Here is a 64,378-nt window from a genome sequence, read left to right on the forward strand (position 1 = left end):
CACCTGCTCAGGAGTGTCTCGGGCACTATACTGAATAATGGGCTTGAATTGTTTGGGACTAAGGTGCGATTTTTTGATTTTTCAAAACTTTGGATTAAATTGGTATTTTATGAAAATTAGCTCAATTTATCTTTTGAAAATTAATTTTTGAAAAATTAATAATTTTCTTGTAAAATAAATAATTAGAATATGATTTTAATTATTTATTGTAAAAGTGAGTTTTACATGAAATCAATTATTATTGAGCTAATTGGAAATCAAATAAATGTGTTTATTTAATTTATTAAATTATTTGATAATTGTGGTGGTTAGTAATAAAATTATTAGATACATGATTTATCAATTAATTAAATTTATTTAATTAATCGATGTTAATATTTGATATTAAATGCATGAAGAGATGATCGAGAGGCTTGACCAATGTGTTAGGTGTATGTTAGGATATTTTACTGTTTATTCATTTTGTTAATATTTGATATTATTAAAGTGGGCCTGGTTTATGGCTCGTTCTCATCCCATGAGATGTATCTCTTATGTGCCATGACTATTTAAATGTAATTATTAAAAATAGTGGGAGATCAAGACTGGAAGATGGTGGGCCCGATGCACAAGATGAAGACATGTAAAATATTGAAAGTATTTGTAATAGTTGCATTTGCATCCCTGCATTCACCTAGGTTTTGGACCTGGATCCATGTCTGGCTCACATGGATCTAATATTGTTGGTGATCGATCATCCTTGTTTATTGTTTTTGTCATGTTATGATATATATACGATATATATATAGTAGTATGTATGTATGTATATTATTAGATAATATAGTTGCATGAATCCGGCAAACATAAAAACTCGCGGCACACGATTTTAAATTAAAATGATGAGACAATTTTAAAATTAAAATCCCTCATTTTGAATACGATTCAAAATTTATATCAAACCGTAAAAGTAAAAATTAAAAGAGTTTAATTTATTCTTGCCTTCCATCAACCGTGGTTGCATGTTGATCGCTACTCGCGGATAGTGTCTGGCTCATATTATTGGGGAGGCCTGGACGCCGGAAAGCTGTGACTTCCACTGGATATGATTTGAATTGACTGAAACTCCCATGACTTCGGCTCATATTATTGGGGGAACTCATGGTGACCGTCCACTACAACTCAATATTGATGGGTTGGTTTGACACGTGAAAATAAATGGCTCATATTATTAGGTCCTTATTAAATGTGAGGCGAAACACGGAGAGGTTGCATAGGGATGCAATTAGATTTTACCTTTTAGAAATTATAATTGGCTGATATTATTCGGGATTATAATTGGTTAATTGGACTCTACGTGCCCACTAAGGAAATACGATTTTTCTTTTTCATCAGAGGGTAGTGAAAATGTCTAAATAGTGGGAGGGAGATTTATAAAAAAAAATCCATATTTTATATCTTATAATTATTTTAAAATTATCAGCAATCATTATTTTGTTTCCATATCAGTATATTTTCAAATTCGTCACGTAATCTATTCATGTTATTAACAAGCTAATCGAATCTAATTTTCAAGACTGGTTGGGAAAATTGTTCTGAATTCGGAGAAAATGGCATACAGACTAATGTCAGTCCTGCTAAACTGACAAATCATGCAAGATGGAGCATAGTATGCAAGTTAAAGTGTAACATGCTCGCTTATATGTCAAATGAACTGTAGGGACAGTTTGAGGAAATTTTGAATGCTGCTGACATTCGAATGAACGTGCAAGAGTTGCATGGTGCATGAAACTCGTACAATGATGCACATCACTTTCAAGTAGTTCATGACTACACGCATGCAAGATGAGAATCTGGCCCATGAGCGTGGTGTACATATGATTGGGCTTATTGAGAATGTGGTGGGCCTGGAATATGTGATTCCTAACGAGTTACTTGATGACATCAATTTGTTATCTATCTCTTCCTCTTTTGACGAGGTTATGGTGAACTTCAATTTGAATAAGATAGATGATAGCCTTGAAGAGCTAGTCAATATGCTTATGACTTATGAGATCACCATAAAACAGGAAAATGTTGTTTTTTCTAATGGGCTTCTCGTCGAGATGAAAATGGCCCACAAAGTAAGGGAAATAAATGTTCTGCCCCTCACAAGAAAAACAAACCCAATAAGAAGCAAACTCTGAAGGACACTTAAAATACCTACAAAGCCCGATGAGTCAGAACATATTTATTTCATTGCAAGAATTCCGGACATAAGAAATTATATGCCTCTGGAAATGACGAGTGAATGTCCAAGTAAACAGGATTTCAACAACAAACAAAAGAAAATTAGAAGATCCAAATCCCGCACAAATATGGCACGCTAGACAAGGTCATATTTCGCAAAGAATGATGCACAAACTAGTGAGAGAAGGCATGTTTGACTTGTCAGACATAAATTCCCTATGTACTTGTGAGTCCTGTCTAAAAGGAAAAATGACCAAGACTCCATTCAATGGAAACGTGGAACGTGCACATGGTCTACTGGATTTAATCCACACAGACGTTTGTGGCCCGCTAAGTGTTAGCACAAAATTTGGGCTTTCCTACTTCATTACCTTTACTGATGACCATTCGAGGTATATGTATGTTTATTTGATGAAACACAAATCTGAAGCATTTGAAAAGTTCAAAGAATTCATATCTGAAGTAGAAAACCAGCTAGAAAGAAATATTAAGGCACTTCGATTTGATCGAGGTGGAGAATACTTAAGTATTGAATTTTTTGGTTATCTAAAAGAGAATAGGATTCTCTCACAATGGACTCCACCAGCAACACCACAATTGAATGGTATTTCTGAACGTCGTAATCGAACATTGATGGACATGGTTCGATCCATGATAGGATTCACTGAATTGCCTACAACGTTTTGGGGCTTCGTGGTTGAAACTGCGGCAATGTTGTTGAATAATGTCCATACTAAAGCAGTGGATAAAATACCGTATGAGATATGGATGGGAAAACCTCCCAAATATTCTTACTTGAGAATATGGGGATCTCCTGCTTACGTAAAGCAGATAATGGGAGACAAATTGGACAGTAGATCCACTTTGTGCTACTTTGTAAGATATCCAAAGAATTCTGTTGGATATTATTTCTATTGTCCCAATGAAGCAAAAGTGTTTGTTTCAAGAAATGCCACCTTTTTGGAAAAGAAATTTCTATTAGATAGAAAAGACAAGATGATAGAACTTGAAGAAATTCAAGATACTCCCTCAACTGTAGAGGTTGAACCTAATCCCCAACAACCAGTAGTTGAAGTACAAGCTCCTAGACGATCTGATAGGATTATTAGACCACTTGCAAGATATACACTTTTTCATGAACAAGGCCATGATGAGCCTTGTGTTGGATGTAACCCAATGGACTTCAAATAAGCAATATTTGATACTGATTCAATAAAATGGCTTGAAGCCATGCAGTTTGAAATGGACCCTATGTATTCAAACCAAGTCTGGACATTAGTTGATCCACATAAGAGAATCGTTCCCATAGGATGAAAATGAATCTACAAAAGAAAGCTTGGGGCAGATGGGAAGGTATTGACCTTCAAAGCAAGACTGGTTGCAAAAGGTTATACTCAAAGGCAATGAATTGACTATGAGAAAACTTTTTCACCAGTTGCTATGTTTAAGTCCATTAGAATAATACTAGCCATAGCAGCATGGTATGACTATGAGATATGACAAATGGATGTAAAGACCGCATTTCTCAATGGAGACATCAAAAAAGAAATGTATATGTCTCAACTTGAGGGATACACATCAGTAAGAAGTGAGCTTCAGGTATGCAAACTTCAGAGATCAATATATGGTCTCAAGCAGGCGTCAAGGAGTTGGAACCTCAGATTTGATAGCACTATCAAGTAATTTGGTTTTTGCTAAAAATCCTGAGGAACCATACATGTACAAGAAAGTTAGTGGGAGTGCAGTGACATTCCTAGTACTTTATGTTGATGACATCCTACTCATTGGAAATGATGTAGGATTACTGCAATCAACTAAAGTATGGTTGAAAAGTAAATTCTCCATGAAAGATATAGGTAAAGCATCCTATGTATTGGGAATACAAATCTATAAATATAGATCAAAGAGGATGCTTGGGCTCACCCAAAGCGAGTTATATCGATACCATCATGAAAAGATTCTCTATGGAAGAGTCCAAGAGAGGATACTTACCAATGTGTCATGGTGTTTGATGTGAATCTTTGTACGAATAAAAGCAAACACGATTAAAATCGAATCGCGCCCTCAATTTAATGTCGAACAAAGAATCGTTGTTGTCCCGATCTTTTGAATCAAGTTTGAATGTGTGATGTTCACCTCTAAATTATAAAAACTTAGCAATAAATATTCACGATTTAAACAATTGAGAAACAGTCGAACCTTCAAGGAACTTGTCCCTGACAATCCGTATGATATCAATCGACAAACGCCACAAGAACGAATCTTGATAAGTTTGATTTTTGAATGAACTCAAAGCAAAGGCTTTGAAAAAGCTTGAGAGAAAAACTCTAAACTTTGATAAAAATATCAATGATAATCTGAATTGTGTGTAAAATTTCGTCCAAAACATATTTATATGTCAAAAAGATATCAAAAATCTAGTCTCCAAAATAATTAAAACTCTAGAAAGGAAAATATTCTCGCGCAGCCGTCTCAGACACGGACCCCGTGTAGACATCCGTGTATGGGTCCGTGTACTCTCGGGAAATCACCTTCAGCTGGAAACAAGGGGCACGGACCCCGTGTCCACCACCGTGTAAGGGTCCGTGTACACTCGGTCTTCGCAAATGTCATAGGACACGGACCCCGTGTGCTGGTCGGTGCTCGGGTCCGTGTAGACTCTGGAATTCTTCATCTTCGGCTGTAAAGGACACGGACCCCGTGTGTAGGTCCGTGTACACGTCCGTGTAGTCTCGGCCGTCTCCAACAATGCTTGAATGATATTCCTTTGGCCTCCCGACGTACTCCCATGCATCACGACCCCTTCGGCACTTTGCTCCTTGCACGTAAGCCCTCCTCGCCTGCTCATAAACCCATTAACGGCTACCATGATCCCATCATCCTCCCCTTCTTGAAAAGGATTTGTCCTCAAATCTTTGCTACCTACACAAAAATGAAGCAATTTAGTAATAACAAGGATTATACGACCAACATGCTTACCTTTAAACTCAAGTCGATAGGTGCTATCGCCCACGTGCTCCATCAACGCTTTGAACTCCAACTCCAAGGTCGACTTCACTTCCAATTCACCAACCTCAACATATACCAAATAGTAAAAGACACCAAATGATAAAATATGATTAAGTATCACAAATATCAGATTTCTCCCCTTCTTAGACCTAGTTAACACAAAAATAAGATCCATACACGTGTACATCCACAGTTCACTAGGAATAAACTTTATCTCGTGCAATGAATATAGAATGAAGAATTTATTTTTTTTAAACATATATCCATCATGAATGGAGGAATTATCATATTCTGTGATGGAACTTTCAAAATCACCACCAACCAAATATGACTCATCATGAACGAAACAATTATCATTCCCAACCATCAATCTCTCAAAACCTTCCCTAACCAAATATAAATCATGCAAATAGGACACATTAAATGTACTACCCATGTATTCATTTAACTCATCACATGAATTTAATTCTAATGCATACAAGTCATTGTCATGACAAAGTGTCAATTGGACAATCTTTGAACACTCAAAATCAATAACATTTGAATCTAATTCATGCAATATATCTCCATTCTCAATTCTATGACACTTAGACAACAAGATTAAATCACATTCATATCTTCTAAACATCACATTTTCAACTTGTTCCCATAATTCTTGAAAACAAAACAACAATAAATTAAGGTAAGGAAGAAAATCATACCTCCCATATGTTGCGTTGACAACTAACCTTACCTCATCGCTATGGCTCTTGAATCCATATGGTTCATCCCATTGCATCCTCACACCATCAGCACTTGCTAGCCTCCCCATCATGACATCACCGTAATCCTGCAAAGAAGAAGTAACAATGCTCGGGATTGAACCGGCTATATCATCATGATGAGAATAAACCACTTTGTACAAAGGTACATGAAAGGGTTTATGCAAGAATAAACATATCTCCATCTCACTCCTTTGGGCCATAGAATTCTTTTTATTTTTCTTTTCTTTGGCCTCCTTTTCTTGTTCTTTTTCTTTTATCTCATTCTTTTCTTCTCTTTTTATTTCTATGGTCATCTCACTCTTTTGTTCACTCTTTTTTCGACCATATCTTTTTATTTTTCTAAGGCCATCTCACTTTTTTGAACACTCTTTCTTTCGGCCTCATCTCTCTTCTTTTTTTTCAATTGGTCCTCCCACACTTGCTTTGGGGACAAAGGAAGTAAAACAATGGATTCCTTTTTCAACACAAATGAGTACCTATTCTTGAAACCATCATGAGTCACCTTCCTATCGTATTGCCAAGGTCTACCCAACAATATATGACATGCATGCATGGGTACTACATCACACAAAACCTCATCCACATACTTCATAATAGAAAAAGGCACTAGCACTTGTTTTGTCACCTTCACTTCCGCACAATCATTCAACCATTGAAGCCTATATGGTTGAGGATGCTTCAATGTTGGTAAACCCAATTTCTCCACCATCTCAACACTAGCCACATTAGTACAACTTCCCCCGTCTATGATTAGATTGCAAACTTTTTGATTTACAAAACACCTAGTATGGAACAAGTTCTCTCGTTGGTTAGTCTCCTCCTCCTTGACTTGGGCACTCATGATACGCCTAGTCACTAGTGCTTCTCCTACAACCGCCTCAAAACCCTCGTCAGGATCCTCTAATGCAGGCATATCATCCTCATCCTCACCATCACTATGCGACTCATATTCACCATAGTCATTCAAGATCATCACTCTTTTGTTAGGACATTCACTAGAAATATGACCTAACCCTTGGCACCTAAAACATCTAACATCCCTAGATCGATTAGAAGGAGTTTCAGATTTACCTTGCACTCCTTGTTTAGGCGCCTCTTGTTTGGTCTCAATCTTGGGCTTGGTCACCAACTTATTCTCCTCACGTTTCACCACATTTGACCGCCAAGAAGGTGATGAGCCTCCAGTTTGATTGGTGCGGCCAACTCCACGCCTTTTGAGTTGTTGCTCCATTTTTATGGCCATTTGCACCATTTCGTCTAGATCCAAGTAGTGCCGAAGCTCCACTTGATCGTGAATTTCCCTGTTCAAATGTTGAGTATTTTCACTACCGCAAGTATACGGTATCAAGTTTTAGTACTGGTTAGAGTACAGATATCGATCCCACGAAGAGTAAGTATTTAAAACTGTATATTAATTACCACCATTGACATAGCTCAACTTTATTTAAACGAATCAAATAGTTGGTTTAAAATCAATTCAAATAAAATAACAATTCCTGTTATTCTAACACGCAGCAGAAAATTCACTGAGGAAATAAATCTAGAGATATGATTTCGTCGAGTCTCCCCTATGCTAAATTAACATTGACTAACATTTAATTAAATTGCAACATGTTTATTAACCAAGAACTCACAATATTTTCTATTCCCTCTGTCGAGTGTTAAATAGAAATGTACTACCTATTACTGATTTTAATATGTCTATTCAAAATCACGTATCACGTAATAAAAGTAAACAAGGTTCTTTTATGGATTCGTCAGAGTTATTCGTCTTTTGCACGTTATAAATATCTAACGATGTGATTTCTCCTGTCCTAATTTCAATCCCCTCTGTCGAGTGTTAGATTTCAATTATGTAATCAATCGAATTATGGCCAGTAATTCAAAAGCATTAAAAACAAGAAATCACAAATAAACACGATGAAATAATTCAATGAAAATTCAAATCGTCGTTCACATAGGTTCAACCACGACTACATCAATCTCTAGAAAATAAAATTAGTTCATGCTCGAATTTAAATCATCACAAAACCTGTTTTTAATCATTAAAAACGTAAAAGTAAGAAACCGAATTAAGAACGTGTTGGCGAGAGATGAAAGTGCTTCTCCGTGTCCGGATTCACCGTCTTCTATCTTCGTTCTTCGCGTCCCGTGATCCGTGCGTTCTCACTTTTTCTCCTTTCTCTCGAGTGGTGTGACGGCTGTGCTAAAAATATTTTGGAACCCCTAAAAAGAACACGACGAAGCCTATTTATTTCTGAATGTATGCGCCGCGCGCATATGCGCGCCATGAGCGGCGCATATGCGCGCTGCTCTCGGTATTTCACTTCTTGGGGCATTGCTCGCGCATATGCGCGATCTTACTCGCGCATATGCGCGAGTCTCACTGTATGGGCCGCGCATGTGCGCGGCTTTGAGGGCGCATATGCGCCAATCTTTCTGTCCTAGTTGCGCATGCTTGGCTCACATCTCTTCTACTAAGCGCCATTTTGGTTTATTTTTCACGCCCATGTCGTGACCGCACCTAGCTACCTGCAATCAAACCAAAAACAACAAAAAGCCCGTAATTCCGCCCAAAAGACTAACAATCTATATGAAGTATAAGAATAATATAAGTGCATAAAATGCACTTATCAAATCCCCCTAAACTTAAACTTTTGCTAGTCCCGAGCAAAATCAAAATGAAAATAAATAAAACATTAACTAGACTCGACTAAACAAATCCTAAAAAAATAAATAACTAAACGAACAAGAATTGTGGAATAAAAGGATAACCACTAGCCTCAGAGATTACAGCTTCCATGATTTTGAATCAAACACATGCCACATTACTCACAGTTCACGTGCGTGTGTGTTTTGCTATTCTCGTTTACCCAAACCAAATGCCAAAATAAGTTCATAACTTTTTTTTTTTCATAAAATTCTGGACCCCTCGACGCACACGTAATTAGCAAAACCATTGAAGCACACATTCACCTTCACAAATCAACAGGACTTATAGGGTAACATTTGGCTAAACAAAGTGGTATTATGAAGGCAACAATTAACCAAATAAAATCCAATATCATGAGATGCGCACATGTACACAATCAAATTCTGTGTTTATCGACGGTATTTTTCAAGTGTCCATAGGCTAAACTTTGACATCTCTTCTCCACTAGTATATTGGGTACGTGTGACTTGGTTAATAGGTCTTTTAAGCTTATAACGTTAGGCTATGGCTAATGGCTTCAAATGAAGGTCGGGAGTCAAAAGTGAGAGAAAACAAACCAATTTATTTTTCAACACGCGTCTCCTTCCTTTTGTTTCACTTCCACTTGCCTTGCCACAACATTTTCACCATTTTGTCCTCCTTTTTACATCACATGCCATACTCTTTCCCTCTTTATTCAACATTTTTTTTCCAGACATTTCTTTCTTTCTTTTCACCTTTCATGATATTCTTATATGCACACAAGGGAGAGGAACTTTTGTAGTGATACACAGGTTCGTTTTCTCTCAGTTTTCGGTAGGTACTAGTGTATATGCTCAAAAGTTGGTAGTTGACGTAGGAGTTTAGAATTGATACGAATGGGAGCTTTTGTGTGCCCTGGCACACTCCATTCGATTTTCATTAAGCTCAAACATGGGACACTAGGGTGTATATGATGTTATGGGTAGGCTTGAAAGGCTCAAACGTTCCAAAAATCGCCTAAATCATCCCTAAGTCACACAATACCCGTATCTCGCCTCGAAGAGTGCCAAACTAAGTTCTAGACTACTTTCAATTTACCCATCAACAAACACAGACAAATCATGTTTTCGGGTATTCAAACAGAACAAATCACATCTCATTCTCATTTAGGCTCAAAGAGCTAACAATTGATAGTTTATTCAAGGAAAAACATGCCCAACATAAATCAAAGACTGCCTGAATCATTTTTGTGTTAGTGAACATATAGCTCAACAACAAGAAATCACATGCCGGTTTTGGAGTCCGCTCATTCATTTCAAATCACAAACCACATGAACACTCTCTCGACATCGGGTGTATCAACAATCATAGCAATCGTGATTTAATGTGTAAACGGTTAAGTAAAGATGGCATGCATTCGGATTCGTAATCAAGGAACAACATGAATTTCGGGTCAACTCTCATCATTGTTTGGTTATTTACCTTAATTCTACAATTCCAAAAAAAAAAAAATTAACGACTACGAAAAGAAAAACATAAAGATTAAATGAAACATTTTTTTTTAATTAAACATAAAAAAAAATAACATCAAAGCAACAAATCAACTCATATCAAATCAACTCAGATCAAATAATCAAATCACCCCCCAAACTTAAAATATGCATTGTCCTCAATGTATAAACAAGAAAGAAATGGGACACGCATACCTCACACGATGAGCATCAGTGCTCGTCGTCATCATCATCGAAATCCTCATCCATGTGCTGGGGTGGGGCCTGTGGAGGAGGTCCTGGATACTGTGGTGGCCATGCAGGTGGCTGGGGAAACATGGGATCTTCTGGACCTAAAGGCGGGAACCGCTGAGCGAGCACGGAGGTGAAATCCATCATGAATCCCATAAAATGGTCCGTGCGGTACTGAAGTGAATCTAGCACCTGGCGCTGCTCGACTAGTAACTGCCTCTGATCCTGCATCTCAATCTCTAGTCGTCTCAATCTGTCTCCCCTGCGCTCTCTGGCTGCTGCATGTGGTGGTGGAATCTGTGCTTGTGGGGGCTCCTCTTCGTCCGGCAACTCATAGGGAACATAGGATGCGCCTCCAAAGAAAGCAACAATGGGGGCCTTTGGCTTGAGAACTGGTTCATCAGGGGCCCATGAGACGCCGGCCTGGCGGCATAGCTCGGTAACAGTGTGGGGACAAGGAAGGGCAACCGTGGCTAACCCTGCGCCGACTCGCATAATCGAGCCATAAATGATTTTCCCCACGTCAATTAATTTGCCCGTCAAGATGGCATAAACCAATGTGGCTTTGTCCTTGGTGACATCGTAGTAGTGAGAGGACGGGAGAATGCGGGCTAGTACAAAAGATGTCCATGCACTAGCGTTAGGACCCATGTCGGTTTTCTTTAAAGATGTAGGCCCGCTCGAGCTCATTTTCCATACGGCGCCGGGCTCACAAATGGTCCGGATGACCTCTGTGTAATTAACTCCTTCTTCGAGGAACTCACTGCACTCGTCCTGATCGAAACTGGGCATCTGATAAAGCGTGTTGATCGTTCGAGAATCGAACGACACCAATTTCCCTCGGACCAATACTTTGGATTCCTCATGGCGAATCCGGAGGTTGGCATAAAATTCTCGCACAATGGAAATAACGGCGTCCGACGGGTGTTGAGCGAACTCCACCCATTGCCTTCGTTCCAGTTCATTTATAATCACACCACGTGAAATGGACAAATTGAACCCCCGTTCCTGTATTATGGGTCGTGTCATAGTACTGTCATATATCTGCTGGGCCTCCTCATTCCAAAATCGGTGCGAATTAAAACTCGCAGAAGAAGAAGCACCCTTCTTTGATTTCTTCTTCGGTGCCATCTCAATTAACAATGCTTACACCACCCTTTAAACTCAACCAACAGACAAAATCAAAGCTAATTGAACCACCAAATTTGAACACTATAATTGTACCACACCAATAATCCAATAAGCAATGCACGTACAACCCAGTCACAAAAGATTTATACCAAGTCGACACACCAAATCACGATATCAAGAGTTCCCCCAAGTTGCTTGAGCTACTTTCTATGAAATCTGAAAATTGTAACAAAATCGGAAGAGAAACCCCATACTTGAACGAGAGGATGACCGGAATTAGGATTGTGTTGGAAAAATTGCTGTTGGAAGGCGGCGGCGGCGGTCGGCTGAGGGGTGGCGGCGGTGAGGGAGATTCGGAGAGGGGCGGCGGCGTGGTGGCTAGGGATTTGAGTGTGTTGCTGAGTGTGATTCGCGATCTCGCCCCTTTTTTTTTTATACTGAATCGCGCGCATATGCGCGATGTAAAATGGCGCATATGCGCCACTGCTACTGTCTCGGCATGCTGGGAGGTGGCGCATATGCGCGCCCGGATTGAAGCATATGCGCCGACCTTTCTAGGAAATTTAGCGCATATGCGCGCTCGGAGTGGTGCATATGTGCTGACCTCTCTGCCACTATTGCGCATGTGCGCGGTAATATGTTGCGCATGTGCGCGGAGCACACTGTCCAAGCGATTCTCGAAATATATATATATTTTTTAAATACCTGCAAAAAATAACAAAATGCAAATTAATACTTGAGAAAATTAAAATTAATAAACTAAAAAATCGAAATAAAATAAATAAAATGAATGCAAAAATAAATAAATGTGGGTTGCCTCCCACACAGCGCTTGATTTAACGTCATCAGCCTGACTTTCTTCAGTCTACTTTGGTTCTCGCAGTGGGAATGTTGTCCATGTGTCGCACTTCATTTCCAAAGTAATGCTTGACCCTCTGACCATTGACTTTAAATGTCTGACCATTGTTGCATTTTAACTCAATTGCACCGTGTGGGTACACTGTTTCCACTGTGAATGGTCCAGACCATCGTGATTTTAACTTACCAGGGAACAATCTCAGTCGAGAATTGAATAATAACACCTGTTGTCCTGGTTCAAAGTCTTGTCGAAGAATCTGCTTGTCGTGCCATTTCTTGGTCCTTTCCTTGTATATCTTGGCATTTTCGTATGCATCATTCCTAAACTCCTCCATCTCGTTCAGTTGCAGCAATCGTTGTTCGCCAGATGCTCCCATATCAAAATTGAGCCTTTTCACAGCTCAATATGCTTTGTGCTCCAGTTCCACAGGGAGATGACAAGCTTTCCCAAAGACCAACCTATAAGGCGACATCCCGATAGGTGTCTTATATGCAGTCCTGTATGCCCATAATGCATCATCTAGCTTGATCGCCCAATCCTTCCGGTTTGTCTTCACTGTCTTTTCTAATATTTGTTTGATCTCCCGGTTGGATATCTCTGCTTGCCCATTGGCTTGCGAGTGGTATGCCAGTGTCACCCTGTGCTTCACGTCATATTTGGCCAATAGTGAGTTAAAAATTTTGTTGCAGAAATGCGTACCTTCATCACTGATAATGGCTCTAGGCGTTCCGAATCTTGTGAAGATGTTCCTGTGGACAAACTTAACAACAACTCGAGCATCATTAGTACTGGTGGCGATTGCTTCCACCCATTTTGACACATAATCAACAGCAAGTAAAATATAAGATTGACCAAAAGAGGATGGGAATGGACCCATAAAATCAATACCCCAGACATCAAAAAGTTCCACCTCCAAAATATTTGTTAGTGGTAATTCATGTCGCCTAGAAATATTGCCAACTCTTTGGCATTTATCACATGACTTGACTAAAGTATAACTGTCTTTAAATAAATTAGGCCAATAGAAACCTGACTGTAATACCTTAGCTGCTGTTCTAGATGCTCCAAAGTGTCCACCGTAGGGTGAGGAATGACACTGCTCTAGAATCATACCCGCTTCTTCCTCTGCTACACATCGTCTGATTATCTGATCAGCGCATCTCTTGAACAAGAACGGATCGTCCCACAGATAAAACTTTGCATCATGAAGAAATTTCTTCTTTTGATGATACGTTAAATATGAAGTTAATTCTCCTGCAGCAAGGAAATTAGCTATGTCTGCAAACCACGGATGTGTAACACTTACCCTGAAAAGTTGTTCATCTGGGAACGACTCGTTGATAGCTCCACCTTCAGTTCTTTCTTCCAGCTCTAGTCGTGACAGGTGATCAGCAACCTGTTTCTCACAACCTTTCTTGTCTTTGACTTCAAAGTCAAATTCTTGAAGTAGGAGTATCCATCGTATCAACCTGGGCTTGGCATCCTTTTTGGCAAACAAGTAGCGAAGAGCTGCATGGTCAGTGAAAACAGTTACCTTGGTGCCAATGAGATATGTTCTGAATTTGTCGAATGCAAACACCACTGCTAGCATCTCTTTCTCAGTAGTGGTGTAATTCTGTTGGGCTGCATTGAGTGTACGACTTGCATAGTAGATAACTTTAAACAACTTGTCTCGCCTTTGTCCCAATGCTGCTCCCACAACATAGTCGCTAGCATCGCACATGAGCTCAAAGGGCTCCTTCCAATCAGGCACTATCATGATGGGTGCAGAGATCAGTGCTGCCTTGATCCTGTTAAACGCATGCAAACAATCATCATCAAAAATAAATGTAGAATCTTTCTCTAATAAATTACATAAAGGTCTAGTAATTTTAGAGAAATCTTTAATATAACGACGATAGAACCCGGCATGTCCCAAGAAGCTTCTGATTCCTTTCACATTTTTCGACGGTGGGAGTTTTTCAATTGCCACAACTTTGGCTCTGTCCACTTCTATCCCTCTAGCTGAAATTTTATGCCCAAGCACAATACCTTCTGAGACCATGAAGTGACATTTTTCCCAATTCAGCACTAGATTCTTTGCTTGACATCTCTGCAAAACAAGCGTTAGATTCTGCAAACAATGATCAAAAGATGAACCAAACACAGAGATATCATCCATAAAAACTTCCATTATTTCCTCGACCATGTCAGAAAATATGGTCATCATACACCGCTGAAAAGTAGCAGGTGCATTGCAGAGACCAAATGGCATTCTCCTGAAAGCAAATGTACCATAGAGGCAAGTGAAGGTAGTCTTCTCTTGATCCTCCGGTGCAATGACAATCTGATTGTAACCTGAATAACCATCTAGAAAGCAATAATAATGATAACCACCTACTCTATCAAGCATCTGGTCAATAAAGGGAAGAGGGAAGTGATCTTTCCTAGTCGCATCATTCAATTTCCTGTAGTCTATACACACTCGCCAACCAGTCACTGGACGAGTTTAAATCAATTCGTTATTCTCATTTCTAACTACAGTTATACCTCCCTTTTTAGGCACTACTTGTACTGGTGAAACCCAAAAACTGTCAGATATAGCATAAATAACACCAGCATTTAACAATTTTAATACCTCAGCCCTCACAACTTCTTTCATGGCTGGATTAAGCCTCCTCTGATGATCAACATAAGGGGTATAGGACTCCTGCATCAATATTTTATGCATACAAACAGTAGGGCTAATCCCCTTTATGTCAGCAATTGTCCATCCCAACGCAGATTTAAATTCTCTCAACACCCTCAACAACCTATCTTTCTCATCACTAGTAAGAGCAGAAGATATAATTACCGGATGTGACGAACCCTCGTCTAGGAATGCATAGCACAAGTGACTCGGTAAATCCTTCAATACAGGGGATGCTTTTGGTACCTCTTTAATTGCATCCTCAAGTAACTCTTCAAGTTGGGCATTATTCTTTTCTTTAGGTAGCGTATTGAGAGCAAGTAACTCCTCTCGCACATCCCAGTCATCTTCATCCAGTGTAGAAGCTGATTCCAACAAGCATATCTCCAAAGAGTCCTTTGTCATCCTACCTGCACCAACATGAGATACACATGAATCAATTATATCAATGCTATTACAAGTACTTACCTCATTTGGTCCCTTGATGATGTTGTAGATGTTGAACACGACTTCATCTCCACCTACTCTCAATGTGAGCTCGCCCTTGTGCACATCAATCAAGGCTTTTCCAGTAGCTAGGAATGGCCGTCCAAAGATAAGTGGCGTCTCCTGGTCTTCTTCCATATCTAAGATGACAAAATCAGCAGGAAATATGAATTTATCTACCTTTACCAGCACATCCTCTACTATCCCTCGTGGATAGGTAAGTGATCTGTCCGCCAGCTGCAAAGTAATAGTGCTAGGTTTCACCTCGCCAAGTTCCAATGTCATGTAAATAGAAAAGGCATTAAATTTATACTAGCACCCAAATCACATAAAGCTCTATTTACTCTAGAACTACCAATAACACAAGGAATAGTAAAACTCCCTGGATCTTTGAGTTTCTGTGGTAATTTCCTTTGAAGTATTGCACTGCACTCTTCGGTCAGCTTTACGGTCTCAAACTCTTGAAGTTTCCTCTTTTTGGACATCACATCCTTGATGAACTTAGCATAATTGGGCATTTGCTCCAATGCATCGGCAAATGGGATGTTGATGTGTATTTTCTTGAAAATTTCCAGGAACTTCGCAAACTGATCATCTAGTCCTTTCTTCTTGAACCTCTGTGGGTATGGAAGATTCACCTTTGGTAAGGGTCGCTGCTCAATCACTTTCTTAGGTTCCTCCACTTTCTGTTCCCCAACACTTGCACTCTTTTCCTCATCTTCCTCAACTGTAATCTCTTCACTTTCTTCAGTAGGCTCTGGGATCCCAATTTCCTTGCCACTCCTCAGTGTGACAGCTTTGCACTGTTCCCTAGGATTCACCTCGGTATTGCTGGGAAACTGTCCTCGATTCTGATCTTTTAAAGCATTGGCTAGTTGCCCAATCTGTGTTTCCAAGGACTTCATCGTGGCACCCATATTGCCCATGTGTGTCTCCATGTTATCAAGACGAGACTCAGTTCTCGCCATTCTCTTCCCAGACTCAGTCACAAATGTGCCAACTAGATCTTCAAAAGATGGCTTTCCTTCCCCTTTTTGTGTATTGAACCCCGGTGGGGGATTCAACACGTTCTTGTTGTTTGCATAGGAGAAATTCTCGTGATTCCTCAAACCTGGATGATAAGTATTAGGGGGAGGATTACCTCGATAACCTCCAAAGCCATGATTGTTGATGTACTGAGCTTCCTCCACAACTGGCTCTTCCTCAGCAGTCACCAATGCTACATCAGACGTAGATTGGCCTGGCTTGTTCATCGCTGCAATCTGTGCGGTCAATGCCGAAACCTGTGCAGTAAGTGATGTGATTGGGTCTACAGCATACACTCCAGCAGGTTTCCTTGATCCAGATCTTTCACTCGGCCACTGATAACTGTTGATGGTCATCTGTTCAAGCAAATCATAGGCCTCATCAGGTGTTTTAGAAAAAATAGTACCTCCGGCGGCTGCATCCACATTCCCTCTGGTTGGCCCATCTAAACCATTGTAAAATAACTCAATTTGCACCCAATCTGCATAGCCATGATTCGGGCACTTCCTGAGTAATTCTTTGTATCGCTCCCATGCCTCATACAATACTTCAAATTCTCTCTGCCTGAAGTTGGTGATATCTATTTTCAGCTGAGCAGATTTAGCAGGAGGGAAGTATTTTGACAAGAACTTCGTAACCAAATCTGCCCAAGTAGTAACACTTCCCAGCGGTAGAGATTGGAGCCATCTCCTAGCATGATCCCTGAGAGAAAACGGAAACAGGCGCAATCGAATAATTTCGTCAGAAACACCGTTAATTTTTACCGTATCCATGATCTCCAGAAAAGTTCTGAGGTGAAGATGGGGATCTGCGGTGGCTGCTCCTCCAAATTGGTTCTGTTGAACCATGTTGATGAGTGCGGGTTTTAGCTCAAAATTATTAGCAGCAATAGTTCCACGAGCTATTCCATAGTAGTGAGCGTTTATGACTGGGCGGAAATGTTCCCGGATTGGCACCTCTCTTGGGAGCTCATTCTGATTATCTCTGTTTTCAGCCATCGCTTTAATTTCGTCTCTCCTTGCTTTCCTTAATCTCCTGGCAGTTCTTTCGATTTCCGGATCAAAAATTAGCAAGTCGGGATTTTGAAATCTTCGCATGCACTGCAAAACAAAAATATTATAGATTAACAAAGTAACTAAAATAAAATAAAATAAAGTCTAAATTAAAGTAAAGACTAATTAGTAGTGATATCAATATGCAATTAAATATTTTACTCCCCGGCAACGGCGCCAAAAACTTGTTGAGTATTTTCACTACCGCAAGTATACGGTATCAAGTTTTAGTACTGGTTAGAGTACAGATATCGATCCCACGAAGAGTAAGTATTTAAAACTGTATATTAATTACCACCATTGACATAGCTCAACTTTATTTAAACGAATCAAATAGTTGGTTTAAAATCAATTCAAATAAAATAACAATTCCTGTAATTCTAGCACGCAGCAGAAAACTCACTGAGGAAATAAATCTAGAGATATGATTTCGTCGAGTCTCCCCTATGCTAAATTAACATTGACTAACATTTAATTAAATTGCACCATGTTTATTAACCAAGAACTCACAATATTTTCTATTCCCTCTGTCGAGTGTTAAATAGAAATGTACTACCTATTACTGATTTTAATATGTCTATTCAAAATCACGTAACACGTAATAAAAGTAAACAAGGTTCTTTTATGGATTCGTCAGAGTTATTCGTCTTTTGCACGTTATAAATATCTAACGATGTGATTTCTTCTGTCCTAATTTCAATCCCCTCTGCCGAGTGTTAGAGTTCAATTATGTAATCAATCGAATTATGGCCAGTAATTCAAAAGCATTAAAAACAAGAAATCACAAATAAACACGATGAAATAATTCAATGAAAATTCAAATCGTCGTTCACATAGGTTCAACCACGACTACATCAATCTCTAGAAAATAAAATTAGTTCATGCTCGAATTTAAATCACCACAAAACCTGTTTGTAATCATTAAAAACGTAAAAGTAAGAAACCAAATTAAGAACGTGTTGGCGAGAGATGAAAGTGCTTCTCCGTGTCCGGATTCACCGTCTTCTATCTCCGTTCCTCGCGTCCCGTGATCCGTGCGCTCTCACTTTTTCTCCTTTCTCTCGAGTGGTGTGACGGCTGTGCTAAAAATATTTCGGAACCCCTAAAAAGAACACGCCGAAGCCTATTTATTTCTGAATGTACGCGCCGTGCGCATATGCGCGCCATGAGCGGCGCATATGCGCGCTGCTCTCGGTATTTCACTTCTTGGGGCATTGCTCGCGCATATGCGCGATCTTACTCGCGCATATGCGCGAGTCTCACTGTATGGGCCGCGCATGTGCGCGGCTTTGAGGGCGCATATGCGCCAATCTTTCTGTCCTAGTTGCGCATGCTTGGCTCACATCTCTTCTACTAAGCGCCATTTTGGTTCATTTTTCACGCCCATGTCGTGACCGCACCTAGCTACCTGCAATCACACCAAAAACAACAAAAAGCCCGTAATTCCGCCCAAAAGACTAACAATCTATATGAAGTATAAGAATAATATAAGTGCATCTTATCATCAAACCACAAAGAAAACGAGCCATGGTCGCCTCACTATCTTCCTCAACATTGGCCCTAATCATGACTACTTCCATCTCCTTATAGTAGTCCTCAACACTCTTCAACCCTTACCTCAAAGTTTGTAACCTCTTGAACATCTACCTATAATAGTGATTGGGCACAAACCTTTTTCTCATCACTCTCTTCATCTCATCCCAAGACTCAATGGGTCCCTCATTATACCTCCTTCTAGTGGTCACTAATTGATCCCACCAAATGAGAGCGTAGTCTAGAAATTCAACCACCGCCAACCTAACCTTCTTTTGTTCGGAGTAGTGGTGACATTCGAACACAAACTCTACCATATTTTCCCACTCTAAATATGCCTCCGGATCAGATTTCCCATGGAACGAAGGAATTTTCATCTTAATACTACCCATATTACCATCTTCCCTATTCCCATCATATCTACCCCGTAAGGCTTCTCTTCTTCCTCTACCAAATCCTCTACCTCTTCCAATCCTACCCCAATTCTCATTTTGACTCTCCTCGTCTCCCCCCAAATCACATTCCTCATCATCTCTACCCAAATCCTTAGGTTTAGATTTACTCACACTAACACCAACCTCAAGCTTATCCAACCTTTCATGTAACGACTCCATTTGGATCGTCATCATCCTACTAAAATGCCCAAACAACGCATCCATTTGGACCTTGGACAACCCCGGGTTTGAACTATCTCCTATCTCCCTCTCCATTTAAATTTCAGTTTAGTACCTGCAAGAAAACGTTAGTAGAAAACAAGATATATTCCTCACCCAAAAGCTCACGGTCACTCCAAAGAAATTCACTCGTCTTTTCCCTCTTATTTTGTTTGCTCACAACAAATACTCACTAGTCACTCAAAAAAAATTACACTCACACTCAAATGTTTCCACTCGAATTTGATGTTTCTCTCGAAAGTGTGCTCAAGCTTTGTATTTGTATATCAAACAATCAAGTTCAACTTGTGAACAAACGTGATCGACTCACTTGGACTGCGTAGACAAGAAATTTGAAGATAAATATTTTTTTTTTGACTGTGTGAGACACTTGTATATGACCCACAAGAAGGAAAAGAACAAAATGTCAAAAAGAAATAATGGTGAATTTTCGGATTTTTGGTATTTTTTTTTTTTACTCAGGCCGAGTAAAAACTCGAAAATCCCAACAAAAATATCACCAAAATTTCAGAAACTGATGAAGAATGGTAGAACAAAAACAGATCCGAAAAAGGACGAAAACTTAACACAGATCTGAAGATTTAAGAACAAGATAAACTTACTTGAATTCAATGAACCTAAGCTCTGATACCAAATGATGTGAATCTTTGTACGAATAAAAGCAAACACGATTAAAATCGAATCGCGCCCTCAATTTAATGTCGAACAAAGAATCGTTGTTGTCCCGATCTTTTGAATCAAGTTTGAATGTGTGATATTCACCTCTAAATTTTAAAAACTTAGCAATAAATATTCACGATTTAAACAATTGAGAAACAGACGAACCTTCAAGGAACTTGTCCCTGACAATCCGTATGATATCAATCGACAAACGCAACAAGAACGAATCTTGATAAGTTTGATTTTTGAATGAACTCAAAGCAAAGGCTTTGAAAAAGCTTGAGAGAAAAACTTTAAACTTTGATAAAAATATCAATGATAATCTGAATTGTGTGTAAAATTTCGTCCAAAACATATTTATATGTCAAAAAGATATCAAAAATCTAGTCTCCAAAATAATTAAAACTCTAGAAAGGAAAATATTCTCGCGCAGCCGTCTCAGACACGGACCCCGTGTATACATCCGTGTACGGGTCCGTGTACTCACGGGAAATCACCTTCAGCTGGAAACAAGGGGCACGGACCCCGTGTCCACCTCCGTGTAAGGGTCCGTGTACACTCGGTCTTCGCAAATGTCATAGGACACGGACCTCGTGTGCTGGTCCGTGCTCGGGTCCGTGTAGACTCTGGAATTCTTCATCCTCGGCTGTAAAGGACACGGACCCCGTGTGCAGGTCCGTGTACACGTCCGTGTAGTCTCGGCCGTCTCCAACAATGCTTGAATGATATTCCTTTGGCCTCCCGACGTACTCCCATGCATCACGACCCCTTCGGCACTTTGCTCCTTGCATGTAAGCCCTCCTCGCCTGCTCATAAACCCATTAACGGCTACCATGATCGCATCAGTGTTACTCTATCTTAGGCAATGTACCCCAAGACTGATGAAGAGATAGAGATGATGACACGTATTCCATATGCGTCAGCCATTGGTAGTATGATGTATGGTATGATATCAACGCGCCCTAATGTTGCTTACGCTCTGAGTGTTACAAGCAGATATCAGGTGAACCCTTGTCCAATGCATTGGAAGGCCGTGAAAGATATTCTTAAGTACTTAAGAAGGACTAAGAACTTGTTCATGGTCTATGGAAATGGAGAATTGAAATTGGAAGGCTACACTAATTCTAGCTTCCAATGTGACATAGATGATTCGAAATTGACCTCTGGTTTTGTATCCATGCTAAATGGTGCGGCTGTCTCTTGGAAAAGTTCCAAGCAAGACACCGTTGCGGATTCCACCACTGAAGTTGACTACATTGCTGCATCTGCTGCAGCCAAAGAGGCAGTTTGGATGAGAAATTTTGTCCAAGAGTTGGACGTTATTCCTAATGAAGTTGTTCCAATCCCGGTGTACTGCGACAACACTGGTGCCGTTGCAAAAGCAAAGGAACCAAGGTCTCATCAGCGATTCAAACATGTACTGAGGATGTTCCACATCATTCGGGAGATTGTTGAAAGAGGAGATATATCAGTCGAAAGAGTCTCCTCTACAGATAATGTTGCTGATCCACTTACAAATCCCTTGCCAGGACCATTGTTTGAGAAGCATCGTGAAGCAATGTGATTAAATTTATGGGTAGTTGGCTCTAGGACAAGTGGGAGATTGTTAGAGTATATGCCCTGCAAGCCAACAGTTGACTACAGAATTTATTAACTCAAGTGTAATAAACAATATTTATTTTAATATAATTTAACTTTTTATGGTCTTGTTTTACTTTATCTGTATACCCATGCAATCAGCATATATAAAGTTCCTTGATTATATTTTAATACAAATGAATCGTAATTCGATGTTGAAACTCATTTGTAAACACTGTATAATCTAAATTCGTTCCTAGTCGATTCAGCCGCCTAAAACATGGATAAAGGTCGATTAAGCTCGAGACTAGCATCTGTGATGTTGTGTACCGCGTTTATTGGTAAGGGCATAGAGATGTCCAAACATGCAGATGGGTAGTCCTATGATGATTATACTAAACTACCATCCCTTAGACTTCCAAGTGGTTATCATTCATCGAGAGGATAAGTTCGTGGTTATGATAGTACACCATTAGTCCTTACAACCCGTGACAACACTGAGGCTCTATATGATAGGACTGAGCTTTGACTCGTTTACCTACTCCAGGAGAGTCATCAAGTGGCGAGATTGAGTACAATTGCGACACATGTTGGAGCCAGTGCATTGTCGTCGGGAATTCACCGCTCACCTATGGGTGTGGATATCCTATGTGATATGATGAAATAATAGTTCATGGAATCTCTGGCCAGAGTATGATATGTACGTTAGAGAAGGAGTTATCCAATTGTACATGTGATGCCACTATTTATTCTCAAAGATGTGTCACATGGTTATGGAATTATTATGCAACCCTCGATGAACCAATGGTTGTAGATTCGATCGGGATATATGAGATGAAGGGACCTTATTGTACGTTAATCATAATCAATTGGTTCTTGCCGGCACTATCAGTGATACCTAGGGAGTCATGGGACGATACTACTAGACGCTCTTACCATGATTCGATGGGTTTAATAAGAAAATAGTTTCTGACATTCTCATGATCAAATGTTGGTGCATGGAATGGGAAAAATTAGGGTAAGCCCGAATAAAGGATTATATCCTGAATCACAAAGATTTGTGAACCTACGGCTAGCTGTATCCCTGAACCATTGAGGATCACACAAGCACTGGTTTACATGTTTTCGTTGAGATAATAAATTCTACGAGTTGAATTTATAATAAATAATTTTGATATGATCAATCGATAAGCTTATAAATAAAAAAGCTTATAGAAATTTTTGAGATCATGACTGCTAAAACAGTCAAAAGGAGTACGTCTGCCTTATTTGGACATTGGTGATCTCGAAATTAAAGTGTGCATCATAATAACAAACAAGTTGAAAATGTCACATCGATGATATTGGATCATCGATCGGGATTATGATGAGATTAATGTAATGGGAGCATGGATCATGGTCTTGTAAGAGTATAAGCCCATCATACAAATTTATTAAAGTTCAAATGGACTTCAATAATTAATTATATTTTAATTGAGTTAAAATATAGCTCATTAAGTTTTTATTAAATTTGGAATTGATTTATATAATATGGAGATATTCATGATACCATAATTTAAAACCTTGCACACAAACAAAATAATATTGATGCATAATATTCTAAAAAATTATGTTTTGATTCGAGATTGACCATGAATGGAATGCAATAAAAATCTTTCATTAACTTAATTAATTAGATTAATTAAGTAAAAAGAAGATTAGTATTAAAATAAGATTTTATTATTACACGCATGCATGCAAAAAGGACATGGATTTTAGAATCTATAGTTTAATTAATTAAATAGATAAATTAAGTAAATGATGGATTAAAGAAATAATTAGAATATTTTTTTCTAATTAAAATGGCATTCATTCGAGAATTGCAAATTTTTTTTCACTCCCAAGATTTGAAAGAAAAATTTCGGCAATTCCAAAAGCTCCCGAAAATCCCTTCTCAAAAACAAGAAAAACTTGGTCACTCCAAATTTGAGAGTTGTGCCGGTTTTTAGTATTCTATCTCTACGCAAAAAATCTTCTATTGTTCTAGAGCAATTTAGAAGAGATAAATATTCCAGTCGTGGACTATCGAAGAACGTTCGTAGGGATTTACAAACAGAGCTACGTCCGCTAATACCAGAGTAGTTGGAGTCAAGTGAATTAATTCACTAAAGGTATAAATCTTTAACACCCTATGAATGTTTATTAAAATCAAACCATACGAGTGTCCAAATATTTTGATTGTCAAAATAAAATAAAAATTTTAAAACTTCTTCTGCGTTTGTGCACGAGAAAACCGAGATCCCAACAAGTAATAGCTCAGTTGAAAGAATAGTGTAACAATCGTGTTGATTCATACTTCGAATTCTGAAAAAGATTTGTATATAATCATTTTATCTTTCCAACGCATATGAAATCGCTTCATTGCAATAACGAAGCTGAGAGATATGATCAAAATATCGCAACTGCTCATACCCAACTAATTGTTGTTTTCGTACAATCAGTTCGGTAATTCAACGATTAGTTAGGCCTTGATAACATCCGGCTTTGTCCAACTGACGTGAAGTACGACTTGTTCGAGAATTGAGTTTTATTAATAGCACAGTTGGCGGGTTTTCATTTGGATCATCCAGTTGAGAGATATCATCAAAATACCGAAGCTTGCCAGAAATTCAGTTTGTGCAGAATTCAGTTTCAGTTTGCTTCTTGTTTTAATAACTTCACACTTGATTAAATATGTTGTAACACATCAACAATTTTGGTTAACATCAAAATCAAGATTGCGAACATGAAATGTTCCAACAATCTCCCTATTTTTTATGATCACGAAACTTGGATAAACAATCGATTCAACTAACATATTTCTCCCCCTTTTGTGTGAATCAAAAAATAATATTTTTAAAAAATTTTAAGCACAAAATTTTCTCCCCCTCAATATTTAAAAATGATCTCTCCATTGAAATTATAATGAGTTTTCTCCCTATATTTTTGAAATTTTGAAAATTATAAAAGAAGATAGATAAATAACCAGTTTTCTCATTGCTCATTTTCTGCCACAGCACATATGCTCTGCATTCAAAGAATAAACTATTTTTCTCGAGCATAATTAGGATGCAAATTTTATACTTCTATAATCCTCTACAACTCTAGTTTGCAACACAAAAAGCGGTTTGTCGTTTGGACACTCGAGCAGAGATATGTCATTTTTCCCACAGTCGCTGCAAGCTGCACGAAAATTCATTTTTGCATATATATGTTTAAAAAATCTGAAATTTTCGAATTTTAAACATAAAAATCAATTTCAATGTTCTTTCAAGAACAACCCGCTCTTATACCACTTCATAGGATCGGATAAAGGTGAAAGAATGTTTAGAAGGGAGGTTGAATAAACACTAACAATTGTCACAACCTTTGCTCTTTTGATGAGTCAGTTTAGTGATAAACTGATACTCGAGAATCTTATAAGTCGATATCAATAAGTTAACAATAAAAAAACGGAAATAAACTAAATGATAGATAGAATAAAACTGAAATAAGAAGACACAAGATTTTATGGATGTTCGGAGATTTCAAACACTCCTACGTTACTCTTTCTATCACAAAGATATGATATTCACTGAAAGACTTTGATCGATACAAAGAGTTGTATAGACTCACTTCAGTTTTGGACTTAACAATGCCAAACTGGAACTCTTAGTTACAAAATAATTTACAGTACTCAATTGGACTGAAAAAATATAGCACAACTGATCTCTTCAAGATCAAGTATTATAACAATAACAGTTTGTGGTTGTGAGCTTGAAGTATAGCCTTTAATGCTATGAATGTATACAATAAGCGTGAACAAAGATTTCAGCAGAGTAATAGCTCAGTTGAAAGAATAGTATAACAATCGGGTTGATTCAGACTTCGACTTCTGAAGATGATTTGTAGATCATCGTTTTATCTTTCCAACGCATACTGAATCACTTCATTCCAACACGAATTTATTTATGGATGTTCGGAAACATAAAATGCTCATACGTCACCCCTTCTTCCCCTTGGGAAGGATTCACTAGAAGACTTTGATTTATACAACTTTTTGTACAAACCCACTCCAGAAGGGCAGCACCCAACAAGAGCTCCTAGCACTCAAGATTGTAGGCAACACCTCACAATCAACATATTGTTTAATGTCTCATATGCAAAGACTACAAACACAATGTTTTACGTCTTTGTGTAAAGACTCACTCAACTAATATTGAAGTTCAACTCTCTTGTATATGTGTGCGTGATTGTGTGTGAGAAATTTGTCCTTTACTATGTGCATCTCAAATGTATTCTCACATAAGGGCTTGTGCTCTCAACTAGCTGATTTTTTTCATGCTACCTTCTTATGCTTTGAATCCTCTTCAAAAACTCTTGTTTGATCTTCTAGATGTTGTATTTATAGGCTAAAACAATGATATATACGTTAGACACAAGAATATGATCGTTTGTAAAGTTTATGTACTGTTTCTGAAATTTCAACGGTCAAATTCGTCTTGCTGGACATTTTCCCGACTGGTCAACTCTGTTCAATTCAACTGGTCGTTCAGTTCAACTGGTCAGCAGCTGGTTCAATTCATTTCAGTTGGTCAGCTGCTGGTTCGGTTCGATTCAGTTCAGCTGGTTCAGTTGGTCTAATTCAGTTTCAGTTGGTCAGCAGCTAGTTCAGTTTAGTTGGTCAGTTGCAGGTTCAGTTTAGTTTGTCAGCTGCTGGTTCAGTTCAGTTGGTTAGCTGCTAGTACAAAATCAGTAGCTTCATCGTCATTTATCAGCATCTTAAACTTCGATTCAGACTTTGAATTCTGAAGATGATTTGTAGATCTTCATCTTATCTTTCCAATCCATACTGAATTGCTTCATTTCAATAATCGAGCTGATAGATATGACCAAAATACCGCAATTTCTCATACCCAACTGATTACTGTTTTTGTGCAATCAGTTTGGTAATTCAGCAATTTGTTAGACCTTGATAACATCCGAATTTTCCCAACTGACGTGATATACGACTTGTTTGAAATTGAGTTTTTTGATCAATAAAGTTGGCTGATTGTCATTTAGATCATCCAATTGATAGATATCATCAAAATACCAAAGCTTGCCAGAAATTCGATTTGTGCAGAATTCAGTTTCAGTTGGCTTCTTGTTTTAATAACTTCACACTTGATTAAATATGTTAGAAACACAACAAGAAGTTTTTTTAACATCAAAATCAAGATTATGAACATGAAATGTACCAACACTTAGCATCGTGGTTGTGTCAAGATGACCCTTGGTTGGCCTTGTTGTATGTGTTAGAGGATCTCTATTATTCTCTTCCTTCTTTGTGTTATTTATCTCTCTTGGCAGTATTTTTCGGTTCCAATCAACCTGTTGGCTCTGAGAACATGTATGACTTTGCTGCTTCTATGCCCTTTTGCAAAGAATTTCTTTACTAGCAGTGCCTCATCTCTTTTTGTTGGTTTATAATTTTGTGGCTAGAGAGACATCACGTCGAATTTACCAAGTACCAACCCTTCATTGTTCGTTGCTACAACATATGTGTCCACTACTATCCATACTAGTTCTTCTAGTGTTATGGAGTATGTGATTGCCTCTGCTTTGGCCACCCCCTTTTTCCAGTTTCTCGTGCCTACTGAAAGAGGTATGTCCTTGGCTCTTTTGGCTCTTTTGGCTCTTTTACTTTGTGCAAGTAATGTAAATGAGTGTTATAAGGCATTAGTTGGCCTTCTTACGTGTGCACTTACCATTTTCCTAATGGGAGATTTGATGCATTATGACATTTGTTGTAAATATTTCGAGCTATGAATCAGTCCACAACTCCAAAAACTCTTCCATCATACGTTAAACTCTTCCTTAAGAATATGGATTCATTAAGAACATCAACAAGAATTGTATGCCCATGACCAAAACCTTTTTCGTCGGTAACAGCTATTACTGAAGCAATTTTTGACAGGCCATAATTTGACCAAACTCCCAATAACAGCTACGTCATGAGCCAATGCATCTTTAAGACAAGTTATTTCATCTTTATATTTAAACATGTGTATCTCATTTCACTTGGGTCACATCATCGTCCCAAGCAGCTGTTAATGTGCATGCATCTTTCTTTATATATTACGCTTGTTGGTTTTTTCCATTACAATTGTAGGCTATATGTTGGTCGTACTCCCCAACGGTGATTGGAAAAAATTGGTAACTTTAAAGATGAATCCATTATATGACAACAAATGCAACCAAAAAATAATCTCTTCTTTGTGTTTTATATTTCTCTTGGGTCATGCTCTCCCAACCGTAACAGCCATTTGCATGAACTACACTTCAATTGATCCACTTTCCCACATACATTTGCATTATTGTTTTATTTATTTTTCCATTGAATTATTGTGAAGTGTTGTTAAATTGAGATTTGATGATGAAGAGGTGATTCAGTGATGTTGAAATAAAAGTCATTGTTAAGGAATTACTATTACCTAAGAGTTTTGGTGATCAACGAAATCAAAACACCACTTAACTGTTTTTGGAAACAGCTGCAATATTCTTTGTATAAGAGGAACCATTTTAACCGTCTAATCTTTCAACCGCCTAGTCTTCAACCGCTTGAATTTCAGACCGCCTACCATTCAACCGTTTGAAGCAGAAGAAGTTCAAACTTATTAAAAAACTTCTCAATCGGTTGTTCGAAGACTTTAAATCGAGCCATTAAAGAGCTATTTATTGCTCAGTTAATGAAAGACATTCTCTGATCGATTCAGGACATTCAAGGGTTTTACACCACTACAAGTCAACCATGTCCTACAACAGTCCCGATATTGATCTGCATTTATGTCACTATCCCAGAAAAGAAAGATTGCTTATATCCTACAAGTTCTGATGGTAAAAACAGTTGCCATAAAAGAATACTCAACAGCAACTCTTCAAGGAACGAGATTCAAAGCTATGCTAGCAAAGAGAACATTAAATGCTTCTGAAGAACATTTAATGCATTTGCAGCTGATAGTTACACATCATTCCAAGCTTACAGGTTAACGTTACTCATCTATTTCTGACCGTTGGAATGATAACTTATATAAGAAGAGCTGGAAGTATGCAAGAAATACACAATTGTCAAACTTTCAACATTGCGATTACTACAAGCCTACATACTTAAAGAATCTGAGCGCAATCAAATATCATATACATCATCGCTCATCAAGCACGCACTCAACAGAAAGATATCTGATAATTCAAAGATCATATTCATGCTAGTAAAACATATTGTTTTACTTACATCGGTAACCGTTGGTTATTTGATTAATAGTGGTGTCTGTTGAACCAATGGGTTTTAAAATCCAAAAGTGTAAAGTGATCAATAAGAGCTCCAAAACAGGCACTGTGATAAGTCCTTATTGGAGTGGACTATTGCAAAGAGTTTTGTAAAGCCAAAGTCTTTTAGTGGAATCCTTCCTACAGAGGAAGAAGGGGTGACGTAGGAGTCTTATCTCCGAACATCCATAAAAATCTCGTGTCTTTACTTTTCGCAAGTTTTTTACATTTCAAACCATATCTTGTTGATTAAACTTCCAACCGATTGAAACTATCATTAGAAATATTGAACTGTTTTCTGCACTTTTCAAGTTGTTCATATTTCTAACTATTTGAGAAAAACTTTCAACTACCTAAAAACTGTTGAAAACACATTTTAAAAGCAAATATTTTCAAAGAGTTCATTCACCCCTTTCTAAACACTTTCCCGATCCTAACAGTCATATACATTCTAAACTCTTCCTTCGTCTGATAAATCAATAAAACTAAGTATAACTCCTTTTTGTTATTCATTTCTTCAACTCACTATAATTCAACTCCCCAATCCATAAGATCACGTACATGTCAGCTTCTTTGATAGCATGTAGGCCCAACCTATACTTCGTTATTTGTCATTTTCTTATCCTGAATTTCTTGAAATTCTTAATTGGGAAATAATTATTGCAAATACGTTCTTTACATGATTATTCCAGCTACAACCAATTTCCTGAAAATATTTTTAGTCATCACCGATCTTGATTGCTATTCTTTGAGGTACGATGATCGGTGTCTTGAGAACGCTAGAAAATGACCCAGCATGCCTTTGGTAAAGGTGATTTAACTATCGGGGGGAGTATCCATTCCTCTTGGTCGGGCAATAGTTTTTGCCGTAATATTTTCACTTTAGCTTGAAATCCATCATCTTCTTTGAGATGTGTCAATTCGTCGGCCCAAAGGCCTCCCATATCTCTGAACTGACTCCTTGAATCATTATGTTATGATTCGTACTTCTTTTCTTCTTACCGTCAATATGATTGCATCTTCCTTTCGTTTCAAAAATATTTTTTTAGGATCCCAACATTTCTTTATTTCCATCCTTGCAATTACCTGCTCCCAATTCTATTTGATGATCACTCTCGAGCCTTCTTCTAGGAGTTACTCTTATTTATATCTTCTTACACTAATTTTGATGAACTGACTCCTCAGGCTCTTCTTTCATCAGTTTGAACTTTTCTGCCAATATCACTATGCATGTATCACAATCCACTAAGATATAAAACTTTCTCACACAAAAGTCAAGTGTTTTGCGTTCTTGCACATCTTTTTTGTTAATTTGATTCATTATCTTCATCGCTAGCTTCATCCTCAGTAGCTGATCTACCAAATTTAAACTTGATTTTTCATCTTTCCAAGCTCCTCCCTCCTCCCTCCTAGAAGCGGCTTGTTCCCTTAATATCCTTCTTTTTTGTGTCCTAGTGAGTGGCCTAGGAAACTTTTTTTGTTTGGCCACTCTCCAAGCTTACCCAAACTCCCTCCTAGCAGGAAACACAAATCGAATTCTCGTTACCTTTTTTATCAGCCTTCTTGGACTGAAATTTTCTCATGCATTCATGTCTACCATGTTCACCAAATTTTCTCCCAAGTTTTGCTATTCTTGATTTGAAATAAAATGAATTCTTACTTTCCAGGTATTTCCTGGATCTTTGATGAGACAACTTCTCTTGAAATCATTGTTTTTCTCAATTGGCCTTCTTGAAAAATATATGTTCACCGGCCCAAAGACAACGGACTCACCAATATTATTGGAATACTTATGGTGAACAAATCTCACTTTTTCATCTTCTCGTAGTGACTTTAAATATTTGGATTTCAGGATCCAATACTTCTTTATTTTTTCCCCTGAAAAATATTCTCGAAAGACCAAAAATTCTTAGCAGTATGGTTAAATGAACAATGGTAATTACAGTAGTTTATTCATTTCAACTCCTTATTGGTTTCTTGTACACCTTGAGCTTTTGCACCGACATTTACTCCCTAGTATTCACACACAACCTCATTTCAAAATCTTTGGGTTGGTATCCAGGATTATTCACTACATGCGCATGGTTAAGGGATTGATCTGTATTTTCAATTTTTTTTCTTTTGCACATGTGATTGATTCGTCTCACCAAGCATTTCTTCCCTTTTTGCCGTGGTGTTAACCCTTCCTCCTGATCGAGGAGTATAATTACAGGGCCGGGAAAGATCACATGCCTTTGAACTCCCTGAACATATTTCTAGATCCCTTGGTTGCTCACTCCCTTGATTCACCTCTTTGTTCTTTATCAATGAACATAAATTTGTGAAACTCAAATTCATAAAGTAATGATATTTGTCTTTCAACTCCTCTTTGGATGGTTGTGCCCCTCAAACATTTACAACAGTATATACTCCTAGGAAGCCACACATGGTCCCATTTTCAAACTCTTCATGTTGGTATAGAGGGTTAGTCCTCACATGCACATAATTCATCGTGGGCTCTGAGTTTTTATTGATGTTCCCTTTCACAGCTGATTGATTTGTATCACCAAACATCTCATCCTTTCTTTGTGGTAATGTGAACCCTTTCTCTTAATTGAGGAATATTATTTCAGAGCGATGAATATCACCTGTCTTTGAACTTCCTGAACCTGTTTATGGATTCTTGGGTTGGTCATGAAACGTTCACTACTCGTTTCCTTAAAAAGTACTAGAGATTTTTTTCCCTCCTACTAATCGGCCGAAATACTTATATACATTTATAGAATATTTTTACACCATTTTAAAAATAAACAATCAACCATGTTTAAAAATCCCAAGGAAATAATTTAAACAATAAAATCGTCAAACGTTTGTGTATCCTAACTTAGCAAAAATTGTTAAATCTATCACCCTCTCAAAAACCACTCAAAGCATAATAAAAGTCGTAAAAATCTTTTATCATAAATCGTAAACATAAGTGCGGAAAACTATTAGCGCTGGTCTTTGGGTTATGTACACCTTCAGTCCAGTCAGATCAACCCTCAATATCTCCATTATCATTATTATCATAATCATCTGCATCAATCATACTTAGTGAGTCTAAAGACTCAGCAAATCATAACCTTGATAACAAATGATACGTATATAGAACACATGGAACAGTGAAAATACTTTTACGTAAAATAACGTTTTCATAATGATGCGTAAACATAAACATAAACATTTTCATATCATCGTCAACATATTCATATTCATCATATTCATATATGTATTCCATTTTTCTTTCGTTGAATTCAGATCGTTAATTGTGACTTTCATATTCGTATTGAGGGCGATGGATCCATTTACATGTAACCACAGTCTGGGCGATGGGGACATCAGCGACACTCTCACCAGTAAACTGAGCATTGGCCTTACGTATTAACATAACATTGTATTTGTATTAGTCACAATTACTTCACATCCTTCAACATTTCATATTCTCATCACTTTATAATATCCATGCATATAAATATTATTTTTCTTTTAAACTAAGCATGCAACATATATTTTAACATTAATATTTCATCATAAAATTCCATAAATATTTAAAATAATCATATTAACATATAAAACAGCATTCAGAGCACTACAATGACGTTTACTAATTTTTCGGGTGTAAATTTACCGTTTTACCCATAGATGTAAAATTTCACATTTTGACTTTCTCTTATTTTCGTTGACTCTAGACCATCCCAAATAATTATTTAAGCTTGGATAAATTTTCTCATATTTTTATTTAGCTTAAATCGATGGCTTTTTATTTATTCTTTAATTATAATTTATTAATACGTTTTAATCACGAATTAAATCAAACTTTAATATAAAATTCCAAAATTCAAAACTTAGATTTTTTATAACTAATTAGCCCTCGTGAACCACGATTCGACCCTCGTTGAGCCATGTTTCAAACTCTAGCCATCTAACCCTAAGTTTCGAACCATGCAACAAGCCCTCGAGATATTCTCACTTTTTCACCGAGCCAAGCCCGAACCACCATGAGCCATCTTCGGTCCAGACCCCATATGGACCCTATTGGATCCATAGGACTCGACCCTAACCAACGCCCAACTTCCTGCACTAACCTAGTGATGCGGCCGAGAATCCTAGCACCCAAAGATTCTCCGCGCCCCAACCAGAACCCACGCCCTCAAGCCAACACCTAGACCAGCCCCTTGTGAACCCTCTCAGGACCTTAACCGACCTAGCCTGGACCCCTGTCCCTAGACGCAAGCCCTCCCAAGCTGCTGCTTTTCTCGGGTGGCTTGGGGAGGTGTCCTTGTGCGCTTGGACTCTTCCCTAGCCCTCTAACTTGAGTCCTAGCGTGGCTAGGATTTCTCCCCTAGCTCAACCACGTCCAGCCCAGCCTTGGTCAAGCCAAAGCCAAGCCATGCATGGTTTAACTCATAACCCGATCACGTTTGCCCTAAAACGTGCTTATGGGTTCCGGCTTTTTTCTATTTCGTTGCAGAAAATTTCGTGCGACTTAGGACCTTTAAACTCGTGTAAAAACAACCCAAATTCAATTCCTAATCATGACAGCCCCTTTATGTATGTAAACAACAAGTTTTTGGGTCAAAAATCATGCTTTAAAATTCATGTTTTGCACAAAAACGAAAATAAATAGAAGATTAACTTGTTTTTCATGCAATTCATAATTAAATACATATTACGGTGTGATGATGAGTAAAAGAAAGAATATGGCGTGCCTTTACATATTTAACGTGCGAAATTTCGTTGACGAATCGAAGAACGGTGACGAGAAGACCTTGGGTGAATTTCCTAGCAATAGCCGAAGCTTTCCTGTAGAGCCCAAAATAAGCACACGTAAAACCCATGCAATTATTTAAATGATTGAATCATTTATTTTAATTTAAAATGAATTTTAGCCATGAATGATTTATTAAATTGCATTATTTTAAATTATGTATGTTTATGTGATGCACGTTAAAATTTTTTCTTGAGTTTCACGTTTCAGGCGAATATTCGATGCGGGATCGAGGAGAAGATACTGGGGACGATTTTTGGTAATTTTAAAACGTGGTATTTTATTTTAAGTTAGGTTTGGGGCATTTTAAAAGGTTTAATTAAAGTTTAAGCATTTTAAAGTCTAATCGATTTATTTAGTGACTCTAGAATTTTTTTAAAGCATTTAAAGTTAGCATTGTGTATTTTTATTTTTATTTGGGGATTAAATTTTAAATAACATTTTTAATTATCGTTAATCAAATTTATTCCCCTAATTAAACACACACACGCGTTTTCACCACTAAACACACTTTTACACACACATCCCACGACATAGCGCGCACACACACAATTTATTCAAGTTTTATTTTGAGAAAAGAGAAACCTAGGGTTCTAAAGTTCATAGTAGCCGCCCCTATTCCCTTCAATTCCCAGCATTTTTCGTTGAATTTTCTTCAAGGATTTTAGAGCCACGTTCGTCCCGGATCAACCTTCGCTCCCTCTCCGCTTCGGTATCTGCGTATCGTGAGTTTTTCACATCAAAGTCTCGTATATTCTTTTCTTCCTGCGTCGATCATGTCATAGTATGTGTTGCGTTGTATTTATGCGTAAAAATACACGTGTGATGTGTAGAAGTTTGGGCAATTATGTTTAGATCACTTTTGAAACTATTTTTGGATCAAAAATCACGTTTTTACTGTCTTTTCAAAAACTGCGATTTTGTGGTCGTGATTTTGAGAAAACGTTCAACATATAAAACGTATAACATTTTGATGCCTTCAATTTGACGGTAAATTCGAATTATTTGGATAAAAATTGAGTGAGGTATAGTGTTTTTCGTGGGACTGCTCAAACTGCATTTCAGAAAATTATGTATTGATGTGTTCCTGAAGTTTTATTATTGCAGGCTTCGTTGGGGATTGACGGGTGATCGTTACTGTGTCTAGGTACGATTAGAATGATGTTGGGATGTATGTTGGCATGTTGTTTCGTGTCTTTAGGCACTTGGTTGAGTTAGAAATCGTAGGAATTGATTTTGGTGTCAAATTTCGTGTTCATGAGTTGTATTGCGTTGTAAGTTGGACGTCGTTGTTTTGGAGCATTTGTTTGAGTTTTAATGAGTGTTCTAGCACCCTAGGACGGGTCTCGAGGTGTCGATTTATGGTCGGGATGATAGAGTTAGGAGAAATAAGCTTTGAATACACGATTTTCCGTTGGTTTACTTTTACCGAGTCTACGCGGACCCCTCGACGGACTCTGGCACGGGGTCCGTGCCCCTGTTTCTTCCGAAGTGTCTTTTTAATGAGTCTACACGGACCCTTACACAGACCCAGGCACGGGGTCCGTGCCTTCCCTTTTCTGCACACATCTTGTACAGTACCTACACGGACCAAGAGACGGACCTGGGCACGGGGTCCGTGTACTTCATGTTTTTGGGAAAAGTTATTGTTTGCTTTGGGGTTTCATGTCATGGTTTAGCACATCGATTGAATGAGGTCAAGTCCTGAGTATTTTAGAAGGTCTTAAGCTATTTACTTGATTCGGTAGAGTACGAATATCTACGTCTAAGATATGCAAATTAAGAATGTGAATTCATGTTAGTAGGTGCAGCAGTGGCCCTCAAACGAGATCCAACGAATTCCTCAACGTCAAGTAAGTATGTTGACGTGCAAGAAAATATTTTTAAGTTCTTGAGATATGCTAAATGTCTTGTGACCAATGTATGTATGGGGTTGGAAAGCGTTAAATCATGAACGGCGAGCAACCCACCCCGTTAAAGCATGAACGAGTTTAGATCAGGATTGGAAAGCGTTAAATCATGAACGGGGACCAATCCATCCGTTAAAGCATGAACGGGGATCTCATGTATGTGGCAGTGGATTCGTCCCTGTCAGCCCAGTACTGTGGTTTAGTCTGATCAGACGTATTATGTATGGGTCACTTGCTTTGAAACATGTCTCTACGCAAAATGATGATGTTTAAGTATGTTCATGTATGTACAATTATGCAAGCATGTTTAAGAAAATTTTTATGTTTATGGCACGTCTATGTACGTATGTATGCAAGTTCAAGTTTAAGCGTAAGTTTAAATTCATGTATGTACGCTCTATTTTAAAGTTGCATGTGGTTTTATTACGTATTACTCGTTACTTCCAGTTTATACGTGTTGAGTCTTTAGACTCACTAGACTTGATCGATGCAGGTGAGGATGAGTTCGAGGAGACTAGGGATGGGGACCAAGGAGCTGGCTTGGACTGAGCAGGAGGCTTAACCCGAGGACCGCCCAAGTTTAAGCTTTTATGAAAATGTTCAAATACTTTTGTCAAACTTTATTTTCAAATCTTTTGTTGCAACAACTTTTGGGACGTACAGTTTATTTTATCGAATTTTGAAGGTTTGTATTGTAATTAAGAAAAATTTTAATTTTTTTCACGCAAATTTTAAGTAGTAAAAGTACGGTACGTTACATTTCCTCCTCTCAAATTATCGTGTGTGCCGTGTAGTGGATGCTAAGAGACTTGTGAAATGATATTAGGGTGTGGGGCGTGTGAATTATAAAAGATGGGTAGGGTTTTAGTCTTATTTATTTGCTTAATAAAACTTGATAATAGCTTAGGCTCATTAACAAGGTTAGTTAGGCCCAATAAGCCCAATAGTACCTTTAAAAATTATTCATTTACGAAAGTTTGTGCAATTATTAGCCGAGATGTCAAAGCGTTCGTATTTTTATTTAAGATCGAATACCAATAAAAATTACATCCCGGCATATAAAATCACCTCAAAAATCCTTATTTTCAAAAAAAACATAAAGAATCAATCTTATTTTAAATAATTAAAAATAATTATTTAATAAAATTATTTTTCACTTTTCAGCCATCGGTCTCCGTTCCTCGATCGAAACTCGATTAACCTTTAAAATTACATCTTAATGCATTCAAGTAGAAAACTACTAAAAAATCATATAAACATGTCAACATAATCAATTTAGCAATTAAATCAATTAGTTAGCTATTTTCCATATTCTCCAAGATTTGCATGCAGTTGGATTACGTCATCTTAATTTTGGACCTTACCGATCACTCCCTTGATTCACCTCTTTGTCATTAGCAAAGGTTATTGAGATTAAACAATTGATGTCACGTCTTAGAACTCACTACACCTTTTCTCATTTCCTCTGGATGGTTACTCTCATGATTCACTTCTTTGACATTCACTTTTTCCCCTAGATAAATGAATTTCTTTGTGCAATAACATCTTCACTTCTGTGAGGTATTGTGTATATGTCCTCGTGATCATGGAGTGTTGAAGTTGGGCAATGAGTGTCAACTGTCTTACCACTCTATGGTCCTTTTTTAATACCATTGTGATAGTTGCTCCTTTAACTTACATTCACAGATTTGATCGTTGTCTGCTTCACTTCTTTTTACTCGTAAGCTAGAATACCATCAACCACAAGCTTTGATGCTTCTTTCACGTCAACTGCAGTACCTTCTCCTGCACTCATTTGAGGCTTCTGCATTCCCTTGAGTGCGTCATGTCCATTATGTTGGCCTTTAATCTTTTCAATTATGTTTTGAATATAAACTACTTATACAGTTTCTTTAGTCATGTTTTCTTCCAAGTTTGTTGGAACTTTTGCACCTTTTTTACTCAGGATTTTCTCTTATCTGGTGGCATATTTCCAGTCCCGCCATGCGTTCCAATTTTGTTTGCACAATGTCTATAGAATATGGGAGTGCCATGTGCTACAAGCACTAATTTGTTTGAAAAACTAAAACAATATGACTTATAATAATCAAACCACAATAAGTTCCTAATTTGAATGTTGCTTCTAATCTTCTAAGGTAATGTGCATCAAAAAAAAGGAATTGAAATGAAAATTATGCCGAAATTGAGGGTGAAATATGATGAACAATAATTCATATACATGATTTATGTTTTACCAAACCAAGAGGAATCGAAATAAACATAAAAACTAAACAAAGTCGATAAGAAAATATTGGAAACTTGACTGAAATATGAGAAATTACTTGAACTAGATTGACTAGTTTGTAGATTTTCTATAGATAATTGTTCAGTGATTTGTTTTGTTCTTTTTTCTGTTTATGCTTTCTTTTATTATATCGTACATGTAATTTTCACTTTCTAACTATTCAACTCCCCATTCCTCCACTACTTTAGAACGTGTTGCTAACTTCTCTCGCTCCTTGAACGACGTCCAATTCAAATTTCAATAAACAACTTTCAAATAATTAGTAGGTTTATTGTTGCACTCAATTTATGGGCTTGAGCAAAATCTATTGAGATAGATTAAATTTTAGCACAAACAGACAGAAAAATTAAAATAATTATTTAAAGCCTCGTATCCTTTAAAAAATATATAATTCGCGCATCACATTTTTTTTCATCTCTATATTTATATAGAGCTTGTAACTTTGTTTAGGTTACTATTGGTCGTCTGTATATCTAGAATGTACCACAACATGCACTGTGCGTGGTATCCACTGTTGTTTATGCGATGACCAATTGTTATTTATTAACTATATAAAGATTCCGCTCTTCTACCTTATGGTTCTTGTGTCGGTTTTGTGAAGCCTAGTATTTGATACTCAAAATTTGTATTTCAATATATCTATTTACAAATTGCTAGATAGATTTAACTTCTTGATCACTACTGGAAGATCGATCCACACGTGACACTTACATTGTTGTACAATTTAAAAATATTAAAATTATATCATTACAACTGCCTATTGTTTTTGGTAAAATGACAAACGTCTGATTCTGCACACTAGATATTTCTGTCATGGCCGTATCTCCTGTGAGGCGAGAGAGGCCATCGCCTCAGAGCCCGGCCCTCACAGGGGCAAAAAAAAAACATAAGTCTCATGTTATTTAGGTATGCACCTAAATAGTATGTGTAATGTACATTTAAAAAAAATGGACATTGATCCATTGAAAATATGATTAAATATGATGATTGTGTTCATTGTGGATTTAATCAAATTATGTAGAGCCCAAACAATAAAACTACACGGCTCATTGATTAAATTTTTAAAAATTTTGTATGCATAAAATGGTAATGTTTATCCAATATATTTATTATTTTATCTTTTGTCAACTCATGTGTTAAACTTTTATACTTTACTTGTCGATTATTTAGCCTTTTTTCTTGAATTTACGTAGTTGGACACATTTCAAAAAATAAAACACAAAAAATTATGATACTTACCTATTTTACATATCTTTATTTTCTATTTTCTTGAATAAAATATTATATTTATTATTTAAAACAAATCATATATTTTTACAATATTTGTTCATTATATTTATCATTTTGTTATTTTGATAGTTTATATTGATAAATTTCAATTTTGGCAACATATCTTACAATTTTTTTCAATTTCAATCTTTTCTCAATATAATTGTTCATATGATACTGCATTACGTTAGAGCTATGTTGATGTTGTGGCGCACGAAGAAAAAAATCGCAAAGAGATAAATATATTATTCGTAAATTAAATTTTCTTTATATCTATTTTTTGGTAATTTTTAATTTGCAAAATGAACTTTACGATTATTTATCACAACAAGATTTTTTTTAATATATTGCATCAGGCCCTGTGAACCACAGGTACGGCTCTGATTTCTGTAAGCATATATTCTTAACTCCTAAATGTAAGACAAATATTTAAAAATTTAAAATGTTGTATATCAAAATATGAGTTTGATAAATTAACACTAAATGTTTAATCAGAAGTTGGAGATACTTGGATAATTTTATGATACACCCGGTATGATGTGATCAAATGTTAGTCATTAGATCATCAATATGAATGAAAACTTTCATAAAATATGATGCACCTGGTATGATGTAATAGTATTGGATAGGGGGAGAAACACTCTCGATGTAGCATAGACTAACTCGATATATTTATGGTAATTGAGGGTACAGAATAAATTTTCATGGTAAAATCCGAAAAATAATAATAAATAAATAAAGTTAGAAATAATAAAACAATTTTTTTGGGCATAGCTAAGCTGGGCCAATTTCATTAATTGTTTGTATTCGTAGAAATTGTGTTGGACAGCTATTTTTTCTTGGATTCCTGAATCCGTCTTGACGGTTGAATTGAACCGGAATTGTTGTTCACACTTATCGTACAACTTCACTGTCTTAAAAGTCCCAAAAACATCGATAAAATTGGAATGATACAGAGAACATTTCGATCCATGGAACCTATGCTTTCAATTGGTGGAAAAAAGAGTTCTAAATTTATGGTTAAAATAGGATGAGTACGCCAATTCCAGATCATCCAACTCGCTAGCTTCCGTTTCCGTTCTTGATTTGGAGGCTTTAGGGCACTCTCGATTTTTTTCGTAGTTCGTCGTGATTTCAAATTCATTTCCTAATTATATAATTTATGTTGTCCAAAATATATGGAAAAACAGGACATAAAGATATGCCGTAAACCAAACAAGCGTCTTGTTTACAGTATGACTAATGTATAAAACCAGCAAATCAGTATCATGAAGAAAACAGTATTATAATGCTTAATTAAATCAAACCGAGGCTTGTAGCTTGTACAGTTTCCTTAAAACAGATTCGCCCCCTCCGGTATGTGGGGTCCGAGGATTCAGCGGACGTCTGTTTCCCAGGATACAACGGGCAAACCAGCAGAGCTACAACACAAAGCACTAAGATAGTGAACAAAATCAGTACGTGAACTTTATCAATGAAGCAATACTGCAGCAGAACAAGCAGAAGTACTGCAGCAGAACAAGTAGCTGAAAGGTCTCAAGGGCATATGAAAATAACAAAAGATGGCATAGACTAGCTGAGCAATATTTGCCTTGATCGGTCCGACATTCGACACACCCAGGTCGCGCTCGTACGCGAGCACACAAGTCAAGCCTTTATTCCACTGCAAATCGGGCCCATGATTGTACGCGAGAGAGAGTCACTTGACCAATCATTGTTATACCTCCATAAAGTGTAACACAATATAAACTTATCTATACCACTTCATTTTTCCAATGTGGGAACAAACCCACTTTTCTAAATTTTCATTCACTCACATGGAAAGCCCGTAAGTCCTAAAAACCCATACCGTTGAATCCAACGATTTCATGAGTAATATCATTGTTGTCATTTATCAACTAAACAAATTCGTCAATCTGTATCTTAAGCAACTTTCATTTTTTTGGAAAAAAAAAAAGAAAAGAAAAAATAACTATAGGAATGAATAAAAAATATGAAAAATAGAGAAATAATTTTGAACTTTCGATCAAAAGTCTGAATCACTTTAAATATTTTCTTTAAAGTACATGTTTAAAGTTTAATAATGTTTCACTAATTAATTTACATGTATACTAAAATGTTCAAAAATATTGATTGGAAACGTTATCGCAAATACCAAAATTATTATAATATCGGGAAAACGATCGAAACGTGAACTTTAATTTGTTATATAATTTTAAAAAAAAAATAATCACACGATTACTATTAATTATAATTTTGAATTTAGCGAGCAAAGTCGTATCATAAGATATAGTATAAAACTAGGCAACATATTTTCATGAAAAAAAACATTTTTTCCAAATAAATTAAAAACTAAAATAGGAAAAGAGAATGTAATTCGACTCTTAAATGAAGAGTGATATTGCACGTAAAACGAGTCTGATTTAGTCAACATCCGGGTTTGTCTGCTTCTCACTTTGACGCGTTAACAGATTAAACAAATCAAATACATATTTTATGTTCTTCGTCAAATTCATAGACTTTTTTGTTTTCACATAATTAAAAATATAATCTTAAAAGTAAAATTCTAAAACATATTTCTTATTTAATTTTTTAAATCGTCCAACAGATGTTTGCACATCTTTCTAATATTCAGTTAACATAAATATACCTCGTATATCTCATATATTTAGATTTATACATGTTTTGGCAAAAACTTGTGTGAGACGGTCTCACGGGTCGTATGTTGTGAGACGGATCTCTTATTTGGGTCATCCATGAAAAAGTATTACTTTTTATGCTAAGAGTATTACTTTTTATTGTGAATATCGATATGATTGACCCGTCTTACAGATAAAGATTCGTAGATCGTCTCACAAGAGACCTACTCATATGTTTTCACATAAATTAAGAAAGTTATTGGAAAAATATATTATAGAAAGGAAAAAAATTCAATATTGTCAGTATTTAATGAATGTTTTCAAACAATAAAAAATTTGGTGAAATTAGTTACTATATTTTATTATGGTACAGATTGATAACATGAAAACCTGTAACATATGAAAAAATATGATATTTATATTCGATACGCATGTGGTACAAGTAAAAAAAAAAAAAAAAAGAGCTCTCAGTAATGTAAGTTTTCAGTGATTTTCTCCTCTTTCTTTCTAAGCTAGTAAAATAAGGTCATCTCCAACTCATATCCTCTATTTTTCATCTTATTTCCTCCAAAATATATATCAGTAATATCTATTTTCAAAAAGATTCACCAACCCATATTCTCTAAATATTACTGAATACTCTATTTTTTGTTGGTCTCACGTGCGGCAACTTGAGATAATAATATTAAAATAAAGTACAAAAACTGGACACTTAGATTTACATACAAAATCCCAAAAAATTATTAGGGGTAAAAATCACGGGTAAGATGAAAAGAATTTCGTTATAATATTTTATGGTACAACCACTCACTGTGTTTCTAAATAGAACACACATTCTCTTAATATAAGATAACAAAAACCTCACAAATATTATAGAACCAAGCACTTAAATGCTATAAGATGAGAGAAAAATCGATGAAATGATACTTGAATTATGAAGGAACGCATCTATTTATAGGTGATTTTTCTCGTCTGGACGCGAGATACCAATTTCGCCTTTTCCGCTTGCAAAGGATGACCCGATAATGCGTACCTACTTTCATAATTAATGTTTGTTGACCCCATGTGCCTAGCTGGCCCTATCTTGCATACCAACATTTGCCGACATTTCTTCCACTTGAAGATTTGATTGAGAATCAAACACATCTTCACACATCTTTTCAATCTTGTCATTCCCTACTGCTTATGTTTCTGCTAGACCAGTTGAGGATCTACACCAATCAAATTTGTCAATGTTCACTGGCTTGGTCAGAACATCAGCTATTTTGTCTTTCGTATGGATCTTCTGAATATCCACACCTCCTTCTTCTAGTTCTTTTCGTACAAAGTGAAATTGGACTCAATGTGTTTCGTCCTGGAATTAAAGGCTGGATTCATTGCGATGTGCAAGGCACTCTAACTGTCAGAAAACAAAGAAACCTTCTCTTGTTTGTGCCTCATCTCCTCCAATAACATTTTAATCCATATTGCCTCCTTGCAAGCTTGAGTAGCTATCATGTATTCTATCTCCGTTGTAGATAATGCCACAACTGTTTGTAATTTATAAACCCAGCATACTGCTCCCCCTGCAAGCATAAACACATAACCAGTAGTATATTTTATCTTATCAAGATGACCTGCATAATCTGAATATACATAGCCCCTGAGTATAAAAGCTGATCTTCTATAACATAATGTAGCATTTGAGGCACCCTTAATGTATCTAAGGATCCTCTTAACCATGCTCCAATGCTTTCTTCAAGGATTCGCCATATACCAACTAACTGTTCTCACTGCTTGTGCAATGTCCGATCTTGTACAGATCATGGCGAATATCAAACTTCTCAATGCTGATGCATATAGTACTCGAGAGATCTCCATCCTCTCTGCTTCACTGCTAAAACACATTTCGGAGGATACTTGAAATCAATAGAAGATGGGTCGAGATTGGCTTTTAATCTTGCATGTTGAATCGTTGCAAGACTTTTCTTCAAATACTTTTTCTGGGAAAGCCAAATATTTCTGTTACTTCTATCTCGATGAACTTGCATCCCTAGAATCTTGTTTGCTAGTATCAGGTTCTTCATATCAAATTCTCTAGCCAACTGTGCCATCAATCCCGGGACCCGATCTATGTTGGGGCCTTCTACAAACATATTATCCACATACAACAGCAAAATGATATAATAATCACCATACCTCTTGAAATATGTACAAGGGTCTGCACTCAGTCTGTTGTATACAAGGCTCATGATATAGGAATCAAATCTCTTGTACCAATACATCGACGCTTGTTTGAGACCGTACAAAGATTTATTCAACCTGCAAAAAAATTTCTCTTTGCCTTTTTTCGCAAAACCTTCTGGTTAGAGCATATAGATTTCTTCTGCAATATCTCCATGAAGAAATGCTGCTTTCATATCTAGTTGTTCTAGATGTAGGATCAAACATTGCACACAATGTCAACACCACTCTGACTGTTTTAAGCCAAACACGAGAGAAAATATCTCATTGAAGTCAATGTATTCTTTCTGAGCATGCCATTTTATCATCAATCTAGTAGATACCGCTCTACTTAATTATTCCATCACGCTTGATCTTATAGACTCACCTGTTACCAATGACTTTCCTTCCTCGTGGTATTGTAACAAGATCTCAAATTTTATTTTTGTCTAATGCATTCAACTCTTCTTGCATTGCTATTATCCAAAAAGACACATCCGAGCTTTGAGTAGCCTCGTGGAAACTCGATGGCTCACCATTCTCTGATAATAGACAATATGCAATATTGCTTTAAGTGACATAATCTGAAAGCCAACAGGATGATATTCTGTCTCGAGTTGACTGCCTCATATTGGAAACCTCAGACTCAACATGTTTTTGCTCTTCGTGCTCTGATACTACTTCACAAGAAATTTGACTTTTGTCTGTCTTATTATCCACCTGAAATATAGTAGTTTCTGAATTCAGTGTGCCTTTGTCTCCCTTTAATTTATATTCCTCAAAGATAACATCTCTGCTGATGACAAGCTTGTGGATAGTAGGATCCCACAAGCGAAATCCCTTAACTACATCAGCATAACCAAAGAAGATACACTTTCTTGATTTCGAATCCAACTTCGATCTTTCTTGCTCATTGAACAGAACTTACACATGACTTCCAAATGTATGCAAATGAGAATAATCAGCTAGCTTCCAGTCCACATCTCCATCGGAGTCTTCAGATCAATCGCCACTGAAGGAGAACAGGTTGATAATATAACAAAATATTTTGACTGCTTCTGCCCAAAATGACTTGTATAGACCTGTATTCCTTAATATGGCTCTTGTTTTGTTCGACAAGGTTCTGTTCATTTGCTCCGCTACTCCATTCTGTTTAGGTATGTAAGCCATCGTAAACTGTCTTGTGATTCTCTCATGTTGACAATATGCATCAAATTCGTCACTGATCTATTCTCCTCCATTATCAGTACTCAAACACTTGATTTTCTTTTCAGAATCAAGTTCAAATTACGCTTTGAAATATTTGAAGATCTGAAAAATATATGATTTCTTCTTGATTGAATACACCCAACATCTCCTAGAGAAATCATCAATGAACAAGACAAAGTATATCGTTCCTCCTAGTGACGCAATCGGTGCTTGCAAAACATCCAAATGAATCAGCTCTAATATGATTTTGCTTTGCGAATTATAAGTTCCAAACTTTAATTTGTATTGTTTACTGTTAACACAATGCTCACAAAAGGGCAATGACATTTTTGTAAGTCCCGACAGCAGCTTCTATTCTGAGAGAATTTTTGAAACGTCTGTTCATTTTAAAATTCTGCTGAAACATATTTTTTTTAAAAAAAATGCAATGGCTGAAACCATGCCTACAAATCCCAAAAAAATTTGATTCATGTATTCTATAAAATCATCACACTGTCGAATAAAATAACTGCAGTTAAAATTATGAAAAGAACAACTTACGTAAACATTTGCCATTTAGAGAATAAAACAACAAGCATATTAAAATCTGTCAAAACCCTAAACACAATAACATCATCAACCATTTAAAAAAGTTGCTTAAACGTTTTCCCATTAAATCATATATTTGCGGAAAAATATAAGGATCCCCGGGTTCGCGTGCGCACGACCAACTCCGCCTACTCAGTCCTTGACACCTCCAGTCTCCTCATCAATGTGCTCACCTACATCATTCATACCTAGTGAGCCTAAAGACTCAACACACCTGTAATGTTAATAACAAATACATATATATAACATGCAACAGTGAAAAAGTATTATACTCAATATACATTTCATGATCTTTAAAAGCGTAAACGTAAACATATAATAAAAGCATACGTGTCAAAACAGCTAATCATATCATCATATACTTATACATTTACTTTAATTGAATTCAGTCATTAGTTGTGAATTTCATATCAGCTCTATTTGATGGATCCATCTACGTATAACCGTGGTACCCGGCGGCTGTCATACATCAGCGACGGTATTACCCATCCACTGTGGTTAGGCCTCATCATCATCGTATACATATATCATTAGTCACAACCTACTACCATCCTTCAAAAGCATCATCATTTTCATCACTTATAAAAAGCATGCATATACGTAATTTTTCCTTAAAACCAAGCATTCAACGTATTTTTTCATAATTCATAAAAATCATGCTCGTGATACAAAAACATTTAAAACCATGACAAATTTGTGCTCAGGGCACTGCCAGGACAAAAATCTCGACTCGGGTGCAAAATGACAATTTTGCCCCTAGGAACCCAAAATAACCGTTTTACCCTTAGACATCAAAATTTTGACCCGAAACTTACCAAACACCTTAAAGCATCCTAAAACATATTTATGATCATTTCTTAGACATAAACGCGAGCCCGTATCAAAACTTATACGATTCGTTTTAAAACTTGGACTGGGATCCCGGTTTTAACCCGAATCAACCCGAAACTCAACCAAGCCTTTCCCAAATTAAACCATGACTTGAACCTTCTTTACCATCCCCTAAACCACTCATTTTATACCCCTTAGTACCTAAGAACCACGCCTGGAAGTTGCTGGAAATTTCCAGCACACACAAGTCGTAACTCTAGTTGCACCAACTCGCATTTTATCAATCCTAGCCTAAAATTCGACGTGTCATGCCCTCAACCCGACACCTTAGGACTAAGACCGACCACTTACGACCCTCACTGGATTATCCCAACCACGCCAACAACACCAAGAACGCACAAGGCTCGGCTTGCCAAGGAAACCTTAGCCATCACAACACAAAACCGCAAGGCCCCCATCCCGACCAGCCACTGATCCGACTCCATCCCCTTGACATCATGATTTCCAACATATTCAGCCCTTAAAAATGCAGCCATGGCAGCCCCTTACATCAAAGCCAAGAAAAACGTGTGTTATGTATGAAACATTGCATAATTCATGTCAAAACTTTGCAAAAAATATGCTACATGATAGAACCAAGTAATTTCTCATGTGACTACATATACATCAGCATATAAATGGTGTAAATGATGAGAAAAAGAGATACAAGGCGTGCTTTAGCGTTTATATGATCAAAAGCTTGAAGATACGCGCGTGGGACGTGAAACGGAGAGGCGGGGGAGGAGCTTTCTTGAAAAACTAAGGGGCCAATGGATGATGAAGCTTGCTGCTGAAAATAACGTGAGAATGCTGCTGGAAAAATGAAGGGGGCTGCCAACTCAATATAAAATAGGTTTAGGGTTTTGTTAATTAAGTTTAAGCTATAAAATAATACACTAATAGATCTTTAATTAAAAATTAAAGGGTTAAAAGAGTTTTGGGTCCATTAAGCACTAAAATAAACTCGTCAAGTCCTAATAACACTTTCTAAAAATATTTCGTTTAGATACGTTTTGGAAAATATTTCCCAAATCCTCAAAAAGTCCCTCGAATCGATAAAATTTACGTACTGGCTAAAAATATAATCCAGCGGATAAAAATACCCAACCAAGGCCCATTTTCAAGAATCATACTTAAAAACACCCTATATTTAATAATTAAAAATAATTATTCAATAAAAATATTTTTCCCGAATATCCCCGGCCTCCGTTCCTCGTTCGAGCGCGAAATGTAACTTAAAATCCTAATGCATGAAACTTTAAATAAACCATGAATTAAAACACATATTTATGCAACAAACATGCAATTAATACATTAAAACAATTTAATAAAATATAAAATAATTTTAATAACTTGTATGCATGTGGTTTATGTGAACCTTCAAATTTTCGGGACGTTACAATTTTCAACCCTCGTTCTGACATATGCCCGAGTTTTCTCTGCCATAACGGTATTAATTCTTCTCCTGAACCAATTGATACAACAGCTAGTTTTGCATCTTTGTTTGTTTCTCCCAAAATACATATAGATTTGGAGCAACTTTTTCTGCCTTTGTAACCAAAAGCGCACCCTTCACAATTTTCATGATCTCTTTCTCGATACGAGTTTTACATCCGATATCATCCAATTGCCCCAAGGACAAAAGAATTTTCTTCAGTCCCTTCACATGTCGTATCTCATGTATGGTGCGAAGGGTGCCATCAAACATTTTTATTTTGATAGTACCGACCCCAGCGATTTACAAGACATGATCATTTCCCATTAATACAGATCCTACCTGAGACTGGTTCATAATGATCAAACCATTCTCTCTGAGGCGTCATGTGCCACGTCGGCTCCTAAATCCATAATCCATTTGTCACAAAATTTGTGCATGCCATAATCATGCACTTAATGCATTAAAAATAATTAAACGCGCGTTTTAATAAAACCATAGATTTGCATGCAGACATGTTACAGTCATTCAAATTTCTAAACTCTACATTATGTGTTTCCAAAGAGAACACACAATCTCTTAATATAGGAGAACAAACACATCATAAATATATAGAATTAAACACTTAATTGTTATAAGATGATAGAAAACTCGATGAAGGGATACTTGAATTATGAAGGCACACAGTCTATTTATAGGTGATTTTTTCTCGTCTGAATGCGATATACCAATTTCGCTTTTTCCGCTTGCAAAAGATTACCCGATTAATGCGTACCTACCTTCATAATTAATGTTATTTGACCATGCGCCTAGCTGGCCCTATCTTGCATACCAACTTTTGCCGACATTTTTTTCGTTTACAAACACACTACATATATATAAATTAAATAATTACATATTATATTGTATAATATATTAATAATTATGTATTATATTATTAAACATTGAAGGATCGTTTACAGAGCACCTTGAGGTACTTCAAACAAAATATTCTCCAAGAACTGCAATAGCTCGTGTTCTAAGAATGTATACACCGATGAATTAGATCGAGTTTGGAGTTAAAACCAAAAGGAAAACACTAGAAATAATTCTTCGTTAAGAAACATGATATATTTTGTATCATGTGTAATTGAATAACTGAAATATGGTAGATTAGTTTTTGCATTCATCAGTTTAGTTATGATGACAATTGACCTAACGAATACTCTAATTGATCCATATTGTTTGAAAACAACGGTTAATCAAAGAAATACACAAGATATGTTTATTGTTGCGTGTTTTCTTAATTGCTCGCAAGCGCACGACGTCAAGTTATAGTAAAATGTATTTTTGAGTGCAAGTGTCGATCCCACGAGGAGTGTAAATAAAATATATATCAATGCTTGTAATTATAATAGTCTCGACTTTATCTAGAAAATTCAGAAAGAATGTTTGGTTTATGTAAATGACTTGATTGCAAGAAAGTAATTAAACTAATCACCGAATGGATAAATATCAATGAGAGAAAATATCTAGAGGAATGATTTCACTAAGTTTCTACAATAATTCTTCATTGTTGTATTTAAATTCCTGAATTCCTATTATTTACTGGCCAAGAACACTTACGTATTTTATTCCTCATTTCCCAAGTGACGAATAAATTGTACCAATCAAACTTCGATTCAATTATTCCTAATAAAATCTACGTTTAATTGGTAAAGGCAAACAATGTTCTTACCTAAGCCTCGCTAAAGCTATACGCTTTCCGAACGATATAAACATTCAACGATGTGTCTCTAATGATCTATAATCCTAGTCCCTCTCCCAAGTTGTAGAATTAATCAGACTACATACAATTTATGGCCAGTAAATTGTAGTGAAATTAGTAAATAGAGAACACAATTAAACAAAACGGAATTCAATCATAAAAATATCTACGTCAAATCATCGTATAGACAAAGTTACGTCAACCTCTAGAATGAAATTTAGTTCATCACGAAATCCAAGAGAACACAAGACATATTCATAGTTCTAGACAATGCTACACTATAAAATAAAGAAGCGAAGGAAAAGATAACAAATCCGAAGTGTCGTCTCCGTCCCCAGATCCGTCGTTCTTCGTATTTGTGATTGTTCTTCGCGCTCCGAATCTTAGTCTCGTCTTTGCTTGTGCGTTTCCTCTCCCTAGGCGGCTGTTCTCTTGCGTATTTCTCCAATGATGGCTGCCTCCTCGTTTCTGACCTAACTCGCGCATTTTATAATAATCTGGACGCACGGCACGCGCGGTGGCGCGCACCATTCTGCCGTGTGGTTGTTGCTGCGCGAGAAGTGGCGCAGTCGCGCGCACCTCTCGGGTCTCCATGTTATATCTGTGCGCGCGGTCACGCGAGAAGTGGCGCGGTTGTGCGCTAGCTTCTGTCGATCTTCTTGCATGTGTGCGTGCGCGACTGCGCGAGAAGTTCGCGCGGTCGCACGTACCCTTCTGGCCGAGAGTGTGCTCGTGGCTGTGCATTTCTTGGTCCACCTGTCTTCGTTTATACTTTTTTTCTTTATTCCTGAAATGACAATCAAAACAAGCCAAAAACGCATAATTCCGTTCGAAACAAGCATAATTCAAAATGGAATTTAATATAAATTAAGTGCAAATCTTGCACTTATCAAACCCCCCAAACTTGAACTTTTGCTAGTCCCGAGCAAAATAGAATAAAAGCTAATAAATAAGGAAAAAAAATTACGCAAACTACTAAAGTCATGGATATGCGAAAAGTGATCTTGACCTCCGACTTATCTACTTTCATGTAATTCACGATTTCCCAAGAGTCACGTGTGTGTGTGATATGTCAATGTTTGTTTACCCCATCGAATGCTCAAATAGAGTTGTAATGCTCATTCGCCTTACAGAATCGAGAAATCATCAGCTCAGTTCAACTCACACTTCATTAAAATATAAATTCACATTCACAGATCACATAGGACTTTATCGGTGATTATTTGGCTCGAAAGATTGTCAACACGATAATGCCAAAGATGAAATCACACAATGAGATGCTTGCATGCAAGTGATTAAAGTCTATACTCGTTGACAATGTTTTTCAGGTATCCATAGGCTTGACTTGAACAACTTTTCTCCACTAGTATATTGGATAAATGTGACAAGGTTAATAGGTCTTCTAGGCTTGTAACGTTAGGCTACGGCTCACGGCTACAATAAAGGGTATGGAAATCAAAATATGAGAGAAATAATCAAATCTTCATCATTTTCACTATCATTTTATTCATCATCACTTTATTGCTTTCTTCCCAATCATATTTTCCATTTTCCAATTTTTTCTTTTTCACCACTTTTGATTCGTTCTTTTCATTGTTTTTCTTCCTCTTTTCTTTGCCAACTCCTTTATACACATATAATTTTTTTTTAAAGGAGCATTTGAATCCTTACAACACCGATGAATTTATTTCTCTCAAAATCAGGTAGGAAAATAAGTGTATAAGCTTCATTTGATAGTTGCTGTGGGATATAGAATAAATACAAGTGGGGGCTAATTGTATGTCATTGACACACACCACTTGATTTTTAGTAGGCTCAGAAATGGGACACTAGGGATATTTCATGTTCATTTGGTAGGCTCGAAGACTCAAAACGGCTCCAAAGATCGCCTAAATCATTCTTATGTCACATATTATCCGTATTTCGCCTCGAAAAGTGTTCAAGCAAGTTCTAGATTTCCGTCAATCCATTAGTCAACTCATACAAACTAATCACATGCATTTGCTCAACCAAAAATGATATACGTGGTAGGTACAAAAGAAATTTTAAGCATCTCAATTAATTCGAAGCTCAAAGGACTACAATTGACAGTCAACAAAGAATATAGCCTAAAGATATTGTGAAAAAATATGCCTAGATCATTTCTATGTTTGCAAAAGTGTCAATCAATGTCATGCAAGAATTACCAAGAATCAGATCTCCCTCATCTATTTAGCATCACAGGCATGCAACTTGTCTCTAAGCAACGATAGTATCAACAAACACGACAGTGCAAATAATTGTGACTCCTAAGTTATCATGAACACATATATATTTCAGGATCGCAATTCAGTTTTCATCATCGGTCACACATTTTACTTATCCATGACTCTACCTAACAAATCTAGCATGCAAAAAAAAAAAATCAAAATAAATACTGAGCAATAAAAAAATGCAGAGAAAAAAAAATTCTAACAAGCAATTTTACCTCCCCCCAAACGTAAAGTATGCATTGTCCCTAATGTATAGAAATAAAGAACATGACAACACATACCTCGCTCCCGAGTGTCAGAACTCGGGGCTCGAGTCATCGTTCCCGGTATCTTCAGCATCATCGTCCATGGGCTTGTGGCGGTGATAGATCTGGTGGTGGGTAAAATTAATAACTAAGGGAGTAAAATAAATAAAATAATAAAAAAATTGAATGCTAAAAAATAAAAATTTTGGATTGCCTCCCACGCAGCGCTTGGTTTAACGTCATCAGCCCGACTATACCAATCCTGTTCATGGTGGATCGTATGATATCTTGGAAGCCTTGAGTTCTACGTTTTGACCATCAACCTCCATGGTCAGTTTTCCTTGTCTCAATTCAATGACGGCTCCAGCAGTAGCCAAAAATGGTCGTCCTAAAATAGCACAAACATTCTGACTGTTCCCCATGTCAAGCACCACAAAATCTGCTAGAAGCCTTATTTTATCAATCTTAAGTTCAACATCTTCCACAATACCCAGTGGTGTCCTAACCGATTTATCTGCCATCTGCAAGCTTAGTCCTGCGGGCTTTATCCTGCTCAATCCAAGTTTCTCGTAAAGAGAACTTGGCATTATATTCACGCTCGCTCCTGAATCACAGATAGTTGTTTTCCCTGATTGACCCCCTATTTCACATGCTACAACAAATTCCCCGGGGTCTTGCAGCTTCTGAGGAAGATTTCCTTGCCTGCCCTTATCATCTCCTCCAGTAAATGCCACTTCTTCCTGCTCTGCAGACTGAATATTAGAGTGTAGGGTCTTGAGATCTTCAAGACCTTTTTTCTTGTGAAATTCAACTTGTAATTGTAAAAATCTCTGGGGATAGGGGAGCAAAGAAATATCAATACATTGATCAAAATCATAACTCATACCTTTCTTACCTCGGTTTCCTTTGCTTGGAGTCGGCTTATCTTCCCGGCTGGTTGTGCGATCAATTTTTTTCTCTTTTCTTTCTATCATCCCAACCTCCTCATGTTGTATGAAAACAACATTCACTTGTTTCATATTTGGATCTGCAGTCCTTGGTAATGCACCTGATGGTTGAGACGTGAGTTGCTTCGTTATCTGCCCAACTTGCGACTCCAGGATTTTCAACGAAGCTCCAATATTTGCCATGTGTGTCTCAAGGTTGTTAAGTCTAGACTCATCCCTAGCCATCCTCTTGCCAGATTCAGAAACGAATGTCCCAACTAAATCCTCAAACGACGGCTTTCCTTCCCCATTTGATGTATTGAACCCCGGTGGAGGATTCAATACATTCTTATTGTTTGCATATGAAAAATTCTCATGGTTCCTCAAATCAGGATGATAAGTGTTAGGGGGAGGGTTACCTCGATATCCTCCATAGCCTCCAAAGTTTTTGTTGTTGATGTATTGGACTTCTTCAAGAAAATGTGGTTCTTCAACAACAAGCGGTGGTCCCTCAGTGTTTGATGTACTCACTTTATTCATGGTTGCTATCTGTGTAGTCAACGCTGAGACTTGCGCAGTGAGTGATGTGATAGGATTCACGGCATAAACTCCAGCTGTACTCTGTACTCCTGAACTCTCAGACGGCCATTGGTAGCTATTAATAGTCATCTGCTCAAGTAAGTCATAGGCCTGAGCAAGAGACTTGGCAAAGATCGTGCCACCTGCCGCTGCATCCACTGTTGTCCGTGTCTGACCATTCAACCCGTTATAGAATAGCTCAATCTGCACCCAGTCTTCAAAACCATGATTCGGGCACCTCGCAATAACTCTTTGTACCTTTCCCACGCCTCATAAAGCTGCTCAAAGTCAGTTTGCCTGAAAGTACTGATCTCAATCTTCAATTACGCAGACTTAGCTGGGGGAAAATATTTAGAAAGAAATTTCGTCGCCAGCTCCTGCCATGTAGTGATACTTCCCAAAGGAAGTGATTGGAGCCATCCTCTCGCCTGGTCCCTGAGAGAAAATGGAAACAAGCGCAATCTAATAATATCATCAGAAACATTATTAATTTTTACTGTATCCGTGATCTCCAGGAATGTCCTTAAATGAACATGAGGATCAGAAGTGGCAGTTCCAGCAAATTGGTTCTGTTGAACCATATTTATCAGTGCAGGCTTCAACTCCAAATTGTTTGCGTTTATGGTCCCTCTTGCAATATCAGAGTAATGATTGTTGATCACTGGTCTGAAGTGGTCTGTGATAGGTATGGCGTCTGGCGGGTTATATCTCGCATCCTCTCTGTTTTCAGCCATTGTTTGGATTTCTTCCCTCCTCGCTTTTCTTAGTCTCCTCGTAGTTCTTTTCGATCTCCGGATAAAAAATAAGCAAATCAGGGCTGTGCGATCTTAGCATGCACTGTCAAACAGAGAAAGTGAATAAATAAAAAATGAAATGAAATAAAAAGATCTAAATTAAAATCTAGACTAATTGGTAACAATACTGATATAAATCAAAAACTTGTTGCGTGTTTTCTTAATTGCTCGCAAGCGCACGACGTCAAGTTATAGTAAAATGTATTTTTGAGTGCAAGTGTCGATCCCACGAGAATTGTAAATAAAATATATATCAATGCTTGTAATTATAATAGTCTCGACTTTATCTAGAAAATTCAGAAAGAATGTTTGGTTTATGTAAATGACTTGATTGCAAGAAAGTAATTAAACTAATCACCGAATGGATAAATATCAATTAGAGAAAATATCTAGAGGAATGATTTCACTAAGTTTCTACAATAATTCTTCCTGGTTGTATTTAAATTCCTGAATTCCTATTATTTACTGGCCAAGAATACTTACGTATTTTATTCCCCCTTTCTCAAGTGACGAATAAATTGTACCTATCAAACCTCGATTCAATTATTCCTAACAAAATCTACGTTTAATTGGTAAAGGCAAACAATGTTCTTACCTAAGCCCCGCTAAAGTTATACGCCTTCCGAACGATATAAACATTCAACGATGTATCTCTAATGATCTATAATCCTAGTCCCTCTCCCGAGTTGTAGAATTAATCAGACTACATACAATTTATGGCCAGTAAATTGCAGTGAAATAATAAATAGAGAACACAATTAAACAAAACGAAATTCAATCATAAAAACATCCACGTCAAATCATCGTATAGACAAAGCTACGTCAACCTCTAGAATGAAAATTTAGTTCATCACGAAATCCAAGAGAACACAAGACATATTCATAGTTCTAGACATCGCTACACTATAAAATAAAGAAGCGAAGGAAAAGATAACAAATCCGAAGTGTATTTTCCTCCCCAGATCCATCGTTCTTCGTATTTGTGATTGTTCTTTGCACTCCAAATATTTGTCTCGTGTTTGCTTGTGCGTTTCCTCTCCCTAGGCAGCTGTTCTCTTGTGTGTTTCTCCAATGATGGCTGCCTCCTCGTTTCTGACCTAACTCGCGCATTTTATAATAATCTGGACGCACAGCGCGCGCGGTGGCGCGCACCATTCTGCCGTGGGGTTGTTGCTGCGCTCGCGCGGCTGCGCGAGAAGTGGCGCGGTCGCGCGCACCTCTCGGGTCTCCATGTTATATCTGTGCGCGCGGTCGCGCGCTAGCTTCTGTCGATCTTCTTGCATGTGTGCGTGCGCTGCTGCGCGAGAAGTCGCGGCGTACCCTTCTTGCCGAGAGTGTGCTCGTGGCTGTGCATTTCTTGGTCCACTTGGCTTCGTTTATACTTTTTTTCTCCATTCCTGAAATGACAATCAAAACAAGTCAAAAACGCATAATCCCGTTCGAAACAAGCATAATTCAAAATGGAATTTAATATAAATTAAATGCAAATCTTGCACTTATCATTTATGGATGTTAGGAGACTTCAACTGCTCCTACGTCACCCTTTCTACCCCATCGGGTAGGATTCACTAGAAGAATTTGATTTATACAACTATTTGTACAAATCCACTCAGCTAGAACTTACATTACTGCCTAACTGAACTCCTAGACTAGACTGAAGGCAGCACCTTCAGCCAACATTTCTTTAACGTCTATGTGCCAAAGATTACATACACAAGTTTATGGTCTTTGTGCATGACTGTATTTGAGTGGTGGTGTGTGTGTCAGAACTGATCTCTGAAAAATACCCGAAAGTGTTCCCACACACTGAGAGAAATATGCTTCTAAAATAAGCAGATAATACGATGAAGTGTTCCCTCTCGGCTGATTGCTTCTTGTAAGTTGATATGCAATATGCGTGCCCTTTCTTTTTATCTTCGCACACTCTAGTATGTGCTCTCTCTTCTTGTTTGCTGATGGTTTTGAGCATGTATATATAGAGGCATTGAGACCGTACTTCAAGACTCATCACATGTGATCGTTGCAGCTTTGAATGCGTTCCTTGGTATATGTGTCTTGACTTTTATGACATGCCTCCAGGAATCTCTCGGCTTTAATCTTTGCTGCAACGTCCATTATTGTACCTTTGATTGTACAAGTATTTGTATCTTTGTGCGTAGCTAGAGTCCACTAAGTTAAGCTTGTCTTGATCTGCAACTGAATGGTTCATCATTGATGTTCCTAACTGGTCATCTCAACTGATCTTCAGTTGGGCTGGTGAAATCAGTTGACTCATCAGTTGAACTGATTTCACTCTTTCAGTTGAACTGGTTAGCTGGGTTCTTCATCAGCTGAGCTCTTCATCAGTTGGTCGGGCTTCTGAAGGTCTTCTGCTAAACTACCTATCAGCTGGACAATCAGTTGAACTGTTCTTTGAGATAACAGTTGAGCTTATTCAGTTTGATCGATCAGTTGGTCTCATCAGTTAATCGTCTTGATAGCTTCAGTTTTACCTCGCTTAACTGATCAGTTAGAAACCTGATCAGTTCCAGCTACCTGCGCACTAAAGTAAATCATTAGAAACAAAATAGCAAGTTCTGTTAACATCGAAATCAATATTGCGAACATGAAATGTTCCAACAAGCATAAAACAATTAAACATATATTTGAGTCGATTTTTTTAAAATAATGCATTTATTTGGTCATAAAATTGCAAAGAACATACAACATTAACCACACAGACACAAAATATAAATCAAGATAAACATAAACGACACATATGGTTTAAAGAACAACACACAAATTGATCATTACAAATACTAATAATCCAAATTACTATACTCCTCTCACAAATGATCAATAAGAGCATTCCAAAGTGCAGAGTGAGCCGACTTATCTTTTATTTGATGATGTCGTGCAAGGAACTTTTGAAATCGGACATGTTCAGCACGTGCCATTTCAACATCTGGGTGGGTGCTTCGCAATTATATGTGACTGGCACATCCTCATTCCTTTCATCTTCAATAATCATATTATGCATTATAATGCATGTTATCATGATATCATGCTAGACTCGTTTGCTCCAGACTCAGGCAGGTCCAGTGATAATTGTCCACTTTGATTGCCGTACACCAAATGCTCGTTCAACATCTTTTCTACAACTTTCTTGTCGTGTTACAAAATATTTATTTTTTAGGACCTTGTGGATTTTGTATTGTTTGCACTAGAGTGGCCCACTTTGGATATATATTGTCGGCTAGATAGTATCTCATGGTGTATTCTTTTCCTTGTATGATATAGTTAGCGGGATGATCTACCCACTGGCCAAATTAGCAAATAGATGAGATTTTGACAACATATTAGTGTTGTTGTTTGAATCTAGCAAACCAAAGTACGCATGCCATATCCACAACTCGTAATCAGCTACAACCTCCAAAATAATTGTTGGTTTTCCGCTACGACCTGCATATTGTCCAGCCCAACCTGTAGGACAATTTTTCCACTTCCAATGCATACAATTGAGGCTTCCTAGCAGCCCCGGAAATCCACGTTGTTTTCCAATATGGAGAATCCTTCCAATGTCCTTGGCATTGGGAGACCAAAGATACCAGTCACTAAATACCTCCACCATAGCCCGACAAAATACTTTCAGACTTTCAATCGTAGTAGACTCCGATTTTAATATACTCATCTGACATCCGTTGAATATGCCGCCAACTGTATGATAAGATACATATTGCAGTTGTTATCTTCTGGTATGGGGACAACCCGAGCCTCCCTAACGCATCTGCTTTCTATTTTCAATAGGTACCAACTCACAGATTGTCTATTTCCAGTTGTCACGTGTTGTCTAGTCGCAATCAGAGACAACTCATCTGTCAACTCTTGTCTAGCTGCAACTGTCACAGGTTGTCTAGTTGCAGCCGTTACGAGTTATCAAAAATGCATCATACAGTCTAAATACAGTTCTTTCAATAAACACCTTCATATCAAATTTCGTATACAGTCTAAGTACAGATATTTCAATAAATACCTTCATATCAAATTTCGTATCTCCAGAAAAATCAATCCAACTAAGTTGAATTTCTACCGTCAGGTCAGATATCCTTTAATCCAGACCGTTGACCCAGATTTTTTATCAAAAAATTTTGGCTATAAATTGAAGTATCATTCGTAGCATTGACGTATATCATACACATTTTCAATAATTATTTACAATCAAATGACTTGATCTAAATGTGCTGTTGCTTTCTCCATCCAGGAGGACAAACTCCTTGTGACGGGTTATCTTGACGTCTCCCAAAATCCAATAATTGATATAAACCAATGACATGATAGGTTGTGGTAACGAGTTGTAGCTATCTACAATGAACAACTCACTACTAAATCAACAGAGCATTGTACTATTATGGCCCTCAAATGTCGTTGGTTCAACATAAACAAGATTGTCCAAAGCTTTATGTAACGTACCGTACTTTTACTACTCAAAATTTGCGAAAAAAATTTAAAATTTTCTTAATCGAAACGTAAACATTCAAAATTCGATAAAAGAGGTAAAATGTACATCTCACAAGTTGTTGCAACCAAAAGATTTGAAATCTAAAGTTCGACAAAAGTATTTGAACATTTTCATGAAAACTAAAACTTGGCGGTCCTCGGGTCTAGCCTCTTACTCAGTCCAAGCCTGCCCCTTGGTCACCACCTCCAGCCTCCTCATAAACATCCTCACTTGCATCGATCAATTCTAGTGAGTCTAAAGACTCAACACGTATAAACTGAGAATAACGAATAATACATAACAAAACCACATGTAGCTTAAAAATAGAACATACATACTTGAAACTTGAACTTGAAGTAAACTTGAACATTCATACATATCATAGACTTGCCATAACGTAAACACTTCATAAACATGCTTGCATCCTTGTACATACATAAACATACATGAACTTCATTATTTTGCGTAGAGGCATGTTTCAAAGCAAGTGACCCATAACATAATCGCCTGATCAGACTAAACCACAGTACTGGGATGACAAGGGCGAACCCACTGCCACATACATGAGATCCCCGTTCATGCTTTAACGGGGGATTGGTCCCCGTTCATCCTTTATCGCTTTCCAATCCTGATCTAAACTCGTTCATGCTTTAACGGGGTGGGTTGGTCCCCGTTCATGATTTAACGCTTTTCAACCCCATACATACATTGGTCACAAGACATTTAGCATACCTGAAAAACTTGAAAATAATTTTCTCGCACGTCACATACTTACTTGGCATTGAGGTATTCGTTGGACTTCGATTGGGGCCGTTGCTGCACCTACTAACTTGAATTCAAATGCTTAACTTGCATAACTTAGACGTAGGTATTCGTGCTCACCACCGAATTCAATAAATAACTTAAGACATTCTATAGCACTCGGGACCTAACCTCGCTTAAATCATTGTACTAACCCAAGACATGAAACTCCAAGACACAATAACATTTCCCAAAAATATATGGTGCACACGGACCCCGCGCATGGGTCCTGGTAGGTGTCCGTGTAGGCTCGCAAAAAGGAACACTCAGAAGAAGAAGGGACACGGACCCCGTGCCCAGGTCCGGCTCCGGGTCCGTGTAGACTCGGTAAACTTTGTCGTGCAGAAGGGGAAAGACACGGACCCCGTGCCCTGGTCCGTGTGAGGGTCCGTGTAGGCTCGCAAAAATGACACCAAGAAGAAACAAAGGCACGGTCCCTCGTGCCAGGGTCCGTGTACCTGCGCAAGTTTGAAACCCCCGAAATCTTAATACACATATTGCTTAATACTCTAAACCCAATCGTATGGACTATGAACCGACACCCCGAGACCCATCTTAGCATGCCATAACATCGAACCAAACTCGTACGGACACCCAAAACCACGGCTGTCCACCCTACTACATGTACAATTCAAAAACGTGGCAATTGACACCAACTCGTTTCCTACTACTTCTAATGCATTCAAGTACCTATCGACACTAAACGACATATCAAATTACATCCCAACATCATGCTACGCATACCTAGACGCAGCAACGATCACCTGTCGATCTCTAACGAAGCCTGCAACAATAAAATCTCAAGAACACATCAATACATAATTTTCTGAAAAACGAAGTTAGAGCAGAATCACGGAAAACGTCATAACTCACTCAATTTACATTCAAAAATTTTGAATTTACTGACAAACCGAAGGTATCAAAAAGTTCTACAATTTTTGTGTTGAAAGTTTTCTCAAAAACGCGACCAAAAAATCGCAGTATTTAAAAATACAGCAAAAACAAAAATTTTAGATCTAAAATGGTTTCAAAAGTGTTCTAAACATAATTGCTCAAACTCCTACGCATCGTACATGTATTTTTACACATAAGTAACAACACAACGCATAATATGACGAGATCGATGCAGCAATAAAAGAATATACGTGCCTTTGATGTGAAAAACTCACGATACGGCGATACCGAAGCGGAGACGGAGTGAGGGTCGATCCGGGACGATTGTGGAACTAAAATCTTGTAATAAAATTCACGAAAAATTGCTGGAATGATGAAGGGGATGGGGCGGCTGCTGAATGAGAAGGAAGAACCCTAGGTTTCCTTTCCTTCTCAAAATTTTAAAATCTGAAAATAGAGTGTGTGTGTGTGTGTGCAAAGAAACGTGCTGTGAGTGTGTATCTCGGTGTGTGTGTGTGTGTGTTTAGCTAAATTAGAGGATTAGAATATTGCTTAATTAAATAATTAGTCACCAATTAAAAATTTAATCAAACACTAACTTAAAAATTCTCCTAATTGGAGTAAAATACACACTAATTTTACAGAATTTACTAATTAGCAAAATAAGATACACAATGCAAATTTTAAAATTTTATACTCACTAGATAAACAATTAAGGCTTTGAAAAAAATACTAAATCTTAGTAATTCCTTTAAAATGCCCCATCCTCAACTAAAATAAAATACCACGTTTTAAAAATTGCCAAACTCGTCACCGATCTCCATTCCTCGATCCCAGCCTCGAATAATCGCCTGAAATATGACACTCGAGAAAAATATTGAACGTGCATCACATAAACATTAACATAATGCAATTTAAATAAATCATGCATCACTAAAATCATTTTAAACTTAAATAAAATATTTAACAATTAGATAAATGCATGGGTTATACGTGTACTGAGTTTGGGCACTATAGTCCCTCCCCCACTTATAAAAAATTTCGTCCTCGAAATTAAATCTTACCGAACAACTCCGGGTAGAAATTCTCATATCTGCTTCGGCTTCCCAAGTGGCCTCCTCCACTGATTGATTTAGCCACCGAACTTTGACCAGCTGGGTCACCTTGTTCCGAAGTCTACGCTCCTGTCTGTCTAGGATTTGGACGGGTTTTCTTCATAAGAAAGGTCTGGAACCAACTGTAACGGTTCATAGCTCAACACGTGCGAATGATTAGCTAGGTACTTCCTCAGCATCGAGACATGGAAACACATTGTGTACCCCGGCCAGATTCGGCGGAAGGGAAACACGATAGGCTAGTGTCCCAACTCTGTCAAGAATCTCGAAAGTTCCAATAAACCTCGGACTCAGCTTGCCTCTCTTCCCAAATCTCATAACACCCTTCATGGATGCTATCTTTACAAAGACTGTGATCACCCACGGCAAACTCTAAATCTCTTCTTCTCTTATCAGCATAACTTTTCTGACGACTATGGGAAGTTTTCATCCTGTCTCGGATCTTGACCACCACATCTGCAGTCTGCTGAACTATCTCCGGACCAAGTTCTGCTCTTTCACCAACCTCATCCCAATGAACTAGTGATCTGCACTTCCTTCCATACAACGCCTCGTAGGGGGCCATACCTATCGATGATTGGAAACTTGATAGGATCGATTAGGGGGGTAATCGTTGAGCTACAATAGCTCGGTTCTTGAAATATTGAGCATCAATGAATTAAATCGAGTTTGGTATTCAAACCAAGCAGAAAACACTCAAAATAATCCTTCGTAGAAACCAATTAAATATATTGTAAAGCATTTAAAAATATATGCAAGTTGAATGAGTAAAAATATTTTTGGTTGAAGCATTTTATCAAACACTTGATATGCAACATTTTGGTATTTGAATAACACATAAAATGCTTCAACAATGCTTCTTTAAAACTATGAAAATGATGAGTAAATGTAATAAACAAATAGATACGAATTTGTTTATGGATGTTCGAAGACTTCAAATGCTCCTACGTCACCCCTTCTTCCCCTTGGGAAGGATTCACTAGAAGACTTTGATTTATACAACATCTTGTACAAACCCATTCAGCTAGCACTTACACCACTGCCTAAACTGAATTCCTAGCACTCAAGATTGTAGGAAACACCTCACAATCAGCATAATGTTTAACGTCTCTTATGCAAAGACTACATACACAAGTTTATTGTCTTTGTGCAAGACTCACTCAACTAATCTTTTCAGCTCAAACTCTCTATATATGTGTGAGTGATTGTGTGAGGAATTTATCATTTACAGTGTACATCTCAAATGTATCCTCACACGAGGGCTTGTGCTCTCAACTAGCTGATTTCTTCATGCTAACTGTTAATGCTTTGAATCCTCTTCAAAAGCTCTTGTTTGATCTTCAAGATGTTGTATTTATAGGCTCCAACACTGATATATACGTTAGACACAAGAATATGACCGTTTGGAAATTTTCTGTACAGTTTCTGGAATTGCAACGGTCAAATTCGTCTTGCTGGACATTTTCCCGACTGGTCAACTCTGGTCAACTCAACTGGTCATTCAATTCAACTGGTCAGCAGCTGGTTCAGTTCAGTTCATTTGGTTCAGCTGGTCTGGTTCAGTTCAACTGGTTCGGTTCTGTTGGTCAGCAACTGGTTCAGTTCAACTGGTCAGCAGCTGGTTCAGTTCAGTTGGTCTGGTTCAACTGGTCTTCAGCTGGTTCAGTTGGTTCAGTTTCAGCTGGTGTACTGAAATCAGCCTAGCTGATTTCAGTTTGTGCAGAACCAGTAACTTCATCATCATTTATCAGCATTTTAAGCTTCGATTCAGACTTTGACTTCTAAAGATGATTTGTAGATCATTGTCTTATCTTTCCAACGCATACTGAATCGCCTCATTTGGATAACTGAGCTGAGAGATATGACCAAAATACCGCAGCTGCTCAAACCCAACTGATTGTTGTCTTCGTACGATTAGTTACGATTAGTTGCGATCAGTTTGACCTAGATAACTTCCGATTTTGCCCAACTGACGTGAAATACGACTTGT

At 37.4% G+C, this 64,378-nt stretch overlaps 1 protein-coding gene and 1 non-coding gene across 2 annotated transcripts; one reads left to right on the forward strand and one right to left on the reverse strand.

Moving 5' to 3' along the window:
- Positions 1 to 12,385: 12,385 nt before the first annotated feature.
- LOC142519767 (uncharacterized) lies at positions 12,386 to 12,760 on the reverse strand. The gene has a single exon (XM_075622797.1). It carries the CDS (start codon positions 12,758 to 12,760, stop codon positions 12,386 to 12,388), a length of 375 nt encoding a protein of 124 aa, XP_075478912.1.
- A 4,290-nt stretch (positions 12,761 to 17,050) lies between these two features.
- Positions 17,051 to 17,157, forward strand: LOC142519961 (small nucleolar RNA R71). The gene has a single exon (XR_012813845.1). It is a non-coding gene; the product is annotated as a small nucleolar RNA R71 (small nucleolar RNA).
- The last annotated feature ends 47,221 nt before the right edge of the window (positions 17,158 to 64,378 follow it).

Source organism: Primulina tabacum, chromosome 11 (assembly GCF_025594145.1).
Source record: "Primulina tabacum isolate GXHZ01 chromosome 11, ASM2559414v2, whole genome shotgun sequence".
NCBI classification, from domain to species: domain Eukaryota; kingdom Viridiplantae; phylum Streptophyta; class Magnoliopsida; order Lamiales; family Gesneriaceae; genus Primulina; species Primulina tabacum.

Bases quoted from the DNA above. Each gene is read 5' to 3' on its own strand.
- LOC142519767 (XM_075622797.1), bottom strand. From the start codon at position 12,760: ATGGGAGCATCTGGCGAACAACGATTGCTGCAACTGAACGAGATGGAG.